At 42.9% G+C, this 72089-nt stretch overlaps 5 non-coding genes and 1 pseudogene across 5 annotated transcripts; 2 read left to right on the top strand and 4 right to left on the bottom strand.

The window, feature by feature from the left end:
• The first annotated feature begins 27630 nt into the window (after positions 1 to 27630).
• TRNAN-GUU (transfer RNA asparagine (anticodon GUU)) lies at positions 27631 to 27702 on the top strand. The gene has a single exon. It is a non-coding gene; the product is annotated as a tRNA-Asn (tRNA).
• Positions 27703 to 28338: 636 nt separating this feature from the next.
• Positions 28339 to 28412, bottom strand: TRNAD-GUC (transfer RNA aspartic acid (anticodon GUC)). Its single transcript has one exon. It is a non-coding gene; the product is annotated as a tRNA-Asp (tRNA).
• A 3523-nt stretch (positions 28413 to 31935) lies between these two features.
• Positions 31936 to 32022, bottom strand: TRNAS-GGA (transfer RNA serine (anticodon GGA)). Its single transcript has one exon. It is a non-coding gene; the product is annotated as a tRNA-Ser (tRNA).
• Positions 32023 to 53564: 21542 nt separating this feature from the next.
• TRNAN-GUU (transfer RNA asparagine (anticodon GUU)) lies at positions 53565 to 53637 on the top strand. The gene has a single exon. It is a non-coding gene; the product is annotated as a tRNA-Asn (tRNA).
• A 4248-nt stretch (positions 53638 to 57885) lies between these two features.
• TRNAS-GGA (transfer RNA serine (anticodon GGA)) lies at positions 57886 to 57972 on the bottom strand. Its single transcript has one exon. It is a non-coding gene; the product is annotated as a tRNA-Ser (tRNA).
• A 5532-nt stretch (positions 57973 to 63504) lies between these two features.
• Positions 63505 to 66141, bottom strand: LOC136488816 (GDSL esterase/lipase At5g41890-like; annotated as a pseudogene).
• Between the last annotated feature and the right edge of the window lie 5948 nt (positions 66142 to 72089).

Raw genomic sequence — 72089 nt, 5'->3', positions numbered from 1 at the left:
GCAGAATCATGCAGGCCATAATACAATAATAAGATCATGGGGCTAACATATCTTTCAACCTATCTTTACTTCAACAGTCTCGTGATGCGAACTGTTCATGAAAGCACTTGATATCGGCTAAAACAGCCGATTCAGGCATAGCACACAGTTAAAGTCATGCCTTATCAGGAATAGATCTATCAAATAACGATTCCCACTCCACGGTGCTAACAGTGGGGTGTGAGGTAGAATCACATAGGCTGTGATAACAGGCCATGGAATGGTTCTCGCTAGCCAAGAAATCTACTCAAGACGCAACATACTTTAACCGCACGCTATGCACAATCAAGATTAACGTAAAATAGCCGATAAAATGTAACTCATCGTTTAAGGTATAGATTAGATCAGTTTTAGATTAACAAATGATGGGCTAAGCAAGATATAAGACAGATCTAGATCAATCCCAATCGGACAGAGAGATATTGCTATAATTTAGATGAACAATGAAAGCAATAAGCAATATCGGTAACTTAATGAATCCACCAAAGACTACCATACTAAGGTAGAGTCGATAACTTGACCTTGATCTAGTTCATGCAGTGGGGGTCGACCGGATCGATGCAGCCATACTTGAACTAGGCAAGAATCAAAAACTAACTTATACCAGAGTCGTAGTGGATGTCGACCGGATCGATGCAGCTATACGAATAGAGGTATAAGCCATGACGGTTCTTACAACAAGCAGTGGAGGTCAATCGGATCAATGTAGCCATACTTGCTGAAGAACTCGTCGAGATCTACTCTACTCCTACTCCTAAGGGGTGGCCGAAGCCGAAAAAGTAAATAACTTGTGTATTGGTTTGATTGTTCTCTTTTTTACAATTTCCGGGGTTTGATATTTATACCCAGGATCTAAACATGAATCCTACTCGAGCACGATTCGTTACTATCTTTGGCATAAACGAAAACATTCCTAATTTAAGATAACTTGGACTCTAATCTTTCCCTTCTTGCAGAGTCTGATATATATAGTTTCCTGGCGTGAACCATAGTTCATCATCGCTATCCGCTGACGTCATCCCAAGAGATCTGATTCTAGAGTCGTATCTAAATTGGCTGACATCTATTCTCATTCAATCGATTCCTTGATTGGCACAATCTTGGAAGCCTGCGAGTTCCCACGTTCTTTTCCCAAATTTTGGTGTAAACACCCCCACCCTTTTCGAGATCTATCAGGATTAGCAAGATGTTATAGTGTAAACTATATAGAAATGGAATGAATGAAATGTATCTAAGAAGAAAGGAAGCCATGCTCCATCCTATTTATAAAAAGAACATCACCTCCCTTTTTGGTTAGATACCGCTCCATTAGGTACTAATGCTTCTACCTATCACCCTCCGGGTGAGTTTGAGAGCTATGTTTTTTCCAATGTTAATAGCATTCCGCGAGAAAAGAGAAAAGTCATCTACTGATGTTGTCAGCAGAGTCCCTCATCCATCCATGTATGAATAGTGGTATCCCCCATTTTGGACAGTGATGAGGTAGTCGATGCAATTTGCATGTGTATTTGCGTTCGGCTTTGCTACTTTCCTTCTAGACTATAAAAGAATGTCCGCGGAAGGGAATACTCTACGTGGCCTGGGCCGGGGTAGTCTTTCAATTCCTTTATCGGGTGGGGGAGTTTAGAACCTATTAAGCCAATAGTTGTAGCTTTAGTCACACTAGCTACATTAGTTGATCATGGATTTAGCATACCACCTCAGAATAGTCTACGTGGCCCCTACTTTTATTTTACTATTTTTTCTAGTAATGCAGACAACCCTTTTTAAAGCGCTAGGCCGGGCTTGCTCCTGACTCTCAAAAAGAGCAGGAGGCCTCAACTCATTCCATTAATGTTGCTTCATTCCCCACGTGGCTGAATCCAACTCAGTCTTTATCCTGCATTGGAGTTCTCTCTCACAACTGAAAGGAGGTATTCGATTTATCGGATTTCAAGCTAACTGCCCTTTTCTTGCTCCTTGCCATTTGTGTAGCCCTTTTCTTTTTCTTAGCTTTATTTGAAGCGTAGTTTTTCACCTTCAAAAGAAGGCGCCAGCGCTTTTGTAGTGAACCCGAAGGGGTCCCGGGTTGCTTTGGTGCGCCCCACCCTGTTAGTCCTGTGTTGTACTTGACTTGACTCTCCTCCACTTGCTGCTTGCTTGAAAGCATCTAGGCCCCTAGTTAGGTTTCAGTGATTAATGACAATATGAGATTACTATGACTAACATGTGTTTTGCAGAGGCAATTAAGTTAGGTCATGGTAATGGCAATTGATTGGGCAATCATGGTTGTCATGCCCCTACTATGGATATCATTTTGGTTTTCAAAGGATGGATGACAAGGTTAAGGATGGACTAGTTCTAAGTGTCGTTTGGTGTTGAAGAGACACATAGAGTAGTTTAGAACTGTTTTTCCTTTGGCCATACTATTAAGGGGGTATGGACTAGTAGCATGACCTAGGTGAGTCTAGTGGGTTAGGTGTGGTGCACACTCATCAAATCTAGCACTAGGTAGCTCTGGAGTAGCCCTAAGATCAATTGGAGCAAACTTCATTCACATATCATTTTGAGTTGGAAGTGAATGGAGGGTCAAATGACTTATCGGACGCTGGTCTGGTTGTGACCGGACGCTGAAGGGTGAGTCCGATCAGTTCATTTGATCAACTGGAGCCATCTGGTTGTGACCGGACGCTGAGTGAAAAGTGACCGAACGCTGGGTGCTAGAGTTCGGTCAACTCCAGCGAGGTTCCAGAGGGGGAAATTCCTAATCAGACGCGTCCGGTTAGTGCTGGTCGGACGCTGGTCAGGATCCAGTTACTGACCGGATGCTAAACAGTGAAGTGATCAGACTTTGGGTGCGAGCATCCGGTAAACATCAGTAAGGTTCCACAGAGGAGTTTCCGTGACCGGACGCGTCCGGTCAGTGCTGACTGGATGCAGATCAGAGTTCGGTCACAACTTAAAGGCTCTATGGCGGGGACAACTGACCGAAGCGTCTGGTCATCCCGCAGAGTGCTGACTCAACCTCCTAACGGTTCCTTTTGAATGAGGGGGGTATAAATACTTCCTCTATTCATCCAAGGGAGATCTCTTGCCCATTTGTTCAGCTGTGAAACACCCTTGAGAGTGCTAAGGAGAGCAAGAGCCTAGTGAGGTGATTGAGATTTGAGAATCCAAGATTAAAGCCTCATTAGTGTAAGGAGAGTAGCAAGTGTGCATCCACCCTTCTCATTAAGCTTGTTGTGGTCAAGTGAGAGTTCATGCTTGTTACTCTTGGTGATCGCCATCACCTAGATGGCTTGGTGGTGGTCGGGAGTTTGGTGATCATCCGGCAGAGCTTGTGGATGACCCAACTCAAGTTGTGAGCGGTTGTGGGCGATTCACCATGATGGAGTGTCGAAGAATCAACCCGTTGAGAGCACTTGATCCTTGCGTGGATCAAGGGGGAGCTACACCCTTGTGCGGGTGCTCCAACAAGGACTAGTGGGGAGTGGTGACTCTCTGATACCTCGGCAAAACATCGCTGTGTTCCTTCTCCTCTCTTTACTTTAAGCATTTACATTTGAGCAATTCATTTCTTGTGTTTACATTCTTAGAATTGCCATGCTAGAGTATGATTCAAACCTAGGGTGCTAAACTTTTACGTGGTAGATCAATAGGAACACATTCTAGACACAAGGGGTGAAGTGGGCTAAGTGTAGGGTTTAATTATTGCAAAGAATTTTAGAATTAGCCCAATTCACCCCCCTCTTGGGCATCTTGATCCTTTCAATTGGTATTAGAGCCTCGTGCTCACGAATTTAGGCTTACTTATCTTGATCCTTTCAATTCACCCCCCTCTTCCGCCTAGAGAAAGATGTCCCACGGGGATGGACCTCCTCCTATCTTTTAGGGAGATGATTTTCCTTATTGGCAAATTCGCATCGAGGCTTACTTAGAAGCTTTAGATGTTGGAATTCTTAGAGCCGCCTCTCAAGGTTTTCCAAAACCTAAGGATCCTGCACATCTTCAAGGCGATGAGGTTAATTATGAGAAATGGAATGCAAAGGCTAGAAACACCATCTTTAGAGGCCTTTGCAAAGATGTGTTTAACCATGTGCGGAACCACAAGGACGCCAATGCACTATGGTCAGACATTTGTGCGCTCCATGGGGGAACAAAGAGTGAGCGTGAGGAATGCTATCATCTAGTTATGAAAAAGCTTAATTCATTTGAGATGCTTCTAAAAGAAAGTGCTCATGAAATGTACTCATGCTTGAATGTCCTTGTAGGGGAAGTCAATGGGCTTGGACTCGCATAAATGCAATCATCCGATGTTGTAAGAAAGATCTTGAGTGTCCTCCCCATTGATAAATATGGGCACATTGTGACTGTGCTTCATCAAGGTGATCTTTCCACCGCTACCCCAACTCAAATATTGGGAAAGATCAATGCACATGAGATGTATATGCACATCACACCACAAGATGGCTCTTCTTCGACCAAGAAGAAAGACTTGGCATTCAAGGCTAGCCAAGAGAAGGGCAAAGTAAGAATTGAATATGAGAGCTCAAGTGATGATGAAATTGATAATCAAGCCTTGCTCTCATGTTGAGAAGAACCGCCAAGATGCTTAAGAAGCTTAACAAGAACGGTGTCAAGTTTGATGGCAAAAAAGAAGAAATTCTTCACTAGCAATAGAAGGAAGCCAATCTCGGAGATGGATTTCTATAATTGTGGAGAACTTGGTCATCTCGCACATCAATGCCCCAAGCCAAAGAAAGACAAATACAAGAAGAAGTACAAGGGCAAGAAAGATGACTCAAGCAATGAAGATGATGATGAGAAGAAGAAAAATAAGCCATACAAGAAGAAGGATGGCAAGAAGAAGGATTTCCACAATAAGAAAAATGGCAAGGCATACATCATCGGTGATTGGCTCATGGATATTGATTCATCAAGTTTCTCATCCGATGATGATAGTGAGAATGAGAATGTGGCGCTATTGTGATTGACTCTTCATCATCTTCACCGACACCACCACCATCATCCTCTACACACCTATGCCTTATGGCCAAGGGTGAACGAAAGGTATCAAATGATGATGATAGTAGTGGTGATGATCATGCTAGCAATGATGATAGTGATAGTGATGATGAATTTGAATCACCTTCTTATGATGATCTTGTCAAGTTGTTTAACCAATATACTAAAATTATTAGAAAGACAAGAGCTAAAAATGAAAAGCTAGAACTTAAGAATGATTCACTTTTAGCTAAATGTGACATAGCGGAAAAGGCTAGTGTTGAGCTTAGACAAGCAAATGAAGCTATGTCATCCAAACTCAAGGAGCTCAAATTTTCTAAGAAAGAGCTTAAAGAAAAACATGATAAACTTGAGGGGATACATAATGAGCTCATCACTAGCTACAATATGCTAAAAGAAGAATATAGAAATCTCAAGATCAATCATGATAATCTTGTTGTCTCTCATGAGCTATTATCCAATGAGCCACATGATGCTACTAATCATGTTATTAAGATTGATATAGCTACATCATGTGATGATTTGATCATTGAGAGCATTGGGCAAGGTTCTAGTAGCAAAGGCAAGCAAGTGGTTGAGTCTGATAACTATGATATGATCATTCAATCTCAATTGTGCAATATGTTGCCTCTTTGAGCTTCAACTTGCTATCCGTTGGACAATTGTGTGATCTTGGCTTTCAATGCTTGTTTACCGAGAAGGAAGTGATTGTATCTAAGAAAGATGATGATCAAGTTATATTCAAGGGATTTAGATACAATAACCTATATCTAGTGGATTTCACCTCCGAAGATACTAACTTGAAGACATGCCTATTCACCAAAACATCACTTGGATGGCTATGGCATAGAAGACTTGCTCATGTTGGGATGAGCTCACTCAAGAAGCTTATGAAGAATGAATTGGTGAGAGGGTTGAAGGATGTGAAATTTGAGAAGGACAAGCTTTGTAGTGCATGTCAAGCCGGCAAGCAAGTTGCAAACACTCATCCTACAAAAGCTTTCATGTCAACAACAAGAGTGCTAGAGCTCCTTCACATGGACTTATTTGGACCAACAACTTACAAGAGTTTGGGTGGAAATCTTTATTGTTTGTGATTGTTGATGACTACTCTAGATATACATGGGTGTTCTTCCTTCATGACAAGACCGAGGTTGCATCATGTTTCAAGAAGTTTGCCAAGAGAGCACAAAATGAGTTTGAAGTGAAGCTCAAGAAGATAAGAAGTGATAATGGAAAAGAGTTTGACAACACAAACATTGAAGCTTATTGTGATGAAGTTGGAATCAAGCATGAGGTCTCCGCAACATATACTCCTCAACAAAATGGTGTAGTTGAGAGAAAGAACCGAACACTTATTATAGTTGCAAGAATAATGCTTGATGAGTACAATACACCCGAAGCTCTATGGGCGGAAGCTATCAACACCTCATGTTATGCATCCAACCGCCTATTCCTTCAAAAGTTTCTTGGCAAGACCTTGTGAGTTGCTCAATGGGAAGAAGCCGGACGTCTCATTCTTCCGGGTGTTTGGTTGCAAATGCTACATCTACAAGAAGTGGCAACACCTAGGGAAGTTTCAAAGACATTGTGATATTGGCTTTCTTGTTGGTTACTCATCAAAGTCCAAAGCATATCGAGTATTTAATCATGTCACTGGCTTGGTTGAAGAAACATATGATGTGGAATTTGATGAATCTAAAGGCTCCCAAGGAGCACATGAGAATCTTGATGATGTAGGTGATGAACCATTGAGGGAGGCTATGAAGAACATTCTAGTTTGAGACATCAAGCCTAAAGATGATGTATAAGTGATTGATCCACCTTCTTCATCAAATGTGCCACAAGATGGTGATAAAGATGGGAGAGTAGAAAATGAAGATACTCATGTCTCTAATGATCAAATGGTGGCACAAGCTCAAGATGTTGATGCTCCACAACCTCCTCAAGTGGTTGATAGAAGAAATTCACCTTTACTACAAGCTCATCCACAAGATCCTATCATAGGAAGTCCTTCGAAGGGTGTAATGACTCGATCTCAAAAACTTGCTTCATTTATTGAACATCACTCTTTTTTCTCTTATGTTGAACCTAAGAATGTAGAAGAAGCTCTTCAAGATTCCGATTGGATAAATGCCATGCATGAAGAGTTGAACAACTTCACCCGCAATGAAGTTTGGACTCCTGAAGAGCGACCACAAGGTACAAGAGTCATTGGAACAAAGTGGGTGTTCTGCAACAAACAAGATGATCAAGGCATTGTAGTGAGGAACAAGGCAATACTAGTTGCAAAGGGGTTCTCTCAAGTTGAAGGGTTGGATTTTGGAGAGACCTTTGCACCGGTTGCAAGACTTGAAGACATTCGTATCCTCCTTCCATATGCATCACATCATGAAATAAAATAGTATCAAATGGATGTTAAAAGTGCATTTTTAAATGGCTTCATAAATGAACTAGTCTATGTTGATCAACCTCTCGAGTTTGAAGACCCTAGATATCCTAATCATGTTTATAGGTTATCCAAGGCGCTATATGGGCTTAAGCAAGCCCCAAGAGCTTGGTATGAACGCCTTCGGGACTTCCTCATTGAGAAGGGCTTCACCATTGGGAAGGTCGACACCACACTATTCACCAAGAAGCTTAATGGAGAAATCTTCATTTGTCAAGTATATGTTGATGATAACATCTTTGGATTATCAAATGAAGATTATTGCAAAGAGTTTGGTGAATTGATGTCGAAGGAGTTCGAGATGTCTATGATTGGAGAACTTACATTCTTTCTTGGTTTTCAAGTCAAGCAAATGAGAGAAGGGATTTTCATCTCTCAAGAAAAGTATACCAAGGATCTTCTCAAGAGGTTCAATATGCATGAATGTAAGCCAATCAAGACACCAATGCCATCTAATGGATATCTCGACCTAGATGAGGGAGGTAAAACGGTTGATCAAACTCTCTACCACTCTATGATTGGTAGCTTGTTATATTTAACCGCATCTAGACCCAACATCATGTTTAGTGTGTGTATGTGTGCTAGATTTCAAGCTAGTCCTAAGGAAGCTCACATGGTTGACATTAAAAGAATCCTTAGGTACCTTAAGCTCACACCAAGCATTGGTCTTTGGTATCCCAAAGGAGCTAGATTTCAATTAGTTGGCTATTCCGATTCGAATTATGTCAGTTGCAAAGTTGATAGGAAAAGCACATCCGGAGGGTGCCATTTGCTTGATAGATCACTTGTGTCTTGGTCCTCTAAGAAGCAAAATAGTATGGCCTTGTCCACCGCCAAAGCGGAATACATTGGCGTGGGTGCTTGTGCACAAATACTTTACATGAAGCAAACTTTGCTAGACTATGGTGTAGTTCTCGAAAAGGTACCTCTTTTGTGTGACAATGAGAGTGTGGTAAAGCTTGCTAATAATCTAGTTCAACACTCTTGCACCAAGCACATAGATATCTGCCATCACTTTCTTAGAGATCATGTTGGTAAAAATGATATATCACTAGAAGGTGTAAGGACTGAGGATCAATTGGTGGATATCTTCACTAAACCGCTAGATGAGGCGACATTTTGTCAGTTGAGGAATGAGCTCAATGTGCTTGATTTTAGTAACTTCACTAGAAAATGAGCTTGTGTTGTCCCTTGCATTGCATTGTAATATACAACATGTTTAATTTTTGGTAATGCATTTAGGGCTTGTCTAACATGGTTAAGATAACTGCTGAAAAGTGTGTGAAGAAGCTTAACCTTGGATCAAACTTGACAAGCAACTAGAATTACTTTCAAGTATTGCATTGCATATGCATGTGTGTTGTTTTGTCATTTCCTTTCGATTACCCTTTTATTGCTTATTTTCTTAAAAAGAATTATAGCCTAAGGCAAAATACTTTGAAAATTTTGAGGGTTTGAGAGAGGTCACTTACATCAGTCCCAATTGGTGTTTATTTGGGTCTTATCAAAGTTGGGACTTGATTGGGAACAGGCAGCGTAAAGGAACATTGAAAATCTGCTGAAAAAGGGCGACCGGATACTGCACCGGACTTTGGATTACAGCGTTTGGTCAGTTCACAGGAGGTGAACAGAAGCACAAAGGAGTGACCGGACGCTAAAATAGTGTTCTTCCTACGTCCGGTCAGATGGTGGTCATGTGTCCGATCAAGCAAAGAAAGCATTGTCAGGACCGATTGAACGCTATCTGCGTTTGGTCAAGGGTAACCAAACTCGTCCGGTCATGACTTGAGGGGATTTGGACCTCTCTGTAGTCGACCAGACTCTGGGTGGTAGCATCCAGTCGTTGCCACCGGAGCGTCCAGTCAGTAGAAAACATGCGGATCTAGAACTCTTTCTCCTTTCCTTATCCATCACGAGGGCCTCATCATATAACCCGCACCAATCCCGCCGACTTTGCCATCGCTCGTGCCCTAGCTGCCGCATCCACGCCCGTGCCACACCTTGCTCCACGCAGCAGCGCCGCGTGCCCGTGCCCTAGTGCCACCGTGCCCACGCCACTGCGCAGCTAAGCCCGTGCCACCACTGCATCGCCGCCTGCCCGCTTGCATAGCCTGCTCGAGCCGCCTACTCTTCGTTGTGCCACTATGCCTCAGCTCCGCGCACCCGTGCCGTAGCATCGCCGAGCCTGCACCTCTGCTCCACATGCCTATGCCCTAGCGCCACGACACCCGCACTCCTATAGCGTGCGCCCGTGCCAGCACTGACATCGCCAGTGCCACCATCGTCGCGCCTACATTGCATTGCTCGGCCGCCGCATCGCAACCCTAACCCTAGATGTCCAATTGCTGATTCCGATGGTGCCCCGTTGTCTGTTCCTTTGCTGATTGGTCGTCAATTCGCCGGTTCATTAGGTAGCAAGCCATCGCCTCTAATTTCATATCTAATGCTTGCTTCTTAGGGTTTTGCATCTCTAGATGTATTTTGTGATTATTTATATATCCTATCTATTCTATCGTGCAGCGAGTCGGTGCTTTTGTGGTACTCTTTGCAGTTGTCAGTGAACTCGGGGCCAAGCCCGTGAGTATGGATCAAGGCCAAGCCTCAGATGTGTCAATTGGTAGTCGGTTCTTGTCAGTGGTAGTAATTCTCTACAACTGCAGCAATGGCACATGTCAAGAATGCCGGAGGTGGTCCAGGTGATGAGGATCTAAGGCCTCCACCTCGCTTGACTGCTTAGGAGAAAGGCAAGGCTAAGAAGACTATGACAAAGAAGCAGAAGCTCATCGATGTAGAGGCTAAGAGAGCAGCAGCAGTGGTAGCCACCACAGAGTGTGTAGAGAGAGGAGAGGCTTGGAGTGGTGTCCGTATTACAGATCAGCTATCACTAGCTCAGAGGGCCGCCATCGAGAGGGTTGAGAGTCTTCATGGTAGTCTAGCTAGGATTGTCATGCTTGGAGAATGTCGTGTCGCCATAGAGGAGAGTCAGCCTTAGGTGGAGACAGAGCAATAGACATAGCCACCAGCGCTATCGACATGGAACTTTTGTCCCGTGCCAAGGGCACACGACCAAGACGGAAGGGTCCGCTCGATGTAGATGGAGATCCGCCTAGCTTCAGCACAGGGGTGGTCGATCCTGTGCACTCCTCCCGAGACGTGCTAGTCAATTTGACCCTGCAATTAACAAGGAGAGAAAGTTTATCAGTAATTTAGGGCGAAACATGCCGGTGTTGCCAGACAGTCCCGAATGTGTGGCTCTGAGAGCCGATATGAAAGGAGATCAACTAAATAGTCGATTACAGCATATTCATAAGAATAAATCGGTTAAAGCTCATGGGGTTATGTAAGAAGAATCGGTTATCGTTCAGGATGAATATCATTCTTTAGACAAATATTGGTCAATGACAATAAGATATTAACAATAATTAGTTTATACTAAGCCAATGACTGCAAGTAACCGAACCCCTTTATAAAAGAAATAGTTCATCATCATTCAACCATTTAATAGAGATAAATCTAATGAATATATTAGATTTCATCTATCGCTATGACTAGTGGAGCATGAGGCAGCCATGCAGGCCGTAGAAACAACAATAGACTTGATGACCCTAACTTATTACTAATATCAGTGGGGCATGAGGTAGAATCATGTAGGCCGTAATACAATAATAAGATCATGGGGCTAACACATCTTTCAACCTATCTCTACTTCAACAGTCTCATGATGTGAACTGTTCGTGAAAACACTCAATATCGACTAAAACACCCGATTCAGGCATAGCACATAGATAAAGTCATGCCTTCTCAAGAACAGATCTACCAAGTAACTATCCCCACTCCACAGTGCTAATAGTGGGGTGTGAGGCAGAATCACATAGGCCATGATAACGGGCCATGAAATGGTTTTCGCTAGCCAATAGATCTACTCAAGATCAGACACGCCTTAACCGTACGCTATGCACGATCAAGATTGATATAAAACAGCCGATAAAACATAACTCATCCTTTAAAGTGTAGATTACATCAGTTTAGATTAACAAACAATGGGTTAAAAAAGATATAAGGCCGATCTAGATCAATCCAAGTGATATTGTTGTAATTAAATAAACAATGGAAGCAATAGGCAATATCAGTAACTTAATGAATCTATCTGAAGGAACGCCACCCTTAGATAGAGCCGATAACTTGACCTTAATCTAGTTCGAGCAGTGGAGGACGACTGGATCGATGCAGCCGTACTTGAACTAGACAAGAGTCGATATCTAGCTTATACCAGAGTCATAGTGGAGGTCGACCGGATCGATGCAGCCATACGAATAGAGGTATAAGCCATGACGGTACTTACAGACAAGCAGTGGAGGTCGACCAGATTGATGCAGCCATACTTGCTGAAGAACTCGCCGAGATCTACTCTACTCCTACTCCTAAGGGGTGGCCGGAGCCGAAAAAAGTAAATAACTTGTATTGGGTTGATTGTGTGTTTTACAATAGCTAGAGTTTGATATTTATACCCGGGACCCTCGCATGACTCCTATCTAAGCACGACTCACCACAATCTTTGGCCCTAGAGAAGACATTCCTAATTTAAGATAACTTGGACTCTAATCTTTCCCTTTTTGTAGAGTCCAACATGCTTTGTCCTGGCACCGGTCGTAGCCTTTGTCGTTATCTGCTGGCGCTACCTGAAGAAAGCCAATTTTAGTCTTGCATTTGAATCAGCTGGTTCTGATCTGCACACAATTGATTCCTTGACGACATGATCTTAGGAGCTTTCGAGTCCCTGCAACTCTTCTTCCAAATTTTGGTGTAGACATATGCCCCCCAATTTTGGTATAAAAGTAATTTTATTCCAAAATTATCGCGTCTGTATCCCCGATAGGTCCGTAGTCATGGGTAGAGAATCTTGATCTGGGGTCTACTGTTTGTCGTCGCCTATGTCAGCTCATGAGCCCATGCTTCAAAACTTTATACGAGAGCATCATTGCTTCACGGGCACTTGGATTCATCTTTCCAGGCCGGCTATAAAATGTCTATCCGACCCTGGCGAGAGCAACTCAATAATTCAGCCATGTTTCTCTTCTATCTGCCCCCTCGAGTGCTTCTGACTCCACTAGACCCTCCATGGTCTATCCTTCTGCTATGAAGATCTTGAGCGGTTAGAAGAATTCTTGTACATAGGGTGATTGTGTCGCTCATTGTAGCGCCTTGTTGAGCAAGAGGACCAGCTATTATGGTTAGAAGAATTCTTGTGATATCACCTGAGTCTCCTCTCCATGCTCGCAAAGCTGTTCTAGTGTTTACAACAGCTAAAATGTGTGGACACCTTCCTCTTGTTTGTTCCTCCAAACGCCCACCGGGAAAGCCACATGCTTCTTTCCCATAGTTTCTCAATTTACCGAGAAATCGGCTAGGCATCTGTTAGGCGGGTGGCCTTTCCCCTTCTCTGGCACAATTTTATCAATGGGCCGATATGATTCAGTTCATGATGACCTTCATCCTTGTGGGGACCTAGACTCCCTTCAATCCAAAGAAGCCTCGGTGGGTTGATCTCTGGTCAATGTAAATTCTTCATATCCGTCCCATGATATTTTGTAATTTAGGGGAAGCAATAAGTTCGAATCTGTTATCTCTTCGTTATCCGTCCCTTGAATTTCCAGAGTGTCAATCCATTTTTGTTTCTAATTTCAATTTCACACCCCTGGCAAAATCTATCTTCTCGCCTTCCCAGGCTATATATACGGGCCACGGCTATGGATCAAACAATAACCCACTTCATCTCAAACCTTCTGCATCATTAGTATAGTTGCTGCTTTTTTTATAGGTTTGAGATCATGGAGAACAACAAGAGGTCTGCTAAGGAGGCCCTTAATGGATCTACATCATCGCGTCAGTGCCTTCATTGCCAAGAGGGTACAACTTGGGCTGCTCCCATCATTCTAGAGCAGAGGGCTAACTCTGTTCAGCCTTTGGGGTCACCTTCAACACCAATTCACCGCCAGCTCCCCCGCTACCTAAGGAGGCAGATCAGCAATGATGATCTGCTGGCCTCCATCAATTAGACTGACCAGAATCTAGCCAGTTGCCTCTCCCTTCTAGAATTGGCTTTGGCCATGATTCAAGGCCGATCATCCCTTGAGGCTAGCCCGGTGGGGCAAAGGTTGGCCAGAGCTGAAGCCAGAATCATGGGTGAGACATCTACCATAATTTTTCTGTCTTCTTAATTTTGCCTTCAAGATTTCTGATCATTCTTTCCTTAAATCTTTTTAAATCTAACTGCTCAATTGGAAAGCCTTCGATCAGTTGCGGATCATGCTACGGGATTTGTCAATGCTAGGGGCACCGTTTCGGTAGTTCGCTTGCATGACATCCTGAACCATGTCAGGGAGGTCGCTCTTCATGGCATTCATCATGGTGCTGCCATGGCGTTAGCTGCTGCACAAGCCTGTTCTAGCCATAATCTTCATCTTCTTCCCCACGGTTTTCTAGACGCGGCGCATCCTAGGGAGCATGAGCGTTTGGTTGAGGATTTTTCTAGCGCCACCAACTCTATAGACTTCAACACCCTGGCCGATGATATAGTAAGCAAAGTGTTTTTTGGCCCATAGCTTGTAATAGGTGATATTTAGCAAACAACTTCTTCGTCTTGAGTGATTTTCCATTGTTTCGTACTTCATACACATCACTTCATTCGTGTTTTCTTTGCTTCTATAGGCGATACACATCGTACCGGCTTTTACCCCTTCAGGCTTATTTTTGCACTAGAGGCAATACCTTTCTGATATCGGCTATTAGAGACCAAACAAATTGGTTATTAAGTATTAATCCAAACGCTAGGGTAATATTTCTTTAGATATTTCCATTGATTGCTCGGCTAAATTCTTCCTCTCCTCTTAGTGTTTGGAAAATATAAGCACTACCAGGCGCACAATGTTTGATCCGATATGGTCCTTCCCAGTTAGGTGACTATTTGCCGAATTTACTGTCCTTTGACCTGATCGGCAATTTCACTTTCCAGACCAAGTCTCCCTTAGAGAATTGCTTAATCTTGACCTTTTTATTGTAATATTTTGCAACCCTTAGTTTATTGGCTTCAATATTTTCAAGAGCACACAGCTAAAGGCAACTCAAGTCCTCCAAATTGTCTATCATAAGATTCTTATAGACTTTGGCTGACAAATCATTCTGTAGTGTAACACGCCTCGATCTAGTCTGAACTTCCTAAGGAAGAACTACATTATGGCCATACACAAGTTCATAAAGCGACGCTTTAATTGATCCATGACTAGGACATCCTATATGCCCACAGTGCCTCATTTAGCGTCGAATGCCACTTCCTTGGCTATTCCTCGATCTTTTTCTTGATCGCTTAATCATAATCTGGTTGGACTGCCTCGCCTAGCCATTAGCCTGAGCATAGTAAGGAGAGGAATTCAGTAGCTTGATTCCCATACTGGCAGCAAAATCCCCAAACTCTTCTTATGTGAACATTGTCCCTTGATCGGTAGTTATAGTTTGAGGAATCCCAAAATGATAAACAATGTGTTCCCTGACAAAATCAATCATGTTCTTTGAGGTCACCATCTTCAAAGAAATTGCCTCAACTCATTTAGTGAAGTAATTTGTTGCTACCAATATGAACTTATGTCCTTTGCTTGAAGGCGGAAAAATCTGGCCAATTAAATCAATTCCCCAACCTCGAAACGACCATGGCTTGATTATTGGATTCATGGCCGACGCAGGCGATCTCTGGACATTACCAAAACATTGACAGTCCTGAGCACCCCTTGTAATACTCAAAACAATCTTCCAATATCGTTGGCCAGAAATATCCAGTTCTGCGAATAATCCATTTCATCTTATAAGCTGATTGATGAGCTCCACATATCCCTTCATGCACCTCACCCATCAACACCTTAGCTTCTTCTTGGTTTAAGCATTTGAGCAATACCCCATCGACTGTTTTATAATATAAGTTGATTATCTAACAAAACATACTTAGTCGATTTATACCTTAGCTTTCTGGTAACTTTCTGAGACGGATCTCTAAGGTAATCGGCTATTTCGACCCTCCAATCATCACTTGAGGTTTCACTACTCAAGACTTCTTGAAACACTTGATATCCTGATGCACTTTGAGCTAGATGATTAGCCTCTTGGTTTTGTGCTCTCGGAATATGTTGGAAAGAGATATGAAGAAACTCCTTGAGAAACTTTTGGCACTCATCATAGTATCCTTTCAAAGTCTCTTCTTTGCACTCATATAGGCCGATCAACTGATTAATAATTAACTATGAATCTCCAAATACTTCAATTGCTTTGGCCTTTACTTTGTGAAGAAGTTGAAGTCCCATAAGAATAGCTTCATACTCCGCTTGATTGTTAGTAATCATTGGTTCAGTTGGAAGAGCATACTCAAAACTTGCCCCTCGAGGCGAAATAATAACAATACCAATGCCACCACCTTGCTTGCATGATGATCCATCAAAGAATAACATCCAAGGCATCGGCTCTACATAACAAATGCTTGGCTTATGATGCTGGGTGACAAAATCGGCCATTACTTGTCCTTTGACTGCTTTAGCCGATTCGTACTTCAAGTCAAATTCTGATAATGCAAGAATCCATTTTCCCACTCTTCCATTCAGTATTGGCATTGATAACTGTGCTTAATCACATCAGCCTTGGAAACAAATGTACACTCAGCCGATAATAAGTAGTGTCACAACTTAGTGCAAGAGAAATATAAGCACAAGCATAACTTTTCGGTGGGAGAATATCTTGTCTCTGGATCCAGTAGTCTTCTACTCAGATAGAAAACAACTCTCTCTTTTCCTTCAAATTCTTACATCAAGGTCGATCCAATTGTCTTGTCATCAGCCGATATGTACAACTTAAAAGGCTTACCTTGCTGAGGGGACCAGCATAGGTGGACACTTCATGTATTCTTTTATCTCTTCAAACGCCCTTTGTTGTATGTCACCCCACTTGAATTCTTGATCACTTTTCAACTTCAACAAAGGAGAAAATGACATGATCCTTTCCGACAAATTGGAAATGAATCTTCTGATGAAACTAATCTTACCAAGCAGAGATTGCTACTCTATCTTAGTAGTTGGGGGAACTGCTTCATCAATTGCTTTTATGCTTTTTTGACCAACTTTGATTCCTCTCTCGTGGACCATAAATCCCAAGAATTGTCCTAGCTGACACTCTGAAAGCACACTTATTAGAATTCATCTTTAGACCATGTTTTCTTGTGCATTCTAGAGTATCTCGCAAATCAGCTAGGTGCTCTTTGTACCCTTGGGATTTTATCATCACATCATCGATGTAGATTTCAACAATCCTGCCAATCAACTTATGAAAAATGTAATTCATCGCCCTTTGATAAGTTGCACCAGCATTCTTTAGACCAAAGGTCATCACAACCCACTCGAATAAACCGATTGCGCCAGGGGCACCTGAAAGCAGTCTTTGCTATGTCTTTCTCAGCCATGAAAATATTGTTATACCCTGCATTGCCGTCCATGAAGCTAATAACCTTGTGCCCGGCTGTTGCATCTACTAACATATCAGCTATCGGCATCGGATAACCATCCATGGGTGTGGCTTTGTTTAGATCCCTGAAATCAATACAAACTCTTAATTTTCCATTCTTCTTATATACAGGGACAACATTCGATATCCACTCTACATATCGGCACGGTCGGATAAACTTTGCCTCTAGTAACCTTTCAGTCTCCTTTTTATATCATCAAGCACGTTTGGGTTGAACCTCCTAGGAGCCTGTTTAAATGGCCTGATATCTAGGTTTGATTGGCAACCGATGTTCGACAATTGACCGGTCTAGACCAGGCATCTCATAGTACTCCCAAGCAAAACTAGTCTTTAAATTCCCTTAACAAATCAACTAATTCTCATTTATACTCAGGGTCCAATTTGGCACTTACATACATTGGCCTAGGTCTATCTCCAAAACCAATATCTACTTCTTCTAATTCATCGGCCGACGTGAAACCATGTCCCAGTTTGCCATTTGTACCATCTATTGGATTATCCATTAAGATAAAATTTTGAAGCCGACTGCTTGGATCGGCTGTTGGCTTTCACCATTGACTCTAATGAAGCCTCCTTCCCATAACCTGCTAGAAAAGCACTCGAAGTCTCCTAGTTCCTAGAAGACTAGATCGGCTATTGCGATGCTCATAGATTCATCAGCGCGAACCTAGTTCGACATCATCTCCATGCCATTGAATCAAGCACTGATGCATGGTCGATGGTACACAACAGTTCGCATGAATCCAATCATGACCAAGGAGCAAATTGTATGACCCTTTTCCATCGATGATGAAGAATGTGGTGAGCAGGGTCTTACTCCCGATTGTTAGTTCGACGTTTATTGCCCCCCGGGTCTTAGATGCATTACCTCCAAAGTCCTTAAGCATCATGTCAGTCTCAATCAGATCTCTTGGTCCCTTGCCAAGTTTATGAAAAGTGGTGTAAGACATGAGATTGACAGAAGCACCTCCGTCTATCAACATCTTTTTCATCGGCTTCCCATCAACAAAACCTTTCATATATAAAGCTTTTAAGTGCCGATGCTTGACTGGCTTATTGAATATTGCTTATTGTACAACCGTCAACTTGGCAACTATCTCCTCATACTCCGACTCATTGAAATCAGAATAAATTTCTTGATCTGCAGGAGCTCTGAATTCTAATGGCAATAGAAAAGCCATTTGGATTTTGCCGATGGTTGCTTTTTATCGGCTGTTTGCTTAGTACGCCGTACTTGAAGTTTACCGGGTGCCTGAGCCTGTTCCAACTCTTTATTCCTTAAGCGTTGCACCCTTCTCTTCTGGCTTCTTGTTAAACCTCCTAGACACCATTGGCCTTCCTACCAAACATATTCTCTCATTACCTTCTCCTTCATAATCAGCCCAGTCTTGGTCAGCAACTCTTTTTCCTAGCCGATTATGAACACTTCTATTTTTTAAGCGTTGATCCATGTTATTATGATAATATGCATCTTGAGCATAGATAAACGGTGGTTGGTTTGAGATTGCCTAAACTCCCAATATTGATTGCTGCATTCTGGATAGTCATGTCTGGTAGGCAACTTTAAACCTTTATTCCAGCAATGTCTGAAGAAAGGACAATTCCAATATGATTTGGCTTGTTTCCTTTCGTACCTCTCTTTTCCAGTTGACGCTGGTATACTTGATCTTTTAACCAACACTGATAATCCTTTTCTTTCTACTGCTGCCACTTATTCAACAAGATCCAACATGTAACTTGTGGCTTTGTCGCCCCATCTTTTGATGTTTCCCCCTGCTCATATCGGCTCTTTTGCTTATCGCGACGTCTTCTAATTTCTCTGTATTCATCGGTCGATATTTGCATCCTAGGATTGACTGTCCTAGCCTCCCTTGATTTGGTTGATGTTAGGACCTTAGTCTTTCCTTTGAATAGTCTAGCATCGACCATGTTTTGATCTCCTAGGAAAGGATTATCATCAATTTTCATTTTCCGAGGCGTATCAAATTTGAGCCTTCCTTGCTGAATAGCCCTCTATATATGCTGCCAGAAAGTTCTGCATTCATTATGGAATAAGAAGTAGCGTTATGGAACTTGCAGAACTTCTTATTCTTCAATTGATCAGGGGACAACATGACATGATTATCGGGCAACTTGATCTACCCCTTCTCAAGCAAGAAATCGAAGAACTTGTCTGATTTTGTGACATCAAAGTCATAGCTCTCCTCGACTCCTCTTCCCCAAGGATTTGGCACCATTAGTGTTTTTTTGCCCCAATTTCATTCAGCTGTAGCAACCTCTTCTTCTTTATCTTCATAGCCATCATCGACTGAGTATGGATTACAAGGTTTAGCCACTGTGGTACTCTTCTAAAATCGGGTATCTCTGCGCATACTCTGGAATTGGCTATTGAGCGCTGCAACTCATTGAGCTAATTGACCCAAGTTATCAAATTCTTGTTCCAACAGTTTATCTTTCCACATTGGTAGCATTCCTTAAACGGCTAAAGCAGCTAGTTGATCATCAGCCAAGTTTAAGGAGAAGCACAAGTTCCTAGTTTCTCGGAACCTCTGAATAAACTCAGTGCCCGATTCATTAGTCTTCTGCCTTATAGTTGTCAGATTGGTAATCTTCTTTTCTCTAGTCCCAGTGTAAAAATATGTATGAAACTTCTTCTCTAGGTCAGCCCAATTGGCGATGGAATTGACTGGCAGTGATGTAGACCAAGTGAAGGCTGGCCCTGACAGAGACAAGGAGAAGAAATGAACTCGATGGGCATCCTCAACTGATGCCTCGCCCAACTGCGTAAGATACCGACTGACATGTTCTATCATGCTTGTACTGTCCTGGCCAGTGAACTTAGCGAACTCTGGGAGTCTATAATTTGTGGGAAGAGCGACCAAATCATACCATTCTGGATATGGGCGTTTTTATGAGAAGGTCAGCCCATTTGGCTTCAGACCGAACTGATTCTTCATCATCTCGGTCACCCTCAGCAACAACTTGTTAGCTTGTGGATTTGAATTTCTCTACAGCTACTGACCCATCTATGGATTGAAATCCCATGCACTTTAATACCCTGGATTCGAAATCATGTGAAGGGTGTTATAATCTGTGCCATAGTGATACCATTGTGGAATCTCTATCTGCTAGGTCCTTTGTTGGCTTGCTACTTGAAGTCACTGATTATAGACATAAGGTTTTATATCTCTATGGATCCTCGGATTGATGGTGCTATTTTTTGAGCCGATGACGGTATGTGGCCTGATGTGCCAAAATTGATCACCTGGTTCTGACCTTGCCCCGCCAGTTGTTGCACATGCTGTACTGATGGTCTAGGATTATATTATATCTGATTCGTAGTAGTACCTTGAGCTTGTTCAGATGAACCCTAAACTACCTGAACATCACCATTACCAACTGGTGCTGCTTCTTGATGGCTGGTACCGGCTTGATTAGTCCCTTGGGTCGACGGATCTGTAATGTTGTAATAAGCTGGCCCAACTTGACCAACTGGAAACCCATGAATCGCTTCTTTCACGGCATTGTGGAATGTGTCCAAGAAAGCTTCATTATGGCTTGATATGGCATCACAAATAGATTTGTCTACAACTTCCGTAAAGAAACGTCTGTCTTCAGCTTCAACTGTATCTGTCTGCCCATGTAATAGAACTCTTGGTAGTGGAAATTTCTGAACAATTGTGTTGTCACGTGTTTTGGTGTAGGACAACAAACACTTGTTCTAAAATTCTTCTGTAGCTTTGCTGATGACACCATTATCTCCATTAGGTAGATCTTCATAGTGTACCATAAGGATGTCGTTGTTGTCGTGAACCATCATGACGATTGTGGGGTCCCACCGGGTGTGCCAGAAACATGTGTCGACACGGAATTTTTGTCCCGTGCTAAGGGCACACGAGCAAGCCCGAAGGGTTCGCTAGATGGAGCTAGAGATCCGCCTAGCTTCAGTGCAGGGGTGGTCGATCCTACGCACTCCTCCCGAGACATGCCAGTCAATTTGACCCTACAATTGACAAGGAGAGAAAGTTTATTAGTAATTTAGGGTGGAACATGCTAGTGTTGCCAGACAGTCCCGAATGTGTGGCTCTAAGAGCCAATATGAAAGGAGATCGACTAAATAGTCGATTCCAGCATATTCATAAGAATAAATCAGTTAAAGCTCATGGGGTTGTGTGAGAAGAATCGATTATCGTTCAGGATGAATATCATTCTTTAGACAAATATTGGTTAATGGCAATAAGATATTAATAATAATTAGTTTATACTGAGCCAATGACTACAAGTAACTAAACCCCTTTATAAAAGAAATAGTTCATCATCATTCAACCATTTAATAGAGATAAATCTAATGAACATATTAGATCTCATCTATCGCTATGACTAGTGGGGCATGCGGCAGAATCATGTAGGCCATAGAAACAACAATAGAGTCGATGACCCTAACTTATTACTAATATTAGTAGGGCATGAGGCAGAATCATGTAGGCCATAATATAATAATAAGATCATGGGGCTAACACATCTTTCAACCTATCTCTACTTCAATAGTCTCATGACATGAACTATTTGTGAAAGCACTCGATATCGACTAAAACAGCCGATTCAGGCATAGCGCACAGTTAAAGTCATGCCCTCTCAAGAATAGATCTACCATGTGACGATCCCCACTCCATGGTGCTAACAGTGGGGTGTGAGGCAGAATCACACAGGCCATGATAGCGGGCCATGAAATGGTTTTTGCTAGCCAATAGATCTACTCAAGATCACACATGCCTTAACCGCGCGCTATGCACAATCAAGATTGATATAAAACAGCCGATAAAAACATAACTCATCGTTTAAAGTGTAGATTAGATCAGTTTAGATTAGCAAACAATGGGTTAAAAAAGATATAAGGCCAATCTAGATCAATCCCAATCGGGCGAAGTGATATTGCTGTAATTAAATAAACAATGGAAGCAATAGGCAATATCAATAACTTAATGAATCTATCCGAAGGAACGCCACCCTTAGATAGAACCGATAACTTGACCTTAATCAAGTTCAAGTAGTGGAGGTCGACCAGATCGATGCAGCCATACTTGAACTAGACAAGAGTCGATAATTAGCTTATACCAGAGTCATAGTGGAGGTCGACCGGATCAATGTAGCCATATGAACAGAGGTATAAGCCCTGACGGTACTTACAGACAAGCAGTGGAGGTCAACCGGATCGATGCAGACATACTTGCTGAAGAACTCACCGAGATCTACTCTACTCCTACTCCTAAGGGGTGGCCAGAGCCGAAAAAAGTAAATAACTTGTATTTGATTGATTGTGTGTTTTACAATAGCCGGAGTTTGATATTTATACCCGGGACCCTCGCATGACTCCTATCTAAGCACGACTCACCACAATCTTTGGCCCTAGAGAAGACATTCCTAATTTAAGATAACTTGGACTCTAATCTTTCCCTTTTTGTAGAGTCCAACATGCTTTGTCCCAGCGCCGGCTATGCCTTTGTCGTTATCTGCTGGCGCTACCTAAAGAAAGCCAATTTTAGTGTTGCATTCGAATCAGCTAGTTCCGATCTGCATGCAATTGATTCCTTAATGACATGATCTTGGGAGCTTTTGAGTCCCTGTGACTCTTCTTCCAAATTTTGGTGTAAACAAGTGTAGTTAGAGGATACTCAGTAGGCTGAGCAGACTAAGCACGTAGAGCAGACTAAGGAGACAGAGCAGGGACCTCAGCCATAGTTATGATGCTCTAGTCGTACTCGTGCTTAGGTGACACTAAGGCCTAAGATAATGAGGAGGGGTTCTCGTCCACCTCCCAGACCATAGGGTCTGCCTCCAGTGACTCACCTTGACTTGAGGGCAGCCACAGCTAAGCAGGTGTAGTAGCTCTGCTTTATGCAGTTTGAGGACTGGTTTCCATCAAGGTGGGATGAGCGTGCTTCAGAGCACTTCTATACACCACTGCAGGAGGATTTCTATTAGGCATATCTTAATAGTGGAGTTGCTTTCATATCACAGAGGGTTTGTTCTATTGAGGCACTTGTAGCAGTAGTAGGCGAGCAGATTCGTCCCCACCTTGGCCGATATGTTCCATCATGGGTCTGTGAGTTCTACTCTTCACTTTGGATTGACCCGGGTTATAGGTTCATACACTTTGCATTCAGAGGCCATGACTACAGGCTGTAGAGCTCAAGGGTCAGAGAGATTCTTAGGATTCTAGAGTCACCCATTTGGCTTCATGAGGTTTGCTATGGTTAGACAGAGCCTCCTAGACGTCCTCACGGCAGTCTTGTGCCTCCCACAGATCTTGTCCAACCATGCTTCTAGAGCCTTTCGGCGAAGGGTCGAGCCGGACACCTAGAGACCTTACTCCTACAGCTAGGTTGCTTGATGCTATCATGAGGAGGACTTTGCTCCTGAGGATGGGTTATCGTGAGGGGTTGACTCGCATCCATTTGTGGCTAGTGAACTCTTTGATACAGCAGACCATTTTTGATATTTGGGATGTCATTCATTCAGAGATGGAGGACACTCTTACAGAGGGGTTTAAAGGCCATCATCAGTTGCCCTATGCTCACTAGATCACATTTTTGATTTGCAAGGCACTTACAGTGAAGTCTTCAGAGACTATGGCAGAGTATATTGGTACTACTATTGAGTTTCCTCCATACAACATGACCTAGATGCTCCATCATAGCAGTGCAAGGACACCTTGCCAGCCACGCCATCGCCCATAGGTTCCAGAGATAGTAGCCTAGTAGGATGAGATCATCAGGGGCGTTGCAGCGACAGAGGAGGAGCAGCTAGATGCTCAATAGGAGGGTACGGTCAAGAGTGACCTTAGTGACAGTTCTGATGATTATCAGGCTATTCCTTAGATGCCTCCACGACCACATGACAGAGAGGCCAGTGGCTCTAGCTCAGCTCCATAGCCACCGTAGACAGACCCCACTCTTCTAGCTATTCTTGAGCGGATGAGGCAAGATCAGGCATGCCTGGCCTAGGAGACCGTAGCTACACTAGCATAGGTTCAGGTCAGACAGGATGAGTTCCAGAGATAGCAGCAGGTCATACAACAATAGCAGCAGGCCATACAGCAGCAATAGCTCCTGATGCAGCAACAGTTACTTGGATTTATGTAGCATGTTGTCACTGCTATTGGGGTTGCTCCTCCACCATCTACACCTTAGCTCGGCCAGCCTACCACCACATTAGTGACTCCAGTTGTACAACCCAGTGGGCTTTAGAGTCAAGGATAGTCAGCTACATAGTTTGCTTCACCGATAGAGTAGGTGTCCTAGTGGTTTGCTTCGCCAGTGATAGCCTAGGGTCCTCACTTCACACCTATTATTATGGGATTCACACCGGCTCAAAGTTCGTCGGTGCTTGTGACTGACACCCCAGTTTCTAGGAGCCTTGATGCTACTTTTAGCGAGCTGACAGGGTAGCCTACACCGCTAGAGTTGCGAGTCCCTATACCTACCACTGTTGCTCCAGTTACTAGGACTATAGAGACGCTCCCTTCATCTGTTGCATTATCAGAGCCACCTACTTTAGTGATACCTACAGAGTCACAGGCTGCGCCAGTCCCAGAGCAGACCCAGACCGCTTCAGCTTCACTTCCAGCGATAGAGGGTCAAACAGCTCAGAGCTCTAGATCAGAGGATGATGCTACATAGTTTCAGATCGCTCACCGCACCTCAGCGCCCGACTCATCTGCTCCTGCCCCGTCGACATACCCTTAGGTTTTGGTGCTTGACACCAAAGGGGGAGAGGGATCGAGTATGTTAGATCTAGGGGGAGCGATATATCTAGGGGAGCTTATGATTTATTACTTTTGGATTTTTATGTGTGATACATTGTTATGCATTCACATTTACTTTCATGCATTGAACTACATATGTGTGATTGTGATACTTATGTGATATGTGACATGTGTGCTCTCAACTTTGATCTATATATATGTCATGTCACTTCATTATGCTCATATGCTTTGCTTCCACATTTTACTCTAATTCAAATGAGCGTTATTTCCTGTACTCATGCTTATTTCATATCTATTGAGTACACCATGTTGGCTTGGGTCATATAAGCATGTCTAACTCCTTTGCTCTTATTGTCAAAAGCTTATATGAACCAAGCATGTTGAAAACCTCATCTCTTACACATACTCAAGGTTGTATTGTCATCAATCACCAAAAAGGGGAAGATTGAAAGCATCTAGGCCCCTAGTTGGGTTTCGGTGACTAATGACAATACAAGATTACTATGACTAACATATGTTTTGCAGAGGCAATTAAGTTAGGTCATGGTAATGGCAATTGATTGGGCAATCATGGTTGTAATGCCCCTACTATGGATATCATTTTGGTTTTCAAAGGATGGATGACAAGGTTAAGGATGGACTAGTTCTAAGTGTCGTTTGGTGTTGAAGAGACACTTAGAGTAGTTTAGGACTTCGTTTTTCCTTTGGTCGTACTATTAAAGGGGGTATGGACTAGTAGCTTGACCTAGGTGAGTCTAGTGGGTTAGGTGCGGTGCACACTTGTCAAATCTAGCACTAGGTAGCTCCGGAGTAGCCCTAAGATCAATTGGAGCAAACTACATTCACATATGATTTTGAGTTGGAAGTGAATGGAGGGTCAAATGACTGATTGGATGTTGGTCTGGTTGTGACCGGACGCTGAAGCATGAGTTCGGTCAGTTCATTTGATCAACTGGAGTCGTCTGGTTGTGATCGGACGCTGAGTGAAAAGTGACCAAACACTAGGTGCCAGAGTTCAGTCAACTCTAGAAAGGTTCCAGAGAGGGAAAATCTTGATCGAACGCGTTCGGTCAGTGCTGACTGGACGTAGGTCAGGATCCGGTTACTGACCAGACGCTGAACAGCAAAGTGATCGGACTCTGGGTGCCAGCGTCCGGTCAACATCAATAAGGTTCTAGAGAGCAGTTGTCGTGACCAGACGCATTCGGTCAGTGCTGACCGGACACAAGTCAGAGTTTGGTCACAACTTAATGGCTCTGTGGCGGGGATAACTAACCGGAGCGTCCGGTCACCCTACAGAGTGCTGACTCAACCTCCTAACAGTTCGTTTTGAATGAGAGGGTATAAATACTTTCTCTATTCATCCAAGGGAGGTCTCTTGCCCATTTGTTCAGCTATGAAACACCCTTGAGAGTGCTATGGAGTGCAAGAGCCTAGTGAGGTGATTGAGATTTGAGAATCCAAGATTAAGGCCTCATTAGTGCAAGGAGAGTAGCAAGTGTGCATCCACCCTTCTCATTAGGTTTGTTGTGGTCAAGTGAGAGTTTGTGCTTGTTACTCTTGGTGATCGCCATCACCTAGATGGCTTGGTGGTGATTAGGAGTTTGGTGATCATCCGACGGAGCTTGTGGATGACCCAACTCAAGTTATGAGCGGTTGTGGGCAATTCACCACGACGGAGTGTCAAAGAATCAGCTCATACAGAGCACTTGATCCTTGCGTGAATCAAGGGGAGCTACACCCTTGCACAGGTGCTCCAACAAGGACTAGTGGGGAGTGGCGATTCTCTGATACCTCGGCAAAACATCGCCGCGTTCCTTCTCCTCTCTTTACTTTAAGCATTTACATTTGACCAATTCATTTCTTGTCTTTACATTCTTAGAATTGTCATGCTAGAGTAGGATTGGAACCTAGGGTGCTAAACTTTTGTGTGGTAGATCAATAGGAACACATTCTAGGCACAAGGGGTGAAGTGGGATAAGTGTAGGGTTTAATTATTGCAAAGAATTTTAGAATTAGCTCAATTCACCCCCCTCTTGGGCATCTTGATCCTTTCTTTGCTGATCATAGTGTTCAAAAATGACACGAAGCTGGATACGAGTAGATGTTGTTGGTCGAAAACGTCTTTCATGCACAATGAAATAGAATGGTCTCGCTCGATGCATCATTTTATGATGTGTATCTTCATATTAAGAGTTCTTAAAAGAACTCAACTCAAAGCCCAACCGTCAAAAGGATGCTACAATGTTCAAAATTCTCAACTTAACATGCCCCCTTACTTCCTTCATGACCTCCCACTACTTCATCTACTGAAATGATTAGGTAGATCTCCTTTTTTCTAGCATAAAACCTGCTGATGATCCTTAGGCTATAGAGCATGGAGCAGATAGAGAGATGAAAGGACCAATTTCTCCTGCTTGCTTGATCGAAATCTATTTACATTTAGAATAGCTGAACTTCTTAAGAGCTACACTTAGTAGTTGAAACTCGGAGAGATAGAGAGAGTCCTCTCTCTCATACTTGCCAATTCCCTTGCTGATCAGCAAGGAAATTGGTAGGAACCAACCCCTTGGTAGAGTGAGTCTACTTAGCGAACTGGCAGGACGCAGAGATCGATTGATCAATATGCATATTGAGAGTTGATGGTTGACCGCCGCCCCCCTTATCTTGTCCTGGCGGCTCCCCAGCTAGGGAGGCAAAGGGGATTGCTATCGTCACCCTTTCTCCCGTTGTATGTGAAAGAGAAAAAGTGACGAACTTTTTTTCTTTTTGGTTGGTTGGTCCAAAGAACGAGAGTCAGCTTCCTTAAGTCCATTCTTCCTCAGTAGCTCAGTGGTAAAGCGGTCGGTTGTTAACTGACTGGTCGTAGGTTTGAATCCTACTTGGGGAGATTTGATTCATTCTAAATTTGAATTGATAGTTATTGCTTTTCTGACTAGCGACCCCTATCCTTCTCCTTTTCTTTTCTAAAGATGCAGCAGAATCATCAAATGGGACATCAAAAGTGGGAAGTTGATTGTAGGATTTCTATTCCTCACTCTCGTATAGGTGAACTTGGTTCGTTCAATGAAAAGGGATAAGAAGGATCCACTAGGAATGAATGGGAAGACTGGGGTAGTATCTTCATTAGCCGGAAGGAATTAGTCTCCACTAGCGTAATTCAAAGAACGAATAAGAAAAGGCATCACTGTTTAGGTAGGAGGATGGATGGATGTGGTCCAATGGTTAAAGCTCTGCCAGCTTCTTGTAGACTGGTAGTCTCTGAGAGGAACCTTAACCCCCCGAGGGGAGGTCGGGTGGGATGGTATACTTTTGTTTTGCCACAAGTGGGAACTCATTCCTTGGTAAGACACAAGGGGAAGGAAGATCTTCACTCATTCATTAAGTGCCTACAGTGAGACGCAACCCACAACAAACAAACGGGGTGGAGGGAGACCGAAGAAGGAATAATTGTCTTGAATGCTACACTAGGATTAGCAGCTCCTAGTGAAGACAAAATGAGTCGAGCAGGAAGAGGAAGATCGTGCAGGGAAAACGGGGTTCGAACCCATGACTTCTAGCATGACAGACTAGCACTCTAACCAACTGAGCTATTTCCCCCTTTCGTAACTACTGTCGATTCAACAGTCACCTACCGGTTACCTTTGTAACTATACCAAAACCAAAGTAGATGTACAACTGAATGCCCTTCGCCTTTAGTACCCTTTTTCTTTTGAAGACAGTAGAAAGAAATGGCTCTGCTCGCTTAGACTCGGGGCTCCGTGCTCTATTAGCTATTAGTTAGTTGGTGCTACACGCGACTTCAGTTGACAAAAGTGAACAAGATAGCGCTAGCGCCCGTGGTTTCATTTGTTTGCCTTCTAAAAGGCCTACTGACCTACCAATGAAAAGCCGGTTACAAAATAAATAGTAAGACGTAGGTAGTGCAAAAGTACCAAAACAACTGATGCCTACATCCCACTACGTCTGGGTTCCCCCTTCCTATGAACCTTGAGTCAGAGGTCTTACCTTGAGTCAATAGGTAGGGTCAACTATACCAAAGTGGAAGGGCCACTATCTAATCTATTAGGGGGCTGGTTTGAACTATTGATTTACTGAATCGAGTGAAGCTATGTTGCGTAACAAGACTATAGGTCGCCAAGGCCTAGAAGTACAAGTGGTTGCCCTAACGACCACTCTCAAACTCACTACTTGAGTGACAAAAGTCACTTAGCTTCTTTAATAGGGCTTTCCTTTCAGTTACTCTAGGGCCCCAGGAAGAGGAAGAAGGAGATAGAGCAAAGGGTCTCCTCTTTCTGTCCGCTCTTCCCGGCATGTAGAGATCCGATTGGGCATATAGTTTAATTGGTTGAAACATACCGCTCATAATGGTGATATTGTAGGTTCGAGCCCTACTAAGCCCATCTGACCTGCTTAATCAATGACTCCGGTAGTCACCTGAACCACTCTCTCGGATAGCCCATAGCCTCTCTTCTAGATGCAAAAGAAGATTCGATCAATGTACAAGGTTTGCCTTCTTGTGAGAAGGAGGGAATTGTATTCTCAATGCAAAAGGAGTCTTTGAGAAGGTTTAGTGAGTCTGAAGAGAGAGAAGATCAGTAGAGCAGTTCGGCAGCAATTCGGGGGTCAACTTTGGGATTTGCCTGATTGACCCCTACCAGTGTATTAATATACAAAAATGAAGATTGACATTCGTATGTACAATTTATTGGTTCTTCCTCCCGAATTGAGACCCATTGTTTATAGGTCTGGGGATAAAGTAGTGACTTTGGATATTAATGAACTTTATAAGAGAGTTATCCGTCGGAAGAACCTTGCTTATCTATTAAAAAGAAGTGAATTAGGACCAGCAGATTTAGTAATGTGCTAGGAAAAATTGGTACAAGAAGTCATGGATACACTTCTTGATAGTGGGTCCTACGGGCAACCGACGAGGGATGGTCACAATAAAGTATACAAATCACTTTCAGATGTAATTGAGGGTAAAGAGGGGAGGTTTCGCGAGACTCTGCATGGGAAACGGGTCGATTACTTGGGGCATTCTGTCATTGTTGTGGGGCCTTCGCTTTAATTACATCAATGTGGATTACCTCTAGAGATAGCAATAAAGCTTTTTTAGCTATTTGTAATTCACGATTTAATCATGAAACATGCTACTTCTATTGTCTGGATTGCTAAACGGAAAATTTGGGAAAAAGGAACCCATTGTATGGGAAATACTTCAAGAAGTTATGCGGGGACATCCTATTGAACAGAGCACCTACCCTGCATAGATTAGGCATACAGGCCTTCCAACACACTTTAGTAGAGGGACGTACTATTTGTTTACATCCATTAGTGTGTAAGGGTTTCAATGCGGACTTTGATGGGGATCAAATGGCTGTTCACCTACCTTTATCCTTGGAAGCTCAGGCGGAAGCTTGTTTACTTATGTTTTCTCATACTCCTATCTCCCGCTATTGGAGATCCTATTTGCGTGCCAACCCAAGACATGCTTATCGGACTTTATGTATTAACGATTGGAAATCGTCGAGGTATTTGTGCAAATAGATATAATAGTTGCAGAAACTCTCCAAATAAAAAAATAAACTACAATAATAACAATTATTATAAGTATACGAAAGATAAAGAACCCCATTTTTCTAGTTCCTATGATGCACTAGGAGCTTATAGACAGAAACAAATTAGTTTAAATAGTCCCTTGTGGCTCCGATGGAAACTAGATCAACGCATCGTTGGGTCAAGAGAAGTTCCGATTGAAGTTCAATATGAATCTTTTGGGACTTATCATGAGATTTATGCCCACTATCTAGTAGTGGGAAATAGAAAAAAAGAATCCATTCTATATACATTCGAACCACTCTTGGTCATATTTCTTTTTATAGAGAAATAGAGGAAGCCATACAAGGATTTAGTTGGGCCTATTCATACACTATCTAAACAAGGAAGTTAAATTCAGCGATGCCCCTTTCGGGGGGCATTCCGATTTCGCTAGTACCATCTTTTTTGCCACACAAATCTAGATTGAGATTAAGGAAAGGGAGTAAATTAAGTTTTTGAATCACTGACTCAGGCCGATTGTGGAATCCTACTCAGCCAAAAAAGGCGGTACTTATGTATGGCAGAACGGGCCAACCTCCTTTCATAATAAAGAGATAGACAGAACTGCTATGAAACAGCTTATTAGCAGATTAATAGATCATTTTGGAATGGGATATACATCCCATATACTGGATCAAATAAAGACTCTAGGATTCCATCAAGCCACTACTACATCGATTTCTTTAGGAATCGAGGATCTTTTAACAATACCCTCTAAAGGATGGTTAGTCCAAGATGCGGAACAATAGAGTTTCCTTTTGGAGAAACACTATTATTATGGAGCTACGCGGTAGAAAACTTACGCCAATCCATTGAGATATGGTTGCTACAAGTGAATATTTGAAACAAGAAATGAATTCAAATTTTTGAATAACGGATCCTTCTAATCCAGTCTATCTAATGTCTTTTTCAGGGGCTAGAGGAACTTAGGTACACCAATTAGTAGTTATGAGAGGGTTAATGGCGGATCCTCAAGGACAAATGATTGATTTACCTATTCAAAGCAATTTACATGAGGGACTTTCTTTGACGGAATATATAATTTCCTGCTATGGAGCCTGAAAAGGGGTTGTAGATACTGCTGTATGAACAACGGATGCTGGCTATCTTACACGTAGACTTGTTGAAGTAGTTCAACATATTATTGTGCGTAGAAGAGATTGTGGTACTATCCAAGGTATTTCTGTGAGTCCTCAAAATGGGATGATGGAAAAACTTTTTATCCAAACACTAATTGGTCGTGTATTAGCAGACGATATATATATTGGTTCACGATGCATTGCTTCTCGAAATCAAGATATTGGAATTGGATTAGTCAATTGATTCATAACTGCCTTTCTAGCAAAACCAATATATTAAACCCCCTTTACTTGCCAGAGCATATCTTAGATCTATCAATTATGTTATGGGCGGAGTCCCACTCATGGGGATCTGGTCGAATTGGGGGAAGTTGTAGGTATTATTACGGAAATCTATTTGATTTGATACATTGTGGTTGGTAACGTTGGTGAATTAACAGAAATAGAAAGAGAGGGATTCGAACCCTCGGTAAACAAAAGCCTACATAGCAGTTCCAATGCTACGCCTTGAACCACTCGGCCATCTCTCCTACATAATCTTATTATTGACCAAAACTGAGTGAATAGCGAGTTTTCGTATCCCTGCAAGTATAGGTACAACCGATCATAGGTTCCATAGGGAGTTTGACTTCCTTTCCAATTTCATATTTCTCAACAACAACTTCTCTCATCCCCACGGATCTATTCCAAATTCTAGAATCGTCCATGTTTCTATTTCGATTGTATGGCGTATACACGTTCTGCAAACAAAACGTATGGTTACTTTACTCTATTTTCTCATGGCTTGTTAAACCTTTCTTTTTCTCTTTGGATCATAACCAAGTCAAAACTTCTCGAGTTATCAGAATCCATGGTCAAATTCAGTCCTTGGTTATCCAAGTTAGATGAAATAGTAATAGTTTGGCTCATGGTATACTACAAAATCCAATCTTCAAATATTTCAATTCTCTCCTCGTCGGGACAATTTGAGCAGAAAGCCGATATCTATTATCTATTTTTTAGAATCGAATTAGTCTGTTTTTTTGCTATTTCGTACTGTATAATTCCATTGTTTATGGGATCATTTTCCCCGAGGGTTTCAATCAATGGGGGCGTAGTATAGGTAGTTAGAGAGGCTCCCCTAGCTTGAATTCTTTTTACCCATCTTAGAGAGTGATAGGTTTGATTTTTCCGTACTGTAATAGAAGAGCTCAGAAGAAAGACCCTAATTATGTAAAAACACGACCATTCAAGCTAAAGATCAGATGATCCGTAATAGGACTCTCATAGACTTGCCAGGAAATATAAAATTTGGAATTGGCTTTTGCGCTAGGCTCAAACTTGAGGGACAAAGCCTTTTATTTTGTTCGGGGAGTGGATTAAGAATGTTTTAGCCCCTCCCCTATCTTTGATGTAGGAATGTCGCTATAAGATGAATAACCTTATTCCATGGTGAGTTTAGCTACCTCCAGAAAGTCAGTGTCTGAGTTATAGTCCGCGCAATCCATTCAAAGTCTGAGTTTTCTAGAAAATTTACTTCCTCACCAAGTAGTCTTATTGGCCCTCAAAAGGAGACAGCCGAGCTAAATGATCCATATGAGTCACTAGCTTGGAAGCCATTTGCCTTCAATGCAGTTTTAGAACTTTAAGTGTAAATATTTCCCTTACAGGTTACTTGAAATAGACCTCATCTTCATAAACTTACTTATAGCGGCTGTCCAAAGAACTCCAATTGAAGATCGAAACTCGCTAGGACCTTTCTCTGGCATGGTTCATATAGAAAGAAGAGATATTCATGTTCCTCTGTAAGTAGAAAAAGTTTGATGGTGTTTTGGGGTTAGAAAATGAACAGGGCATTGATTGCTAAGTGGTGCTTTCGTTTACAAGGACCCCACTATCATAGGTCTTTGGAAGCAAATAATACGAAAAATGTTAAAAGAAAAAAGATGTATTCACCATTATAAAATGGTGTTGTTAGCCAAGAAAAGGGCAAGGCAAGACTTGAGTATGAGAGCTCAAGTGATGAAGATGATGAAGAAAGTCTTGCTCTCATGGTGAAGAAGACCGCCAAGATGCTAAAGAAGCTAAACAAGAGTGGCATCAAGTTTGACGGCAAGAAGAAGAAGTTCTTCACTAGCTCAAGAAGAAAGCCAATCTCTGAGATGGATTGCTACAATTGTGGCGAACTTGGTCACCTAGCTCATCAATGCACAAAGCCTAAGAAAGACAAGTTCAAGAACAAGGGCAAGAAAGATGATTCAAGTGATGAAGATGAAAAGAAAAAGAACAAGCCATACAAGAAGAGAGAAGGCAAAAAGAGAGACTTCTACAAGAAGAAGAAGAGTGGCAAGGCCTATATTGTCGGTGATTGGCTCACAGACATTGATTCATCAAGTGGATCATCCGATGATGAGAGTGACAATGAGAAGGTGGCCGCCATTGCTATTGATCTTGCATCCTCACCGCCACCATCGCCATCATCCTCTACACACCTATGCCTTATGGCCAAGGGTGAACGCAAGGTAACTAAGAGTGATGATAGTAGTGATGATGAGCAAGCTAGTGATGATGATAGTGATAGCGATGATGATTCACCCACATATGATGATCTTGTCAAAATATTAAGAAAATACACTAAGATCATTAGAAAGAGTAGAGCTAGAAATGAAAAACTTGATGCTAAAAATGATTCACTCTTAGCTAAGTGTGATACATTAGAAAAGGCTAATGATGAGCTCAAAGAAACAAATGATTCTATATCATCCAAACTCAAGGAGCTCAAATCTTCTAAGAAAGAGCTTAAAGATAAACATGATAAACTTGAGTGGGTGCATAATGAGCTTATCACTAGTCACAACAAGCTAAAAGATGAATATACAACTCTAAAGATCAATTATGATACCCTTGTTATTGCACAAGAATTCTTACCAAATGAGCCACATGATGCTACTAACCATGTTGTTAAGATTGATATAGCTACCTCATGTGATGATTTAATTGATGAGAGCATTGAGCATGGATCTAGTAGCAAAGGCAAGCAAGTGGTTGAGTGCAATGACTATGATGAGTATGTCAAGCTCAAGAGTGACCATGAGAAGCTCATGAAAGATCTTGAAGAGATGAAAAGTCACAACACCATTATGCTAGAAACTCTTGATCATGACAAAGAGTTGATCCTTGAGAATGAGAAGCTCAAAGAAGAAAACAAGAAACTCAAGGAAGAGAAGAACAATGATATTCTCAAGGAAGAGAACAAGAAGCTCAAGATGGAGAAAGAGCATCTCATGGTGGGATTGAGCAAGTTTGCTAGAGGCAAGCATCTCCAAAGTGAGCTACTCATGAATACCGTCATGAAGATGGATAGAAGTGGCATTGGATATATGGCAAGTGTAGAGAAAATGAAGGCTCAAGCTCAACACCAACAATCAAAGCCAAAGCTAAAGCCAAAGAGATGTTTTGAGTGTGGACAAGAAGGCCACTTTGCTCATGAGTGTCAAACTCCACCACCACAACCCTTGCCCAAGCATGCTAGACCTTTTGCTTTCAATGCTCACTACATGCTTAGAAAAGATTCTAGTGGAAAGATGAAAGTCATGTTCTTAGGACCCCCCAACAAGAGTAGGCCTAAGAAGATTTGGGTGGCTAAGTCACTTGTTGAGAAGGTGAAGGGCCCTCAACAAGTTTGGATCCCTAAAGCTTGAATCTCTTGTGTGTAGGTGAACTACAAGACCGGTGGAAGTCATTGGGTTATTGATAGTGGTTGCACTCAACATATGACCGGTGATCCTCGTATGTTCACCTCACTAGATGAAGAGGTAGATGGACAAGAGAAAATAACTTTTGGAGATAATTCAAAGGGCAAGGTTAAAGGATTGGGCAAAGTGGCAATATCAAATGATCATTCCATCTCCAATGTGCTCTATGTTGCCTCATTGAGTTTCAACTTGCTATCCGTTGGGCAATTGTGTGATCTTGGCTTTCAATGCTTATTCACCGAGAAGGAGGTTGTTGTATCCAAAGTAGATGACAAACAAGTGATATTTAATGGATTTAGATACAACAACTTATATCTAGTTGACTTCACCTCCGAAGATGCAAACTTGAAGACTTGCCTATTCACCAAAACAACACTTGGGTGGCTATGGCATAGAAGACTTGCTCATGTTGGGATGAGCTCACTCAAGAAGCTTATGAAGAATGATTTGGTGAGAGGGTTGAAGGATGTGAAGTTTGAGAAGGACAAGCTTTGTAGTGCATGTCAAGCCGGCAAGCAAGTTGCAAACACTCATCCAACCAAAGCTTTCATGTCAACCACAAGAGTGCTAGAACTCCTACACATGGATTTATTTGGACCAACAACATACAAGAGTTTGGGAGGAAATCTCTATTGTCTTGTGATTGTGGATGACTATTCAAGGTATACATGGGTGTTCTTCCTTCATGACAAATCCGAAGTTGCATCTTGTTTCAAGAAGTTTGCCAAGAGAGCTCAAAATGAATTTGAAGTGAAGCTCAAGAAGATAAGAAGTGACAATGGCAAAGAGTTTGACAACACAAACATAGAAGCTTATTGTGATGAAGTTGGAATCAAACATGAAGTCTCTGCAACCTATACTCCTCAACAAAATGGTGTAGTTGAGAGGAAGAACCGGACTTTGATCACTCTTGCTAGGACAATGCTAGATGAGTACAACACCCCCGAAGCTCTATGGGCGGAAGCAATCAACACCGCATGTTATGCATCCAACCGCCTATTTCTTCAAAAGTTCCTTGTCAAGACACCATATGAGTTGCTCAATGGGAAGAAGCCGGACGTCTCCTTCTTTAGGGTGTTTGGTTGCAAGTGCTATATCTACAAGAAGCGGCAACACCTAGGGAAGTTTCAAAGACGTTGTGATATAGGTTTTCTTGTTGGTTACTCATTGAAGTCCAAAGCATATAGAGTATTTAATCATGCCACCAGCTTGGTTGAAGAAACATATGATGTGGAGTTTGATGAATCTAATGGCTCCCAAGGAGCACATGAGAATCTTGATGATGTAGGTGATGAACCATTGAGGGAGGCTATGAAGAATATTCCGGTGGGAGACATCAAGACAAAAGATGATGAAGATGATGTACAAGTCATTGACCAACCTTCTTCATCAAATGTACCACAAGATGGTGAAAAAGATGGGAGAGTAGAAAATGAAGATACTCATATCTCCCATGAGCAAATGGTGGTACAAGCACAAGATGTTGATGCTCCACAACCTCCTCCTCAAGTGGTCAATAGAAGAAATACACCTCTCCTACAAGATCATCCACAAGATCTCATCATAGGGAGTCCAACAAAGGGTGTGATGACTCGATCTCAAAAACTTACTTCATTTATTGCTCATCACTCTTTTGTCTCTTGCTATGAGCCTACCAAGGTAGAAGAAGCTCTTAAAGATCCGGATTGGATCAATGCCATGCATGAAGAGTTAAACAACTTCACTCGCAATGAAGTTTGGACTCTTGAAGAGCGACCAAAAGGTGCAAGAGTCATAGGAACGAAGTGGGTGTTCCGCAACAAGCAAGATGATCAAGGTGTTGTTGTAAGGAACAAGGCAAGACTAGTTGCAAAGGGGTTCTCTCAAGTTGAAGGTTTGGATTTTGGAGAGACCTTTGCACCGGTTGCAAGATTAGAAGCCATTCGTATCCTTCTTGCATATGCATCACATCATGAAATGAAACTATATCAAATGGATGTGAAAAGTGCATTCTTAAATGGCTTTATTAATGAACTAGTCTATGTTGATCAACCTCCCAGGTTTGAAGACCCTAGATATCCTAATCATGTTTATAGGTTGTCCAAGGCACTATATGGGCTTAAGCAAGCCCCAAGAGCTTGGTATGAGCGCCTTCGGGACTTCCTCATTGAGAAGGGCTTCACCATTAGGAAGGTCGACACCACACTATTCACCAAGAAGCTTGATGGGCATATCTTCATTTGTCAAGTATATGTTGATGATATCATCTTTGGATCATCAAATGAAGACTCATGCAAAGAATTTGGTGAATTGATGTCTAAGGAGTTCGAGATGTCAATGATTGGTGAGCTTACATTCTTTCTTGGTTTTCAAGTCAAGCAAATGAAAGAAGGCATCTTCATCTCTCAAGAGAAATACACAAAAGATCTTCTCAAGAGATTCAAGATGGATGAATGTAAGCCAATCAAGACCCCAATGCCTACCAATGGACATCTCAACCTAGATGAGGGAGGTAACTCGGTTGATCAAACTCTCTACCGTTCTATGATTGGTAGCTTGTTATATTTAACCGCATCTAGGCCCGACATCATGTTTAGTGTGTGTATGTGTGCTAGATTTCAAGCTAGTCCTAAGGAAACACATTTAATTGCCGTAAAAAGAATCCTTAGGTATCTTAAGCACACACCAAGCATTGGTCTTTGATATCCCAAAGGAGCTTTATTTGAATTGATTGGCTATTCCGATTTGGATTACGCCGGATGCAAAGTTGATAGAAAAAGCACATCCGGAGGGTGCCATTTGCTTGGTAGATCGCTTGTGTCTTGGTCCTCCAAGAAACAAAATAGTGTGGCTTTGTCCACCGCCCAAGCGGAATACATTGCCGCGGGTGCTTGTTGTGCACAAATATTATACATGAAACAAACTTTGCTAGACTATGGAGTAGTTCTAGAGAAAGTACCTCTTTTGTGCGATAATGAAAGTGCGGTAAAACTTGCAAATAATCCGGTTCAACACTCTCATACCAAGCATATAGATATCCGCCATCACTTTCTAAGAGATCATGTGGCTAAAATGATATATCACTAGAAGGTGTAAGATCCGAAGATCAATTAGCGGATATCTTCACTAAACCGCTAGATGAGGCTACATTATGTAGATTGCGGAATAAGCTCAATGTACTTGATTTTAGTAACTTCACTAAAAATTGAGCTTGTGTTGTCCCTTGCATTCATTGTAATATACAACATGTTTAATTTGTGGCAATGCACATAGGGCTTGTCTAACATGGTTAAGATAACCGCCGAAAAGCGTGTGAAGAAGCTTAACCTTGGATCAAACTTGACAAGCAACTAGATTTACTTACAAGTATTACCTATGCATGAATGTTGTTTTGTCATTTTGTTCCATTTGCCCTCTTGTTGCCTATTTTCTTAAAAAGAATTATAGCCTAAGGCAAAATATTTTGAAAAATATGAGGGTTTGAGAGAGGTCACTCACATCAGTCCCAATTGGTGTTTATTTGGATCTTATTCAAGTTGGGACTTGATTGGGAACAGGTAGCGCGAAGGAAGTTTGAAGATTTGCTAGAAAAGGTACACCGGACGCTGCACCAGACGCTGCTGTCCAGCGTCCGGTCAGTTCACAGGAGGTGAACTGCTGATGAAGGAGTGACCGGACGCTGTGTCTGTGTGTCCGGTCAGGAAGGGTTCAGCGTCTGGTCGATCGAAGGGTACATAAGTTGTACTGACCGGACCCTACCTGCGTCCGGTCATGGACCACCGGACACGTCCGGTCCTGATTCTAGAGGATTTGGACCTCTCTGGAATCGACCGGACGCTGGGTGGTAGCGTCCGGTCGCTACCATCAGAGCGTCCGGTCAGTGGATCTCGCGTGTTTTCAGGACTCTTTTCCATTTCCTTCTTTGTTTCGCTTCGGATCCTCATATAACCGCGCCTCTGTGTTCCCTTTCCTTGACCTAACCCGCACCGCCTTATCCCCGTGACCGAGCCCTAGCCAGCGCCGCTGCCTCCTCGCACCCAAGCTCGCCGCGCCGCCAAGCTACTACCTCGCCGCGCCTCTGCAGCACCGCGCTGGCCACCTTGCGCCCAAGCTCGCCACGCCGCCGTCCAGCCAGCCTCGCCCGGGCTTTCTAGCGCAACCCCACGCCAGCGGCCGTGCCCAGCAGCCGAGCTTCCTGCGCCGGCCACGCACGCCACCAAGCCAGCTAAGCCTGCGCCGAAGCCGCCGAAGCTTGCTGGAGTCATCTAGCCCTAACCCTTGGTAAGCTTTCCTTTTCTGCTGATTCTTTAGGCTACTCATATTTTGCGCTGCAACCCGTACTTCGTACTGATCCACAGCCAATTCCTCGCAGTGCCTCGATTGACCTAACCCTAGCTCGGTTCCGAGGATTCCCCCACGTGTCGCCTTATCTTTTCTTGGATCGCTGATCGTCAGGTAGAAAGCCATTCGATTCAATTTCGCATGTACATTGCTTTCTCTATTAGGGTTTCGCATCTATTAGACATGGTATTTATTTGTATATCCATCTATTCTATCGTGCAGTGAGTCGGTTTCGTTGTGGTTCTTGTGGCAGTTGGCAGTCAACTCGGAGCCAAGCTCGCAAGTAAGGATCGAGGCCAAGCCTCGAAAGCGGCAGTTTGACAGTTGATCTTCATCAGTGGCAGTTCACCATCTTGTCAGCTTAGATGGCTCGCACCAAGAACATTGGTGGTGGCCCAGGTGATGATGATCGAAGGCCCCCACCTCGCCAGCCAGCTGGATCTAAGGGCAAATCAACCAAGCAGGTGACATCCAAGAAGTGGAAGTACCCTGATGCAGAGACAGCGAGAGCAGCAGCTGTTGCAGAGGCCGTAGAGCGTGTCGAGAGAGGTGGTGCCCGCAGCGGAGTTGTCATTGTAGATCAGCCGGTTTCACCAGCACTAAGAGCTGTGATTGAGGATGTTGAGCGTCGTCACGGGAGTCCAGCTAGGACTGCCACATTTGCAGGACGACGGGTTGCCATTGAGGAGGGTCCGTCAGCTCAGCAGCAGCCCCCACCAGCAGAGCCTCAGCCAGCCCAGGAGACTCAGGAGGGTCAGGAGACCGAGCCGGCACCTCAGCTATGCTGCTCGAGTCGTACCAGTGCTACAGTTCCACCGAGGCTAGTTACACAGCACAGAGGTTCACGTCCTCCGCCTAGACCTCAGGGTCCGCCTCTAGTGGTTCACCTCGACTTGAGAGCCGCCACCGCCAGACAGGTTCAGTAGCTGTGATTTGTTGAGTTTGAGGTTTGGTTTCCTCTGAGGAGGGATGAGAGAGCAGCTGAGGGTTACTACACGCCACTGCAGGAGGACTTCTACAATGCTTATCTCAACAGTGGGGCAGTGTTCAGATCTCAGAGAGTCTGTCAGATAGAGTCTATTATGGCAGCAGCCGGAGAGAGCATTCGGCCATACTTGTCATATTTGCCAAGACTGTTAGATCTGATTGGACAGACGGGGATATATGTACCATCTTGGGTCTGTCAGTTTTATGCTTCACTCTACATCGATCCACATCATAGATTCATTCACTTTGCCTTCAAAGGCAAAGACTACAGAGTGACAAGTGGCAGAGTCAGAGAGATACTGAGGCTACAGGAGCAGCCTGTCAAGATGCATGAGGTCTATTATGGTCAGCAGGAGCCTCCCAGGCATCCTCATGGAGGGTTGGTGCCCCCTACAGATTTAGTGCGACATTGCTTCAAGGAGCCGTTTGGAGAGGGGTCGAGCAGGAACCCCAGTGACTTGACTCCTACAGCTAGGGTACTAGAGGCCATCATCAAGAGGACACTACTTCCCAGGTTGGGATACAGGGAGGGCCTGACTCGCTTATAGCTCTGGCTTCTTAATGCCATCATGCAGCAGACAGTATTTGATATTTGGGATATCCTACTTTTAGAGATGGAGGATACTATAGCTGAGGGATTCAAGGGTCGCAGGCAGCTTCCCTATGCTCACTAGATCACATTCCTCATTCGTAGAGTAGTGCTTGATAAGCCCCCTAGCATGATGGATGAGTATTCAGGTGCCACCATAGAGTTCCCAGCTTACAACCTATCACAGAGGATCAAACACACCACTCCTCAGGCACCCAGACAGCCTAGCCATTGTCCCAACATGCTAGAGTCTGTAGCTCAGTAGGATGAGATTATTAGAGGGATTACCGCCACTGAGGAGGAGGAGCTAGAGGCACAGCAGGAGGTGAGCGAGTACAGTGACAGCTCTGACGACGACTACCAGCCTATACCTTAGATGCCTCCATGCAGACACGATGCAGAGGCCGGTAGCTCTAGTTCTGCTCCACCTGCTCCACAGACAGACCCTGCTCTCATTGCTATTCTTGAGCGGATATAGCAGGATCAGACACGCCAGGCACAGGAGACAGCTGCAAACTTCGCATAGTTTTAGGCTCGTCAGGACAAGTTCTAGTGGCAGCAGCAGCTCCTTCAGCACCAGCAGTTCCTTATGCAGCAGCAGCTCATGGGATTCATGCAGCATGTAGTGACAGCCATTGGGATCCCACTGCCACAGACTTCACCCCAGCTTGCACAGCCTCCTACCACTTCGATGACTCCAGTAGTACAGCCTAGTGGGCTCTAGAGTTAGGGACAGCCTCCAGCTCGGTTTACTTCACCTCCTATACAGGTGTCCTAGTGGTTAGCCTCACCCGTGGTAGCCCCGCAGTTCACTCCATTTCAGACGGGCTTCACACCAGAGCAGTCTTCCTCGCTATTCGTGCCTGAGACGTCAGTCTCTAGGAGTCTTGGAGCATCCTTCAGTGAGTTGATCGGCATGCCTACTCTGCCTCATATGCATACCGCCGGTCTGTCTACAGCAGCTCCAGTCGCAGTGACTACTCAGAGGCTCCCCTCGTCTGTCACCTCGTTAGATCCTATGATAGACATACTAGCAGCTTCCTAGGTAGCACCAGCCCTAGCTCAGACCCAGACCGCTTTAGCGACACTTCCTGCTTCAGAGGGTCAGTTAGTTCAGAGCTCAGGGTCAGATGATGATGGCGCCTAGTTCCATCTTGCTCCATGTACTTCAGTGCCCGACTCGTCCGCTGCAGCCCCGCCGACCGACCCTTAGGTTTTGGTGTTTGACGCCATAGGGGGAGAGGGCTTGAGTATGTAGACTCAGGGGGAGCGAGTTTTAGGGGGAGCTAGTTATCTAGTATTAGTTCATTATATACATTTGGAGTTTTATTTGTGTGATACACTATTACTTATGCATTCATGTGTTTACTTTCATGCATACTATTATATATATGTGATAGTGCTATCTACGTGATTGTGATAGTTGACATGTGTGATTTCTACTTTGCATTATCTATATGTCATATCACTTGTAATGCTCATTTGTTTTTGCTTCCATGCTTATACTTCGAATCAAATGAGCTTTATTACTCGTACTCATGCTTAATTCATATTCTTTGAGTACATTGTGTTGGTTTGGGTCATATAAGCTTGCCTAACTCTTTTGCTCTTATCGACAAAAGCTTATATGAACCAAGCCCTTCAAAAACCTCATTCCTTAACATACTCGAGGTGGTATTGTCATCAATCACCAAAAAAGGGGAGATTGAAAGCATCTAGGCCCCTAAGTGGATTTCGGTGATTAATGTCAATACAAGATTACTATGACTAACGTGTGTTTTGCAGAGGCAATTAAGTTAGGTCATGGTAATGGAGATCGATTGGGCAATCGAGGTTGTCATGCCCCTATGATGGAAATCGTTTCGGTTTTCAAAGGATGGACGACAAGGTTAAGGATAACTAGTTCTAAGTGTCAATTGAAGTTGGAGAGACACTTAGAGTAGTTTAGGATTTTGTTTTATCCTTTGGCCGTACTATAAAGGGGGGTATGAATGGGTAGCTTGACCTAGTTGAGTCTAGTGAGTTAGGTGTGGTGCACACTTGTGAAAACTAGCTCTAGGTAGCTCCTATGAATGCCTAAAATCCTTTGGAGCAAACTTCATTCACATATGATCGAAAGTTGAAAGTGAATGGAGGGTCAAATACTGACCAGACACTGGCTCTAGTGCGACCAGACGCTGGCCGCAGGGTCCGGTCAGTTCATTTGACTATGAAGAACAAGTCTGGTGTGACCGGATGCTGGAAGGTCGTGTGACCGGACGCTGAGGGCCAGCGTCCGGTTGACTCCAGTAAGGGTCCAGACTTGAGAAAGTGCGACCGAACGCGTCCGGTCAGTGGTGACCGGACCCTGAGTATCCAGCGTCCGGTCGTTTACAGTAAGCATCCAAGAGCGATCGGACACGTCCGATCGGTACTGACCGAACCCTGACAGTGTCCGGTCATCACTTGAAAACTGTTCGCGGGTTGAACTGACCGGAGCATCCGGTCAAAACGCAAAAGCTCATAACGGTTCATTTTTTAGGCTGTCTTATAAATAGAAGCTCCACTCGTGAGTGGAGCTACTTTTGCTCATTCCAACAGCTGAGAAACACGTTTGTGAGTGCCAAGAAGAGCAAGGTCCTAGTGAGATGTTTGTGATTTGAGAATCCAAGAGTGAAACCTCATTAGTGAATCAAGAGTAGACAAGTGTGCATCCATCTTCTCATTAGGCTTTGCGTGGTCAAGTGAGAGTTCGTGCTTGTTACTCTTGGTGATCGTCATCACCTAGACGGCTTGGTGGTGATTGGGAGTTTGGTGTTCACCTGGCGAAGCTTGTGGGTGACCCAACTCAAGGTGTGAGTGGCTTTGGGTGATTCACCGCGATGGAGTGTCGAAGAATCAACCCATAGAGAGCACTTGATCCTTGCGCGGATCAAGGGGGAGCTACACCCTTGCGTGGGTGCTCCAACGAGGACTAGTGGGGAGTGGCGACTCTCCGATACCTCAGCAAAACATCGCCGCATTCTTTTCTCTCCCTATTTACTTTGAGCACTTACTTTGAGTATTTACTTTGAGCAATTCAATACTTGCTTTACATTCTTAGAATTGCTATGCTAGAGTAAGTTTGGAACATAGGGTGCAAGTCATTTGTGCGTTGATTTGATAGAAACACTTTTCTAGGCACAAGGGGTTAATTGGGCTATCCATAGGATTTGATTATTGCAAGGAAATTTAGAATTAGCCCAATTCACCCCCCCCCCCTCTTGGGCATCTTGATCCTTTCAGAACACTTCTATTTTTTAAGCGTTGATCCATGTTATTATGATAATATGCATCTTGAGCATAGATAACTGGTGGTTGGTTTGAGATTGCCTAAACTCCCAATATTGATTGCTGCATTCTGGATAGTCATGTCTGGTAGGCAACTTCAAACCTTTATTCCAGCAATGTCTGAAGAAAGGACAATTCCAATATGATTTGGCTTGTTTCCTTTCGTACCTCTCTTTTTCTAGTTGACGCTAGTATTCTTGATCTTTTAACCAACACTGATAATCCTTTTCTTTCTACTGCTGCCACTTATTCAATAAGATCCAACATGTAACTTGTGGCTTTGTCGCCCCATCTTTTGATGTTTCCCGCTGCTCATATCGGCTCTTTTTCTTATCGCGACATCTTCTAATTTCTCTGTATTCATCGGTCGATATTTGCATCCTGGGATCAACTATCCTAGCCTCGCTTGATTTGGTTGATGTTAGGACCTTAGTCTTTCCTTTGAATAGTCTAGCATCGACCATGTTTTGATCTCCTAGGAAAGGATTATCATCAATTTTCATTTTCCGAGGCGTATCAAATTTGAGCCTTCCTTGCTGAATAGACCTCTGTATATGCTGCCGGAAAGTTCTGCATTCATTAGTGGAATAAGAAGTAGCGTTATGGAACTTGCAGAACTTCTTATTCTTCAATTGATCAGGGGACAACATGACATGATTATCGGGCAACTTGATCTACCCCTTCTCAAGCAAGAAATCGAAGAACTTGTCTGATTTTGTGACATCAAAGTCATAGCTCTCCTCGACTCCTCTTCCCCAAGGATTTGGCACCATTAGTGTTTTTTTGCCCTAATTCCATTTAGCTGTAGCAACCTCTTCTTCTTTATCTTCATAGCCATCATCGACTGAGTATGGATTACAAGCTTCAGCCACTATGGTACTCTTCTAAAATCGAGTATCTCTGCACATACTCTGGAATTGGCTATTGAGCGCTGCAACTCATTGAGCCAATTGACCCAAGTTATCAAATTCTTGTTCCAACAGTTTATCTTTCCACATTGGTAGCATTCCTTGAACGGCTAAAGCAGCTAGTTGATCATCAGCTAAGTTTAAGGAGAAGCACAAGTTCCTAGTTTCTCAGAACCTCTGAATAAACTCAGTGCCCGATTCATTAGTCTTCTGCCTTATAGTTGTCAGATTGGTAATCTTCTTTTCTCTAGTCCCAGTGTAAAAATATGTATGAAACTTCTTCTCTAGGTCAGCCCAATTGGCCATGGAATTGATTGGCAGTGATGTAGACCAAGTGAAGGCTGGCCCTGACAGAGACAAGGAGAAGAAACGAACTCGATGGGCATCCTCAACTGATGCCTCGCCCAACTGTGTAAGATACCGACTGACATGTTCTATCATGCTTGTACTGTCTTGGCCAGTGAACTTAGCGAACTCTGGGAGTCTGTAATTTGTGGGAAGAGCGACCAAATCATACCATTCTGGATATGGGCATTTTTATGAAAAGGTCAGCCCTTTTGGCTTCAGACCGAACTGATTCTTCATCCTCTCGGTCACCCTCAGCAACAACTTGTTAGCTTGTGGATTTGAATTTCTCTGCAGCTGCTAACCCATCTATGGATTGAAATCCCATGCACTTTAATACCCTGGATTCGAAATCATGTGAAGGGTGTTATAATCTATGCCATAGTGATACCATTGTGGAATCTCTATCTGCTAGGTCCTTTGTTGGCTTGCTGCTTGAAGTCACTGATTATAGACATGAGGTTTTATATCTCTACGGATCCTCGGATTGATGGTGCTATTTTTTGAGCCGATGACGGTATGTGGCCTGATGTGCCAAAATTGATCACCTGGTTCTGACCTTGCCCCGCTAGCTGTTGCACATGCTGTACTGATGGTCCAGGATTATACTATATCTAATTCGTAGTAGTACATTGAGCTTGTTCAGATGAACCCTAAACTACCTGAACATCACCATTACCAGCTGGTGCTGCTTCTTGATGGCTGGTACCGGCTTGATTAGTCCCTTGGGTCGACGGATCTGTAATGTTGTAATAAGTCGGCCCAACTTGACCAACTAGAAACCCATGAATCGCTTCTTTCACAGCATTGTGGAATGTGTCCAAGAAAGCTTCATTATGGCTTGATATGGCATCACAAATAGATTTGTCTACAACTTCCGTAAAGAAACGTCTGTCTTCAGCTTCAACTGTATCTGTCTGTCCATGTAATAGAACTCTTGGTAGTAGAAATTTCTGAACAATTGTGTTGTCACGTGTTTTGGTGTAGGACAACAAACACTTGTTCTAAAATTCTTCTGTAGCTTTGCTGATGACACCATTATCTCCATTAGGTAGATCTTCATAGTGTACCATAAGGATGTCATTGTTGTCGTGAACCATCATGACGATTGTCGGGTCCCACTGGGTGTGCCAGAAACATGTGTTGACATGGAATTTTTGTCCCGTGCTGAGGGCACACGAGCAAGCCCGAAGGGTTCGCTAGATGGAGCTGGAGATCCGCCTAGCTTTAGTGCAGGGGTGGTCGATCCTACGCACTCCTCCCAAGACATGCCAGTCAATTTGACCCTACAATTGACAAGGAGAGAAAGTTTATCAGTAATTTAGGGCAGAACATGCTAGTGTTGCCAGACAGTCCCGAATGTGTGGCTCTAAGAGCCAATATGAAAGGAGATCGACTAAATAGTCAATTCCAGCATATTCATAAGAATAAATTAGTTAAAGCTCATGGGGTTGTGTGAGAAGAATCGATTATCGTTCAGGATGAATATCATTCTTTAGACAAATATTGGTTAATGGAAATAAGATATTAATAATAATTAGTCTATACTGAGCCAATGACTACAAGTAACTGAACCCCTTTATAAAAGAAACAGTTCATCATCATTCAACCATTTAATAGAGATAAATCTAATGAACATATTAGATCTCATCTATCGCTATGACTAGTGGGGCATGCGGAGAATCATGTAGGCCGTAGAAACAACAATAGAGTCGATGACCCTAACTTATTACTAATATCAGTAGAGCATGAGGCAGAATCATATAGGCCATAATATAATAATAAGATCATGGGGCTAACACATCTTTCAACCTATCTCTACTTCAATAGTCTCATGACATGAACTATTTGTGAAAGCACTCGATATCGACTAAAACAGCCAATTCAGGCATAGCGCACAGTTAAAGTCATGCCCTCTCAAGAATAGATCTACCATGTGACGATCCTCGCTCCATGGTGCTAACAGTGGGGTGTGAGGTAGAATCACACAGGCCATGATAGCGGGTCATGAAATGGTTTTTGCTAGCCAATAGATCTACTCAAGATCACACATGCCTTAACCGCACGCTATGCACAATCAAGATTGATATAAAACAGCCGATAAAACATAACTCATCGTTTAAAGTGTAGATTAGATCAGTTTAGATTAGCAAACAATGGGTTAAAAAAGATATAAGGCCAATCTAGATCAATCCCAATCAGGCAAAGTGATATTGCTATAATTAAATAAACAATGGAAGCAATAGGCAATATCAATAACTTAATGAATCTATCCGAAGGAACGCCACCCTTAGATAGAACCAATAACTTGACCTTAATCAAGTTCAAGTAGTGGAGGTCAACCAGATCGATGCAGCCATACTTGAACTAGACAAGAGTCGATAATTAGCTTATACCAGAGTCATAGTGGAGGTCGACCGGATCAATGCAGCCATATGAACAGAGGTATAAGCCCTGATGGTACTTATAGACAAGCAGTGGAGGTCAACCGGATCGATGTAGATGTACTTGCTGAAGAACTCACCGAGATCTACTCTACTCCTACTCCTAAGGGGTGGTCGGAGCTGAAAAAAGTAAATAACTTGTATTTGATTGATTGTGTGTTTTACAATAGCCAGAGTTTGATATTTATACCCGGGACCCTCGCATGACTCCTATCTAAGCACGACTCACCACAATCTTTGGCCCTAGAGAAGACATTCCTAATTTAAGATAACTTGGACTCTAATCTTTCCCTTTTTGTAGAGTCCAACATGCTTTGTCCCGGTGCCGGCTACGCCTTTGTCGTTATCTGCTGGTGCTACCTAAAGAAAGCCGATTTTAGTGTTGCATTCGAATCAGCTGGTTCCAATCTGCACGCAATTGATTCCTTAACGACATGATCTTGGGAGCTTTTGAGTCCTTGTGACTCTTCTTCCAAATTTTGGTGTAAACAAGTGTAGTTAGAGGATACTCAGCAGGTTGAGCAGACTAAGCACGTAGAGCAGACCAAGGAGACAGAGCAGGCACCTTAGCCATAGTTACGATGCTCTAGTCATACTCATGCTTAGGTGACACTAAGGCCTAAGATAATGAGGAGGGGTTCTCGTCCGCCTCCCAGACCACAGGGTCTGCCTCTAGTGACTCACCTTGACTTGAAGGCAGCCACAGCCAAGCAGGTGTAGTAGCTCCGCTTTATGCAGTTTAAGGACTGGTTTCCATCAAGGTGGGATGAGCGTGCTTCAGAGCACTTCTATACACCACTGCAGGAGGATTTCTATTAGGCATATCTTAATAGTGGAGTTGCTTTCATATCACAGAGGGTTTGTTCTATTAAGGCACTTGTAGCAGTAGTAGGCAAGCAGATTCGTCCCCACCTTGGCCGATATGTTCCATCATGGGTCTGTGAGTTCTACTCTTCACTTTGGATTGACCCGGGTTATAGGTTCATACACTTTGCATTCAGAGGCCATGACTACAGGCTGCAGAGCTCAAGGGTCAGAGAGATTCTCAGGATTCTAGAGTCACCCATTTGGCTTCATGAGGTTTGCTATGGTCAGACAGAGCCTCCTAGACGTCCTCACGGCGGTCTTGTGCCTCCCACAGATCTTGTCCAACCATGCTTCATAGAGCCTTTCGGCGAAGGGTCGAGCTAGACACCTAGAGACCTTACTCCTACAGCTAGGTTGCTTGATGCTATCATGAGGAGGACTTTGCTCCCAAGGATGGGTTATTGTGAGGGGTTGACTTGCATCCATTTGTGGCTAGTGAACTCTCTGATACAGCAGACCTGTTTTTGATATTTGGGATGTCATTCATTCAGAGATGGAGGACACTCTTATAGAGGGGTTTAAAGGCCATCGTCAGTTGCCCTATGCTCACTAGATCACATTCTTGATTCGCAAGGCACTTACAGTGAAGTCTTCAGAGACTATGGCAGAGTATATTGGTACTACTATTGAGTTTCCTCCATACAACATGACCTAGATGCTCCATCATAGCAGTGCAAGGACACCTTGCCAGCCACGCCATCACCCATAGGTTCCAGAGACAGTAGCCCAGCAGGATGAGATCATCAGGGGCGTTGCAGCGACAGAGGAGGAGCAGCTAGATGCTCAACAGGAGGGTATGGTCAAGAGTGACCTTAGTGAAAATTCTGATGATTATCAGGCTATTCCTTAGATGCCTCCACGACCACATGACAGAGAGGCCAGTGGCTCCAGCTCAGCTCCATAGCCGCCGTAGACAGACCCCACTCTTCTAGCTATTCTTGAGCGGATGAGGCAAGATCAGGCATGCCTGGCCTAGGAGACCGTAGCTACACTAGCATAGGTTCAGGTCAGACAGGATGAGTTCCAAAGATAGCAGCAGGTCATACAACAATAGCAGCAGGCCATGCAGCAGCAACAGCTCCTGATGCAGCAACAGTTACTTGGATTTATGTAGCATGTTGTCACTACTATTGGGGTTGCTCCTCCACCATCTACACCTCAGCTCGGCCAGCCTACCACCACATTAGTGACTCTAGTTGTACAACCCAGTGGGCTTTAGAGTCAAGGACAATCAGCTACATAGTTTGCTTCACCGATAGAGTAGGTGTCCTAGTGGTTTGCTTCGCTAGTGATAGCCCAGGGTCCTCACTTCACACCTATTATTATGGGATTCACACCGGCTCAAAGTTCGTCGGTGCTTGTGACTGACACCCCAGTTTCTAGGAGCCTTGATGCTACTTTTAGCGAGCTGATAGGGCAGCCTACACCGCTAGAGTTGCGAGTCCCTATACCTACCACTGTTGCTCTAGTTACTAGGACTATAGAGACGCTCCCTTCATCTATTGCATCATCAGAGCCACCTACTTTAGTGATACCTATAGAGTCACAGGCTACGCCAGTCCCAGAGCAAACCTAGACCACTTTAGCTTCACTTCCAGCGATAGAGGGTCAGACAGCTCAAAGCTCTAGATCAGAGGATGATGCTACATAGTTTCAGATCACTCACTGCACCTCAGCGCCCGACTCATCTGCTCCTGCCCCGTCGACATACCCTTAGGTTTTGGTGCTTGACACCAAAGGGGGAGAGGGATCAAGTATGTTAGATCTAGGGGGAGCGATATATCTAGGGGAGCTTATGATTTATTACTTTTGGATTTTTATGTGTGATACATTGTTATGCATTCACGTTTACTTTCATGCATTGAACTACATATGCGTGATTGTGATACTTATGTGATATGTGACATGTGTGCTCTCAACTTTGATCTATATATATGTCATGTCACTTCATTATGCTCATATGCTTTGCTTCCACATTTTACTCTAATTCAAATGAGCGTTATTTCCTGTACTCATGCTTATTTCATATCTATTGAGTACACCATGTTGGCTTGGGTCATATAAGCATGTCTAACTCCTTTGCTCTTATTGTCAAAAGCTTATATGAATCAAGCATGTTGAAAACCTCATCTCTTACACATACTCGAGGTTGTATTGTCATCAATCACCAAAAAGGGGAAGATTGAAAGCATCTAGGCCCCTAGTTGGGTTTCGGTGACTAATGACAATACGAGATTACTATGACTAACATGTGTTTTGCAGAGGCAATTAAGTTAGGTCATGGTAATGGCAATTGATTGGGCAATCATGGTTGTAATGCCCCTACTATGGATATCATTTTGGTTTTCAAAGGATGGATGACAAGGTTAAGGATGGACTAGTTCTAAGTGTCGTTTGGTGTTGAAGAGACACTTAGAGTAGTTTAGGACTTCATTTTTCCTTTGGTCATACTATTAAAGGGGGTATGGACTAGTAGCTTGACCTAGGTGAGTCTAGTGGGTTAGGTGCGGTGCACACTTGTCAAATCTAGCACTAGGTAGCTCCGGAGTAGCCCTAAGATCAATTGGAGCAAACTACATTCACATATGATTTTGAGTTGGAAGTGAATGGAGGGTCAAATGACTGATCGGATGTTGGTCTGGTTGTGACCGAACGCTGAAGCATGAGTTAGGTCAGTTCATTTGATCAACTGGAGTCATCTGGTTGTGATCGGACGCTGAGTGAAAAGTGACTGAACACTAGGTGCCAGAGTTCAGTCAACTCCTAGAAAGGTTCTAGAGAGGGAAAATCCTGATTGAACACGTCCGGTCAGTGCTGACTAGACGTAGGTCAGGATCCGGTTACTGACCAGACGCTGAACAGCAAAGTGATCGGACTCTGGGTGCCAGCGTCCGGTCAACATCAATAAGGTTCTAGAGAGCAGTTGTCATGACCAGACGCATTCGGTCAGTGCTGACCAGACGCAAGTCAGAGTTTGGTCACAACTTAATGGCTCTGTGGCGGGGATAACTAACCGAAGAGTCCGATCACCCTACAGAGTGCTGACTCAACCTCCTAATAGTTCATTTTGAATGAGAGGGTATAAATACTTTCTCTATTCATCCAAGGGAGGTCTCTTGCCCATTTGTTCAACTATGAAACACCCTTGAGAGTGCTATGGAGCGCAAGAGCCTAGTGAGGTGATTGAGATGTGAGAATCCAAGATTAAGGCCTCATTAGTGCAAGGAGAGTAGCAAGTGTGCATCCACCCTTCTCATTAGGTTTGTTGTGGTCAAGTGAGAGTTTGTGCTTGTTACTCTTGGTGATCTCCATCACCTAGATGGCTTGGTGGTGATTAGGAGTTTGGTGATCATCCGACGGAGCTTGTGGATGACCCAACTCAAGTTAGTGAGCGGTTGTGGGCAATTCACCACGACGGAGTGTCAAAGAATCAGCTCAGTACAGAGCACTTGATCCTTGCGCTGAATCAAGGGGAGCTACACCCTTGCATAGGTGCTCCAACGAGGACTAGTGGGGAGTGGCGATTCTCCGATACCTCGCCAAAACATCGCCGCGTTCCTTCTCCTCTCTTTACTTTAAGCATTTACATTTGACCAATTCATTTCTTGTCTTTACATTCTTAGAATTGTCATGCTAGAGTAGGATTGGAACCTAGGGTGCTAAACTTTTGTGTGGTAGATCAATAGGAACACATTCTAGGCACAAGGGGTGAAGTGGGATAAGTGTAGGGTTTAATTATTACAAAGAATTTTAGAATTAGCCCAATTCACCCCCCTCTTGGGCATCTTGATCCTTTCTTTGCTGATCGTAGTGTTCAAAAATGACACGAAGCTGGATACGAGTAGATGTTGTTGGTCGAAAACGTCTTTCATGCACAATGAAATAGAATGGTCTCGCTCGATGCATCATTTTATGATGTGTATCTTCATATTAAGAGTTCTTAAAAGAACTCAACTCAAAGCCCAACCGTCAAAAGGATGCTACAATGTTCAAAATTCTCAACTTAACACTGCCCCCTTACTTCCTTCGTGACCTCCCACTACTTCATCTACTAAAATGATTAGGTAGATCTCCTTTTTTCTAGCATAAAACCTGCTGATGATCCTTAGGCTATAGAGCATGGAGCAGATAGAGAGATGAAAGGACCAATTTCTCCTACTTGCTTGATCGAAATCTATTTACATTTAGAATAGCTGAACTTCTTAAGAGCTACACTTAGTAGTTGAAACTCGGAGAGATAGAGAGAGTCATCTCTCTCATACTTGCCAATTCCCTTGCTGATCAGCAAGGAAATTGGCAAGAACCAACCTTAGTTGCCCCTCGGTAGAGTGAGTCTACTTAGCGAACTGGCAGGACGCAGAGATCGATTGATCAATATGCATATTGAGAGTTGATGGTTGACTGCCGCCCCCCTTATCTTGTCCTAGCGGCTCCCCAGCTAGGGAGGCAAAGGGGATTGCTATCGTCACCCTTTCTCCCGTTGTATGTGAAAGAGAAAAAGTGACGAACTTTTTTTCTTTTTGGTTGGTTGGTCCAAAGAACGAGAGTCAGCTTCCTTAAGTCCATTCTTCCTCAGTAGCTCAGTGGTAGAGCGGTCGGTTGTTAACTGACTGGTCAGTAGGTTTGAATCCTACTTGGGGAGATTTGATTCATTCTGAATTCAAATTGATAGTTATTGCTTTTCTGACTAGCGACCCCTATCCTTCTCCTTTTCTTTTCTAAAGACACAGCAGAATCATCAAACAGGACATCAAAAGTGGGAAGTTGATTGTAGGATTTCTATTCCTCACTCTTGTATAGGTGAACTTGGTTCGTTCAATGAAAAGGGATAAGAAGGATCCACTAGGAATGAATGGGAAGACTGGGGTAGTATCTTCATTAGCCGGAAGGAATTAGTCTCCACTAGCGTAATTCAAAGAACGAATAAGAAAAGGCATCACTGTTTAGGTAGGAGGATGGATGGATGTGGTCCAATGGTTAAAGCTCTGCCAGCTTCTTGTAGACTGGTAGTCTCTGAGAGGAACCTTAATCCCCCGAGGGGAGGTCGGGTGGGATGGTATACTTTTGTTTTGCCACAAGTGGGAACTCAGTCCTTGGTAAGACACAAGGGGAAGGAAGATCTTCACTCATTCATTAAGTGCCTACGGTGAGACACAACCCACAACAAACGAAGGGGGTGGAGGGAGACCGAAGAAGGAATAATTGTCTAGAATGCTACACTAGGATTAGCAGCTCCTAGTGAAGACAAAATGAGTCGAGCAGGAAGAGGAAGATCGTGCGGGGAAAACGGGGTTTGAACCCATGACTTCTAGCATGACAGACCAGCACTCTAACCAACTGAGCTAGTTCCCCCTTTCGTAACTACTATCAATTCAACAGTCACCTACCGGTTACCTTTGTAACTATACCAAAACCAAAGTAGATGTACAACTAAATGCCCTTCACCTTTAGTACCCTTTTTCTTTTGAAGACAGTAGAAAGAAATGGCTCTGCTCGCTTAGACTCGGGGCTCCATGCTCTATCAGCTATTAGTTAGTTGGTACTATGCGTGACTTCAGTTGACAAAAGCGAACAAGATAGCGCTAGCGCCCGTGGTTTCATTTGTTTGCCTTCTAAAAGGCCTACTGACCTACCGATGAAAAGCTGGTTACAAAATAAATAGTAAGATGTAGGTAGTGCAAAAGTACCAAAACAACGGATGCCTACATCCCACTACGTTTGGGTTCCCCCTTCCTATGAACCTTGAGTCAGAGGTCTTACCTTGAGTCAATAGGTAGGGTCAACTATACCAAAGTGGAAGGGCCACTATCTAATCTATTAGGGGGCTGGTTTGAACTATTGATTTACTGAATCGAGTGAAGCTATGTTGCGTAACAAGACTATAGGTCGCCAAGGCCTAGAAGTACAAGTGGTCGCCCTAATGACCACTCTCAAACTCACTACTTGAGTGACAAAAGTCACTTAGCTTCTTTAATAGGGCTTTCCTTTCAGTTACTCTAGGGCCCCAGGAAGAGGAAGAAGGAGATAGAGCAAAGGGTCTCCTCTTTCTATCCGCTCTTCCTGGCATGTAGAGATCCGATTGGGCATATAGTTTAATTGGTTGAAACATACCGCTCATAATGGTGATATTGTAGGTTCGAGCCCTACTAAGCCCATCTGACCTGCTTAATCAATGACTCCGGTAGTCACCTGAACCACTCTCTCGGATAGCCCACAGCCTCTCTTCTAGATGCAAAAGAAGATTCGATCAATGTACAAGGTTTGCCTTCTTGTGAGAAGGAGGGAATTGTATTCTCAGTGCAAAAGGAGTCTTTGAGAAGGTTTAGTGAGTCTGAAGAGAGAGAAGATCAGTAGAGCAGTTCGGCAGCAATTCGGGGGTCAACTTTGGGATTTGCCTGATCGACCCCTACCAGTGTATTAATATACAAAAATGAAGATTGACATTCGTATGTACAATTTATTGGTTCTTCCTCCCGAATTGAGACCCATTGTTTATAGGTCTGGGGATAAAGTAGTGACTTTGGATATTAATGAACTTTATAAGAGAGTTATCCGTCGAAAGAACCTTGCCTATCTATTAAAAAGAAGTGAATTAAGACCAGCAGATTTAGTAATGTGCCAGGAAAAATTGGTACAAGAAGTCATGGATACACTTCTTGATAGTGGGTCCTGCGGGCAACCGACGAGGGATGGTCACAATAAAGTATACAAATCACTTTCAGATGTAATTGAGGGTAAAGAGGGGAGGTTTCGCGAGACTCTGCATGGGAAACGGGTCGATTACTTGGGGCATTCTGTCATTGTTGTGGGGCCTTCGCTTTAATTACATCAATGTGGATTACCTCTAGAGATAGCAATAAAGCTTTTTTAGCTATTTGTAATTCGCGATTTAATCATGAAACATGCTACTTCTAATGTCTGGATTGCTAAACAGGAAAATTTGGGAAAAAGGAACCCATTGTATGGGAAATACTTCAAGAAGTTATGCGGGGACATCCTGTTGAACAGAGCACCTACCCTGCATAGATTAGGCATACAGGCCTTCCAACACACTTTAGTAGAGGGACGTACTATTTGTTTACATCCATTAGTGTGTAAGGGTTTCAATGCGGACTTTGATGGGGATCAAATGGCTGTTCACCTACCTTTATCCTTGGAAGCTCAGGCGGAAGCTTGTTTACTTATGTTTTCTCATACTCCTGTCTCCCGCTATTGGAGATCCTATTTGCGTGCCAACCCAAGACATGCTTATCGGACTTTATGTATTAACGATTGGAAATCGTCGAGGTATTTGTGCAAATAGATATAATAGTTGCAGAAACTCTCCAAATAAAAAAAAATAAACTACAATAATAACAATTATTATAAGTATACGAAAGATAAAGAACCCCATTTTTCTAGTTCCTATGATGCACTAGGAGCTTATAGACAGAAACGAATCAGTTTAAATAGTCCCTTGTGGCTCCGATGCAAACTAGATCAACGCATCGTTGGGTCAAGAGAAGTTCCGATTGAAGTTCAATATGAATCTTTTGGGACTTATCATGAGATTTATGCCCACTATCTAGTAGTGGGAAATAGAAAAAAAGAAATCCATTCTATATACATTCGAACCACTCTTGATCATATTTCTTTTTATAGAGAAATAGAGGAAGCCATACAAGGATTTAGTTGGGCCTATTCATACACTATCTAAACAAGGAAGTTAAATTCAGCGATGCCCCTTTCGGGGGGCATTCCGATTTCGCTAGTACCATCTTTTTTGCCACGCAAATCTAGATTGAGATTAAGGAAAGGGAGTAAATTAAGTTTTTGAATCACTGACTCAGGCCGATTGTGGAATCCTACTCAGCCAAAAAAGGTGGTACTTATGTATGGCAGAACGGGCCAACCTCCTTTCATAATAAAGAGATAGACAGAACTGCTATGAAACGGCTTATTAGCAGATTAATAGATCATTTCGGAATGGGATATACATCCCATATACTGGATCAAATAAAGACTCTGGGCTTCCATCAAGCCACTACTACATCGATTTCTTTAGGAATCGAGGATCTTTTAACAATACCCTCTAAAGGATGGTTAGTCCAAGACGCGGAACAACAGAGTTTTCTTTTGGAGAAACACTATTATTATGGAGCTGTACACGCGGTAGAAAAATTACGCCAATCCGTTGAGATATGGTATGCTACAAGTGAATATTTGAAACAAGAAATGAATTCAAATTTTTGAATAATGGATCCTTCTAATCCAGTCTATCTAATGTCTTTTTCAGGAGCTAGAGGAACTCAAGTACACCAATTAGTAGTTATGAGAGGGTTAATGGCGGATCCTCAAGGACAAATGATTGATTTACCTATTCAAAGCAATTTACATGAGGGACTTTCTTTGACAGAATATATAATTTCCTGCTATGGAGCCTGAAAAGGGGTTGTAGATACTGCTGTATGAACAACGGATGCTGGCTATCTACACGTGGACTTGTTGAAGTAGTTCAACATATTATTGTGTGTAGAAGAGATTGTGGTACTATCCAAGGTATTTATGTGAGTCCTCAAAATGGGATGATGGAAAAACTTTTTGTCCAAACACTAATTGGTCGTGTATTAGCAGACGATATATATATTGGTTCACGATGCATTGCTTCTCGAAATCAAGATATTGGAATTAGGATTAGTCAATTGATTCATAACTACCTTTCTAGCAAAACCAATATATTATATTAGAACCCCCTTTACTTGCCAGAGCATATCTTAGATCTATCAATTATGTTATGGGCGGAGTCCCACTCATGGGGATCTGGTCGAATTGGGGGAAGTTGTAGGTATTATTGCGGAAATCTATTTGATTTGATACATTGTGGTCGGTAACGTTGGTGAATTAACAGAAACAGAAAGAGAGGGATTCGAACCCTCGGTAAACAAAAGCCTACATAGCAGTTCCAATGCTACGCCTTGAACCACTCGGCCATCTCTCCTACATAATCTTATTATTGACCAAAAACTGAGTGAATAGCGAGTTTTCGTATCCCTGCAAGTATAGGTACAACCGATCATAGGTTCCATAGGGAGTTTGACTTCCTTTCCAATTTCATATTTCTCAACAACAACTTCTCTCATCCCCACGGATCTATTCCAAATTCTAGAATCGTCCCATGTTTCTATTTCGATTGTATGGCGTATACACGTTCTGCAAACAAAACGTATGGTTACTTTACTCTATTTTCTCATGGCTTGTTAAACCTTTCTTTTTTCTCTTTGGATCATAACCAAGTCAAAACTTCTCGAGTTATCAGAATCCATGGTCAAATTCAGTCCTTGGTTATTCAAGTTAGATGAAATAGTAATAGTTTGGCTCATTGGTATACTACAAAATCCAATCTGATTCAAATATTTCAATTCTCTCCTTGTCGGGACAATTTGAGCAGAAAGCCGATATCTATTATCTATTTTTTAGAATCGAATTAGTCTGTTTTTTTGCTATTTCGTACTGTATAATTCCATTGTTTATGGGATCATTTTCCCCGAGGGTTTCCAATCAATGGGGGCGTAGTATAGGTAGTTAGAGAGGCTCCCCTAGCTTGAATTCTTTTTACCCATTCTTAGAGAGTGATAGGTTTGATTTTTCCGTACTGTAATAGAAGAGCTCAGAAGAAAGACCTAATTATGTAAAAACACGACCATTCAAGCTAAAGATCAGATGATCCGTAATAGGACTCTCATAGACTTGCCAGGAAATATAAAATTTGGAATTGGCTTTTGCGCTAGGCTCAAACTTGAGGGACAGAGCCTTTTATTTTGTTCGGGGAGTGGATTAAGAATGTTTTAGCCCCTCCCCTAATCTTTGATGTAGGAATGTCGCTATAAGACGAATAACCTTATTCCATGGTGAGTTTAGCTACCTCCAGAAAGTCAGTGTCTGAGTTATAGTCCGCGCAATCCATTCAAAGTCTGAGTTTCTAGAAAATTACTTCCTCACCAAGTAGTCTTATTGGCCCTCAAAAGGAGACAGCCGAGCTAAATGATCCATATGAGTCACTAGCTTGGAAGCCATTTGCCTTCAATGCAGTTTTAGAACTTTAAGTGTAAATATTTTCCCTTACAGGTTACTTGAAATAGACCTCATCTTCATAAACTTACTTTATAGCCGGCTGTCCAAAGAACTCCAATTGAAGATCGAAACTCGCTAGGACATTTCTCTGGCATGGTTCATATAGAAAAAGAGATATTCATGTTCCTCTGTAAGTAGAAAAAAGTTTGATGGTGTTTTGGGTAGAAATGAACAGGGCATTGATTGCTAAGTGGTGCTTTCGTTTCAAGGACCCCACTATCATAGGTCTTTGGAAGCAAATAATAAGAAAAATGTATAAAAGAAAAAAGATGTATTCACCATTATAAAATGGTGTTGTCTCTGAGAAACACAACATTGAGTTAGGCTGTAAATACTTCGTTGGAAATGTTTGGATATATTTTTATGGAATGATAGATGTTTATGTGACTGTACACTGGCACACCTATATCCAACTTTGTTTGCAGCTTGCTATGAATAGGAGATTACTGTGGCTAAAGCTCTGGAACATGATAGTTTGCATTTTCCTATTTGAGTACAGGACGTTGTTCAGAGTGTTGGGCAGCATTGTGGAGAGATCACCCACAATTTGATTGTGATGTAGCTTTATGATATCTCCTCAAGGTATAGGGGCTTGCTTCTTACTAAAGGAATGGGGGAAACTGATTTCTTGAAAAAGCATAGAAAAAGAGTGATCCACAGACTTACTAATGTTCTCTGGCTAGGCCCAGGATTCATCTCCCCCAATCCCAATACGTGCTACTTCTGATAAGTCATGGTGCCGTGGTGGGTGAACAACTCTCCAAACATTCAGGAGCTCCTCTTACAACCAAGCCAGGCCTATGTGAACTATCCAGGTATAGCTTTCTTTGTATTCCATGAGTGTCTCCCATGGGGTAACTCTATAATCTTCCAAGGTAAAAGAGCACCTGACCAATTCGAAACAAAAATAAAAAGGAACATAGTTCCAATAAAGGGAACCCAGGGACCATATTCTTCTCGAATCTGAGTTTTGCTCAAGTCTTGAATAAACTCAAGGACATATTCGAAGAAATTCTAACCATCGGGCAGGATGGTTTGTGGATTCCGAATAGCTATGATAACTGAACCTAGCAAAATAGTAATTACGACCCAAGAAGTGATGAGTACTTGGGCATGAATTTGGAAGCCTCCTATTTACCAATAGAAGTGTTGGCCTACTTCTACACCCGATATATCATATAACCCCTTGAGTGTTTTAATGGAACATGGTGTAATATTCATATTGTCCTCTGATAAAAATTGAACTTCAAAAAAGGAATTCTTTTGATTCAAGCATCTCTTTCTCAACTCAGCAACTTGAAGTATTAATCTTATATTCAATATACCAAGAAGTCACATCAGAAACATAATATATATCAATACCCTCTAATATATATCAATATTCTCCTTCTTTTATCTATGCAAAACAAAAAAATAATAGTAATTAACCCTATAAATCTACGCAGTTGCTCAAGAATTAACTATTCTTCATAATCAACGATTTCCTATATAGAGAAAATGGCCCTCAGAAATTGCAAATACTAATTTGTTAAGAATTAATCGAATTGAAGTAATAGTGTCATCATTGGTAGGAATCCATATATTCGCAAGATCTGGGTCACAATTTGTATCGACTAAAGAAATAGTAGGAATCCCCAAAATGGCACATTCCCAAAGAGCTATATACTCTTTTTGCTGATCAAGGATGATCACAATGTCAGGCAACCTCGTCATATATTTGATCCCGCCGAGATATCTTTGCAAGGTAGATAGTTTTCTCTTTAAGATTGCCGCATCTCTTTTTGGGAGATGGTGGAATTTCCCCATTTTTTCTTCTGCTCTTAAGTTTCTAAATTGAGAAAGTCTAGTTTTGGTAATGGACCAATTCGTTAACATACCATTGAACCACTTTTTATTAACATAATGACAATGAGACCTTATTGCAGCTGATGCTACTAAATTCGCTGCTCTTTTTTTGGTACCAACAATTAAGAAGCTTTTTCCCTGACTTGCTGCATCAAAAACTAAATCACAAGCTTCTAATAAAAAACGAGCTGTTCTAGCAAGATTTGTAATATGAGTACCTTTACGCTTTGCCGAGATGTAAGGGGCCATTTTGGGATTCCATTTCTTAATACCATGACCAAAATGAACCCCGCTTCAATCATCTCTTTCAAATTGATGTTCCAATATCTTATTGTCATTTTTTCCACACTTCCTTTTTCTTTTTTCTTTTTTCTTTTTTCATCTTACCATTACGGAATTAATTTCTTTTTGAAGATTAAGAAAGAGCTGAAATAGCTTGAAATAAATAATAATTGTTCCGATGGAACCTTCTACTCATAATTGACCATTCATACAAGGTATAAACATAGCCTTAATGAATTAACTGACTTCTTTTACTTATTAAAATACAATGAAAATTCAAATACAAAATAGAAAATCAGACCTGTTAGCATTCTAAGGTCAAAAGTATAGTTTAAATTAAAGTAAAAAAATTGCTTTATGTATACTTAAATCATATAAATAGGGGTAAACGGGGTCTCTGATGTTTCATAGAAATTGTTTGTTACGTCAGAATCAGAAGAAACTAATTCTGTATGGAGAAACCAAATATCTCTCATTTCCGAACGCGAATAGATTTTTTTTTTGAATTTCGAAATAAAGGTTCTTGTCTTGTGGGGAACGATGCACAAATTTTTGGAATCCGGTACCAACAGGTATAATCCCCCCCAGAACTACAATTTCTTTCAGGCCTTTCAACCAATCAATACGACCTCGTAGGGCAGCTTTTGCTAAAACTCGAGCAGTTTCTTGAAAACTTGCTTCAGATATGAAACTTTGGGTATTCAGGGAAGCCCTTGTTATTCCCAATAAGATTGCCCGATAATAGATCGATTCATCTAAAGCCCGCCCTGCTCGTTCCGCTCGCAATAGTCCTATTAATTCCCCTAGGTAAAAAAACATTAGACATTCCATCTTCGAAAACCCTTACTTTTGATGTTACTTGGCGTATAATAATCTCTATATGTCTATTATGGATATGTACCCCTTGGGATCGATAAACCTTTTGGATCTTATTAACCAAAGAGATACGACTTTGGGCTATGGTTAGCTCAGCTCCAATCAAGAATCCCCAGGGAACCCCAAGAATTCTTGGTATACGTTCATTCCAATCCTCAATTCTCCTTTCGAGATTCGGCGATAGTGAATCAATTGCAACGCGCTTCGAAGATTTGTTCTACTTTTGGAAGACCTTGCGTTATATCACTGGATCCCGATTTTTCATATATAAACGTAACTAACCTATCTCCTTTGTAAAGGATTTTTCCATAATGACCATGAACAGTTGCTCCTATAGTGGCCAAATAAGGCTTAGCTGCTCTTAGAACAAAGGAGTCCATATTAACAATGCAAATTTGACCAGATTTTTTTATGTGTGATTTAAATAGACATAAATTTTCACAAATAAATTGTCCAAGGTGAATTATTGCCAATGTCTCTTCCCATGAGTCATGATGGAGAAAGTGCCAATTCAAATGGAATGGCTCCAACATAGGCGTAGTTGCTTCTTTCATCCAGCCCAGCACGCCATATAATCCCTTTTCCATGCCCGTGCTTTTACCTCTTTCTACGCCTAAGTTAATGTCGATCCAAAGGAAGCCATTTAGATCTGAGTTAAGGAAGGAAGTGAATTTAAGCAAGAGAGCGATAGGATAGATATAAAGCTTAGACCAATAGGCATCTTAGGAAAGCCGGTTTTTAGGGAAAAAAGTATATTAGTATACTACCTCTTGGAGTTTTAGTTGCTATCCATTCTGTTTGAGTGCCATATAGCTTTTCCTATTCAGTTCTAGCTTTTCCTATTCAGTTCTAGAACTAGTGGTTACAGCGAATGAGCAATCCTGTGTATATCCAAGGTAAAGGGCAAGAGACTCTGTCAATTCATCCAATGAGTAAGCAGGACAGTGAAGTTAGAAATCCTTTAAGTCCCTCTTGAATTTAAGTAAACTCCGGCCCTCAAATGTAAACAAGTTTTCAAGGGTAGGGGTAGCGTTTACTAGCCAGCAAGTAAGATAACAAAGCTCTTTTTTCAATAAGAAAAAGTAGTAGTTTTCCACAGGCGGTGGGGTCTCAATGGAGGAGAACTTTCCTGTTCATCCTACACTACAGCATAGGCAAGATCTCATCCTTCGGCGAATCTAGGGGCTCAGAAGAGTGTCACCAACGACGGTAAATCGGTGGGCCAAACCAAAGAAAGACTGTCTCTTTAACGACGTGGTCACGGGGATACGATCCGACAAGAGAGATGCTGAAGAATATGCCCTCCTCAAGGGGTCAAGCACTCGATCAGAACTAAATCATCCTGCGGCACTCACAGCATGAGCACATAGGGCAAGATAAAGAGAAGGATAAACGCTAAAGAGATCGTCAACTTCACCTTGGCATGCTTCCATCAGTGCCTCAAAACATTTGCTATTCTTATCTCTAGAAGGGTGCTTCTATTGTTGTAGTGTTTCTAGCGAAAGAGGATTTACAGTCCCACGCCAGCAGCCTGCCAGAACCATTAATACAGGGTTTGATCCACTGAACACTTGTTTTTATCTACGAAGAGTTGAGTTGCTACCTCGAGGTGTCGACTTAGCTATTTGCCGAGAAATAAGCACAGCCTGCCTTCTACCCATTATGTCGACGATTAGGTAGAGCTCTTACGGGGGCTAGGTTACCAGGATACGACCGTTCCGCAATAGAACATGGCACTAATGTATCCCCTAAGGTCCCAGCACCTTTTGATCAATACCGAAATCATAACATTTCTATATGATAATTTGAGATTGCTCTACCAGACCTGACTACCAAGATTGACCTCTCCATGCTCGTCATTTCTAGTGCTTGCACAACCTCCTGGCGCCTTATTTACTGACAATTCCCCGGGTGTAAGCCAGCACTTGCAAATGTCTTTTATTTCATTAAAAAACTCCGCTTTGTCGACATCGTCTTTTCCAAACATTCGAGGTCTTAGTTGCAAGTATGAGAAATGTTGGTTTTGGTTAATAAAAATGAAACATTCAGGACTGGATATTATTTGACAAATAAGCCTTTACTTAATTCACGCTCCGCCCTCAAAGTGCCAATTTAAAAGCGAACAGCTAGAAGCTCCCGCATCAGAAGCTAGAATTGACGCCACGGCATAAGGCATCGCCTCCATGCTATGTGCACACGGCCCCGAAGTGGAATGGCTAATTTGCACAATCTGGGAAGCCCGGCCTTCTCCCTCTCAGTTCCTCCGCAATCGACTTACCAGAAATCGTCGTGGCAACTCCACTTCAACCCCCCACTCTTTCCCGGTGCCTATACTTAGCCCTTTGAAAAGTCTTCCAGTACCTCCCGCGTGGCAGCCCGTCAGAAGCATGCCTCATAAGAATCTTTGTGGCGACGGTCGAAGCCTCCTCACTCAACTTCTGAATCAAACCACCTTCCGGCTTCGTACTACTACTACCTCCTAGGTCGTCGTTCTTTCCATTGCTTCGGGTTCCTTCCTCTGCTTCGGCGCTGCCAAACTCCTTCGTATTTACGTACACAAATTTGCTCTCTGGACCCATCTCCTGGTTCATCTTTTCGACCATCCTCTTCAATTTCTTGTTGTAACCTTCAGTGACTCGATTCGCGGATGCTGAACACTCCCCTGTAGGCATGAACTCCAGAGCACGAACGTACGGTATACAACCGAGTGGCCCGACGTCGGACACAACAAACTTTCGAGCACCCAGTTCATTTAGCCTCTTAATCGAGGGAAAGAAAATAGAGGTCAGCAGCAAACAAGAGCAAGCGACACAAAACTACTAGTAGGGATAAATTGGCAGAACCTTATGATAAAATGTCAGATTGGAAACCAACACAGTCCAGAAAGTATGAAGGATAAGGCTTCTCTCGTCCAAAGAACGGTACTGAAGGTGAAAGATACTCCAAAATGTCATTGGATCCTGCAGCTACAATGAAGAGCGCCGTCTTGAAGAAATCACTTGCTGCTTCCTCCTCCATGTTCTCCAGTATCTGAGCTCTGGTCTTTTCGAAGTAGCTGATTTGCTAGTCCTAGTGGAACTCTTCCAATCTACAAAGATGTTTCATAAGCAAGAAAGATTGGGGAAACTATCCATAACTGCTACTGCAATCAAGGAATTTGCATACATAAAAAGAACGGGTCTCATCAAATATGCCTAGAAGAACCAGAGGTATAGTTGAAGAGGTATAGTTGATCCCACTGTTCATCATTGCAGCACTTGAATTTGGAGTGGGTGGAGGAAATGATCTCTTCCCAAGGCTTCACCTGAAAGCGTACTGACTGGAAATGTGAAATCCGCTATGCAATCACAGTAACTCATGAAATCCGCACTTGACAGTACCAAGGATATCAGCAATTCTCATCCCATTTGCTTCCAGTTGGCTTGCCGCCAGAGAATGCGAAATAGAAAGCCTGTCTTCGAATGTGCTTAGCCTTTCCCGAGGATATTACCTTTTCTTTAATCCCCGGCTTAAACCCTTATTTCATTCCATTGCATGAATTCTGGACCCTATATATGCATTTTTCTAGCGCTAGGAATCGTATTTCTTTAATCCTGGGTATTGGGGTAGTCAAAGCAACAACTAGATAATCCAAAAGTGCTCTTCACCAGGAATCCATCCCCGGACCACTTGACTTGTACCTGGAACAGAGAATCAGCCAATGGAAAGCAAGGCTTGCAGTTAGATGTGGGAGATGCTCAAGACAGAGCGTGATGGCAAGAGTGGAGCGAATAATAACAGTTTTTTTAGCAGAAAAAACTACAGCATCCCTTGCCCAGAGCCGCAAACCATGTGCTTGGATCCGAAACCATGTGCTTTCATTCAATTGTTAGATCAGATCATTTTTTTAAGAAAATCCTTGCTTTTAGGAAAGTATCATACCAAGACGAAGAGGAATAAGGAAGGGCGAAGCATTGAGAAGAATGAAAGCCTAGTGATTGCAAGCAAGTTTGGAATTTGTTGTACCAGGCACGGGGAGCCTGTTTAAGGCCATAGAGCGCCTTTCTAAGTTTACAAACATGCTGTGGATAGGTTGGATCAGTCAAACCCGGTGGTTGAAGCATGTAAACCGGCTCTTCCAAGTCACCATGCAGAAAAGCATTATTGACATCCAATTGATGTAATGGCCAACCAAAAGATAAGGCAATGGTAAGTACAACACGTACTGATGTGGGTCGAACAACAGGGCTGAAAGTGTCTGTGAAATCTACTCCTTCCTCTTTGCTCCGCACCTTTGGCTACTAGCCGGGCTTTGAAGCGTTCTAACATCAGCTCTTCTTTATACTCGGTAAACCCATTTACTGCTCCCGATGTTGCCCGATTGTTCTTATACCACATTTCTAAGTTGCACGGGCGGGCTACCAACTCACATTTTGACGGATCTAGATTGTGGTTGTGTTTTGCGATATCATGAAGTGTTTCGTATATTGTCGTAAGTGGAAAAGGCGCGCAGCGTTCTCGATCAGATCTCTTCCTGGGTTTGTCTCCGCTTTTCTTGGGCTTCACTAGTAAATTCTTCGTTTCATTGCTTGTCTCGTCTACGCCTGACAAGATAAGGTCAGAGTGCAATCGGTGCGTGCTTGGCCCGGACGTTAATCTGGCAATAAGACGCAGTATGCTTTTCTCAAATGGTTTGGAGTAAGAGTGTATGGAAAGGCGCGGAGTTCGGAGTGGAATCGGCTACCTCAGTGCTTGCCTACATCTCATGTGAAAAAGAAACTCGCTAACGCTCGGGCTTCAACTCCAAACTTGTAGCACTGGTCAACGTACTATTCCTCTTGGCTCTACTACTCTCAAAGAGCATTCAACAAAGAAGATAGCTCTCTAGATCCTATATAGCTAGCTACTCAAGATATAAGTGAATTGTCTGTGCCGGACTTGCATAAGTAGAGCTGGGTCAGTTCAGGAATCTGCTTACGTTGTAGACTAGTGACTCGTTATCGTCAAGATGGTAAAGGCTGTCTTTTCTCGCTTCAAACCAGGGGCATAGTTTCTTCTTTAGGTAAGGCTCCTCTCTGGAAGAAAATTTCATTGGCTCACTAGATACCGAGGCTGGTCAAGGTTCACCCAAACACGCAAATCGTAAACATCAAAATCCCTCGAATAAGAAATTTAAGAAATGTGATAGCTCGGGCACTTTCTTCGTCAACATGGGAATCCGAAACAAAGACTAGCCTCTTCAACAAGGGAAGGCTATCTGCCTACATCCACTTACATGGGACTACCTCCTTCCAAACAAACACTCTGATCATCGGCTCAAAATCGATCTGTAGGCATAGGAGAATGAATCGGATAGGGCTACTACTTATTTTTAGGAGACTTACTTACGCGGTACACTTCCTTCCGTTCTCTTTCATCGGCGTTCTGGCTATCAAGTCAAAGGGTCTTTCGTGAGAAAAAAAGCTGCCAGATGGAGGCAGGCTTCTGAGAAATAGAAAGTCTCTTTTCGCTACTCCTTACTAATAAAAAAGTTAAGATCCTTACGCGTACTCTATTCGGGAAGAATGATCTTCGGTAAAAAGAGAAAGAAGTCTTCAATTAAGCTGTATTAATCCCAGCTTACTCTGGCATTGAATGGTTCCCCTAACCCTTCTTGATCTGACAGTATGAAAATCCCCTACATTAAGCATTTGGTTTTTATGTATCCCAGCTCTTGCCAGAATCTCCTTTGTTTTTCTTAACACTGTTGGCCCTCCTGTCAAACACCATTTCTCCCACTAGAGAAACTGAAAACTCCCCGACCCAAGAATCTAATAGAGTCACCTGAGACTCATCAACCGAAGAAGCAAAGGTGGTGACAGTGAAATAGGATCAGTCGAGCATATTCTAACCTCGGATTCTGAGTACGAAAGAAAGGGATTAAGGTGTATCCCGCCAAAACAAAAGACATACTGGGGATGCCGTTTCCTACTAATATCAAGGAATTGAGAGGCTACCCTCATTCAGCTTTCGCAGGCCCGGGCACTTTGGAGTTTTGCTTGGCTTTTCTAGTGCTTCAAAAAGCAAATCTGGTTCGTGTGGGGCTAATGGTACAGTGATGCAAAATGTCAAGGGCGCGCAGCGTGGGCATATTCTGAGGCAGTGAATGAGTCCGTTCAAGACTTCGATCCTATGCTTTCCTAATCTAGCGACTTTCGGATTATTCTTATTCCCGGTTGTGTGAAAAAAAGGAGCCCTTACTCATCTTAAACAAAAGGCTTAGCGCCCTCAACTTACCAATTTCACTATAGGCTGGCTCTTGGTGGAAAGGTTCAATTTCTGATTCTTTTCTTGGAGCTGCAGATGTAAAGAAGAATTGAATGCCGGCTATTGCTTGATCTTATCCCTAGTCTCTAGGCTGGCTGGCCATAAACAACCAACTACTGCATAAAGAACAGAAGGATAGGGCTGAAACGTGGCTAGAAATGCGGAAAGCAATCGATTGAATCCAACGTGAGTCAACAGCGGGGTCTATTAGTGCGTTACCGAGGGTGGTATCAAAGGCATAAAAGGGTTCGAAAGTCATAAGCCACGGCGACGCATCCATTTTCTTGCTAGATGCTGACCAATTGGTCATGAACATCGTAAGGCGTTGCTCTTCGCGAATCCCTGCCGTAGTATCAGCTACCCCTACTCGCTTAAAGCCCTTTACCGAAGAACTTCCACAATGGTTTCCCTTTGACATCTTGTAAGTCACAGCCTCCTTACCCAGCGAGTGAATGAACGAGCCAATAAACTGGTGATCGGTCCATTTACTATTTATTATAGTCTATGACGGAAGATCGTCTCTTTGCACATGAGATGCGTACTTTGTGGTTGGCCAGGATAAGCAAAGCCTACATCATCTAGGACTTGCCATTGAAAATAAACCTTTCTATTCGGTCATCAACAGCTCGGGTCCATTTAGCTTCGGTGACCAGATAGATCCATCATCTTCGAGGAGGAGGAAACATAAGTCCAATACGCGTTATGGAAGACTAGGGATTGCTAATCCGCCCACGCGGGAAGCCTTCTCCCTCTCAGGCTCAAGAGTCAAGATAGCCCGCCCTAAACAAGAAGCAGCTTATTCTTTCTACTATGGCGGATAAAGCAAACCAAAACGCGCAACGGCTTTCGCGCTAGTTGCTCCATCCGTTGCTTGTTTGGTTTCGATGCATAAATCAACCTCTCGTTCAGGCGGTAATCCTGGTAGAGTCTCATGGAAGACGTCGGTAAATTCTGACACCACTGGAATAGATGATAGGTTCTTGACCTCCGATTTCGTCTGCATGGCTGATACAAGGTAGGCGGTACAACCTGACTCGATTAGATGCTGTGCCTGTAAAGCTGAGATTGTCGTGATTCGATCACCAACTTGTCTGAATTGCAATGAAAATGGCTTAGTCCCCGGTTTCTGGAATGTCACCTTCCTGCGAATCAATCGTGGCATGATGCATAGTCAACCATTCCAAGCCCAGCATCATATCGTCCTGCTTTTGCAACTATTGGGTCTACTCTTAGCTCTCGTCCTGCAATCTGTATCTTAAGGTATGAACACCTCAATTCCTGAATGAAGAATTCAAAGGTGGGTGTTCCGATCAACATTGTTTTTCCACTCTCTATTGTCGCCAGCCCACATCTTTTGACCCAAGCTTTAGATGATACTGAGTGACTGCATCCAGTATCAATCAGTACGTAAGCAAAGCACCCAGAAATATTGAAGATACCTGCTATCAGTTCTGTGGCCACGGTAGTGTCATCTGTCTGATCTAGTCTGTCGATTGGTCCCCCAGCCTCGCTGTGATGTGCCTGAACTGTGACTCGCGCGCCTCCTCTGCCTCCAAATCTCACGTCCCGCTGAGAGATGGGACCTCCACGACCTCTCGGCTGTTGTGTACCGCCACCTCTCGCCACTACTCCCTGTGTCATCGGTTTGGTTCGGTCTCCAAGCATGAGTTTTGAATTTGGCTTGGGACACTCCCTAGCGAAATGACCGAGCCCACCACAATTGTAACAAGTGCCATTCTTCCTGTAGCAAGTTGACTCATGATGTCTCCCTTGACAATATCGACACCAAACCTTCTCGTAATTCACAACGCCAGAATTTTGCTTAGCTGGATTTGCTGATGGCGGGGAATTCATTGACTGACTTGGCCTTGATTGATGATCCATCAACTCGTGGCTTTACATTGAGAACAAAGCTTTGCTGACCCTTGCTAGGCTCATATGACTCCACTCGTAGCGCATGTGCCATCAGATCCACTAGTCTCACTCAGGAAGGTCGATTATTTGTGTAAATCTGGGATGAAGCCCTTCCAGATATTGCCGTCGCAAGCGGAAGTCATCTGCCACAATGTCGGGAGCATACCTCATCAAGTTGTCGCATTTCATATTGTAGTCCTGAACAGTACCACTCCCTTGTTTTAGGCTAACGAATTGCTGTCGAAGCGCTTCCCGAGACATAACATCTAAATACTGATCATTGAATTCTCGCTCGAACCACGCCCAAGGAATGGTTGGATTTGAACCATCATTATCTCCATTATGTCTCTTCTTTGCCTCCTGCCACCAGAAAGGAGCATGGAAACATGAGAAGCAAAGAAAGAATGAACATATGGGCGTTAAGCATTGTGAAGAGTTTTTTTTTTAGTTAAATAGCTGGGAATAAGGCTTACCTTTCGTAAGTCCAATATGCGAGTAAGAACATGTGCGGGGATAGGCATATGTTTGAGGATATGGAGGAAATAGAACGATTTCACTAATTGTTTCGTCTGGGTCGTCTTTGATTTTTTTACTTATTTCTTTCTCACTCACTACTTTTTTCTATTTTCTTTTGTCTATCGAAACAGCCTAGGATTTGACCTAGTCAGCTTATGCTTCATTTCCTTCGATTTCTTCTTTCGATATGAGCGAGCTTACCCAAAACCTATACTTTAATGATCTAGTAGCCCTATTCACATATGCCTATTTCTCTAAACCTAGTCCTATTACTGGCATATCTCTCCCGGTGCTCGCTTATCCCTATTCCGTGCATACCTGTCTCTTGCATACATAACTTGACTTTCCCATGCCCACTGAATGCCTATCTGTGAATCCCTTTCCATGAATGCCACTCTTAGGCTATTGAAACCATATCTCGCCTATTTTTAGTAGCTTACTCGTTCATACCTAGCACCTGTTTCTTAACGTTACACATACCTTGAATGCCAACCAACAACTTGTTGACCTAACCAGATGCCTATACCGGTACGTGCTTCTTTGTTAAATACTATCCCTCTAAGCTATTCCATGCCTTTCTGTGAAAGCCTATTCCTTACTTATACCATACATGCCTCTTTCTAGTCCTATTACATACACATATTACACCGCATCTCCTTCCTCTAACAAATCAAAAAATCCATCTCTTCTCCCACTCCGTCCGGGTTTTGCTTGACTTATCACGCATGCATACTTGAAATACTTTACTTAGCTTTCTAAACCGGTACTACTCAACCTATACCATTGCTTCTCCGTGAATACATACTTGCTTAGCTAACTACCTTAAGAAGTATTAATCACAAGCAAATGCCTAGCTAGCTAAAACAACCTATCCAGATGCATATCTCGATACCTGTTATTCCGGTCGGTGCTTCTTTCAAGGGACAACCTCTGCTCGTGGTTCATATCTTGCTAGCTCTGTCCCAAGCTCCTCTTTCTAGTAGCCCTACTAAACCTATGAGTTGACTCATACATACTCACTTATTCTTTACTTATCTTATCTGTGACTGCACATTCCTAGCATTGACCTATTCAATATGTCTCTATTGGCTAAACAATAGCCCTTGTAAAAACAACTATACCTATCTCTGCCCGTGAAAATGAAAAAACAAATCAACTATGGCTCCCTCAACGTACTCACTTGTTGACCTATCCAGCTTATCCAACTACTTGACCTAAACCATATTGATATACCGGTACTGCACCGTTACACAAAAATGAACTCTA

This window comes from Miscanthus floridulus, chromosome 10, assembly GCF_019320115.1.
Source record: "Miscanthus floridulus cultivar M001 chromosome 10, ASM1932011v1, whole genome shotgun sequence".
Lineage (NCBI taxonomy): Eukaryota > Viridiplantae > Streptophyta > Magnoliopsida > Poales > Poaceae > Miscanthus > Miscanthus floridulus.
Note: the sequence above shows the minus strand (reverse complement) of the source record. Positions and strands in the feature narration are given on the sequence as shown.